The sequence below is a fragment of the Urtica dioica genome, chromosome 4 (assembly GCF_054948205.1).
Source record: "Urtica dioica subsp. dioica isolate 48M chromosome 4, U.dioica_male_clone48M_v1_H2, whole genome shotgun sequence".
In the NCBI taxonomy this organism is placed as follows: domain Eukaryota; kingdom Viridiplantae; phylum Streptophyta; class Magnoliopsida; order Rosales; family Urticaceae; genus Urtica; species Urtica dioica.
The window spans coordinates 48,932,187-48,983,456 of NC_142759.1; the positions used below are offsets into that span (position 1 = coordinate 48,932,187).

The window sequence follows — 51,270 nt, forward strand, 5'->3', positions numbered from 1 at the left end:
CTCCAAACTTGGTTTTTTGAACGAGAAGAGATAGCGAACAAGTTGAACACAAAATTGACACCAACGTGGCAAAATGATCTCGCACAGCTAAATAATAAGGCACAGTTCGTCAATGCGTACGGGCTTGGTCTATATGAATGTCATGTCAAAGACGCAAGAGGTGATTCGATGTAGACCTTATGGCGAAGACATGCACTTGCGGACTACCACAACAATTGAATATCCCGTGCGAGCATTCTATCGCAGCAGTCCAACATCGAAGCGTGGACGTGTACTTGTTATGCAGTGACTTTTATTTGAAGGAGACGTGGATTGAGATATACAAGGAAGCCATATATCCGGTTGGCAATGAAGATCATTGGGATGTCCCGAATAAGATAAAAAAACATGAAAGTTTCGGAACCCGTTGAAAAAAAGCAAGCCGGTCGACCGAAGAAAAGTAAACAAGGAAGAAGAATAATTAATCGATACCATCTCAAGGCGAAATGATTGTTGTCCAGCGAAAATGCGGAAAATGTGGTGGTAGGGGACATAACAGAAAAACATGCACTTGGAGGGATTAAAACTTTAGACTTTGTGTTATTTTTATTTTGTTTAATGGAGTGTCATCCGTCTCATGGACCTTTTTTCGATTCAACTCTGAAAGCATGAAGTTTCAAGGTCAAACAAAACAGACTAGTATGTAATGATCAATTACGAGATATGTACACTTGATTAGGATCTTCCGTCTCATTTCATTTGAAACCATTTGAAAAATATATCATCATAATTCAATGAAAAAAGAAATAAGAATGTAAAAGGATATTGATGAATTCTAAATATTTAAATAATTGATTAATATAATGTGATAAAAGATTAGAATCTATATTTTTTTTAAATTGGGTTTTATAAATTTGTAAGTGTCAAAGCGAACTAACTTCTAAATGTGATAAAATTATTTTATTCGAGTTCTAAACATGTTTATAAGGTTACCAATATTCCAAAATAATGTAAAATACATTAATAAACGTTAAATAATTAAAAGTTGCCGTTTTTTATTCAGGACGGCCTCGATGTCTTTGCCCATGATGATCACATTACTAGACCACGAGTGCATCCTGGGCACACGATTCCCCTGGTTCGACCCGAACCTCATCCCGATCTCTGGGATAGCCTCGTATGGAGATTACCCGTCAATGTGTACTTGGCCTCTTTCTGTGCCACGTCCGGCTTGTCCTTCAACTTCTTTTGCAGCATATCGTGATAACGCCTTAGGTTCACCGAGAGGTTGGAATACGTCTCCGCCCAACTCAAATTTCTCCAAGGCATCTTGAAGAAGAAGGGGAGGTCTTCAGCGATGTAGAGAAATTTTTGCCACCTTTCCTCGATGGCTTTGTTGGCCGGCTGCCCCAGAAGATATCCATAGACGAATATGAGCAGCCCGAGCTTGAACGCATCGTCATGGCTCTGACATATGGTGAACGCGTTGATCAACGCGCTGAACTTGCATCCGACGACGCCGTTCAAGTGGTCCGTGATCAATCGATCGCTCTTTCGCTCGTCTTGTTCGACTTTGGTCGGACCGTCTTCATAGCTCATCTCCAAGACGAGTGCGTACTCGAGGTGTCCAAGTCTGACTCGTTTGCCTCCGATACCAAAATATATCTCCCCCCGTACCGTCGCCTCGATCTTCTTTTGAAGGAGAGTATGTATGAGCACCGGTGAGAAACCAAGCTCGCTCTCCGTAAAACATTGCTCGAACGGAGTCTCGAGGATTCGATGTTTTATCCCGAGCTCATCGAATCTCCTCCGTACCAGCTTTAAGATCCCCGTCCCACCGTACGTGATACGACCCGGGAATGGGACGTTGTATATGTAGTTCAAATTGTCCTAAAAATGACAAAATTAGGTCAGAATCATAATTCATCGTATGGCATCGTACAGACTTGTATAGCATCGTAAAACAATAAATTCAATTTTTTTTAAAACTATCGTACAACATCGTACAACATCGTATAACATCGTAAAACAAAATTTTTTTTTTTTAAAAAAAACCATCGTATAGCATCGTACAGCATCGTACGACATCGTACAACATCGTACGACATCGTACGACACTTTAAAAAAAACATAAACCCATCGTACACCATCGTATCGCATCGTACAGCTCTATGAATTTCATCGTACGACATCGTACAACATCGTACGACATCGTACGATGCATCAATCTCATCGTACACTGGCCCTAATTTCAAACTATAACATTCTAAATCCGACCCAAATCAACTCAAATAAGATTAATAATAACTCAAAAACCCTATTCTAACTATTTCCAAAGACATTTAACAGCAAATTAGTTGAAAACTTACATTTTTAGATGATTTTTGAGCTCGGGATTTATGTGTTTCACCGTCGCCGAAGATTGAAGCATTTCCATCGTACGCCATCGTCCTCTATCGTATTATATCGTACTGGGTCGTACAAGATCGTATGCCGTCGTACAATATCGTAGGAGTTTTTGTTTTTTCTTTGTTTTGAAGTGAACGTCTCGAGTGAAATAGAGAGAGAGAGAGAGGCGCGAATGAGTTCAAATAGAAGACATGGGTATTTTTGTCCGATTATGGTACAAAAGTCCATTTTTGGATATTTTTCAATATTAGGGTCTAATCTTGATATTTAATGGCTTATTAAGCCCAATTAATGAAATTTTTCTTTATTTATCATTTTGTTACACGTGTAATAATATTAAGAATAAATCTCATTTTTACCCCATGAACTCGTACCTCAGTTAGATTTCGTCCCCTGGACTCGAAAATGTTGCAAAACTCATCTCACACTCAAACATGTGTTACAAGGCCCCACTTCCGTCAGTATTTGGACATTAAATTTAACTTTTTGATGACGTGACAATATTTTAAAGGGTATAAGAGTATTTTCTACTATCCAAAATACTATTAATATTTAAATATTGTTATCAGATATATTAATTGTTATTAAATAATTATATATTTATTTTATTCTCTCTATTTTCTCACTTCCCCGAAGCTCCCCACAGCCTGCGCAGCTCTCCGGCCTCACTTCGATCTCTTCGCGCGATCAGACCGTCTCGGACCCGGTCGCGACTTCGCGTCCCCTCGGTCGGCTCGTCGGCACGCCGCTGGATTCCTCGAGCTCGACCCTTCCTCTCTTCAGGGTTCCTCGCGCTCGGCTTTCTTCTTGCGGTCCGCGCGACTGTAGGGTCTCGAAGCTCCCCTCTTTGCGCGACCCAGGTGTGGACGGGACTTCACCACTCGATCGGCCTTCTTCTTGATTGGATCTGTGTTGCGTGGAGGGGCAGCGCTCGGAGACGTCTCTGTCTCTCGGACCGCGCGACGAGGATCGGCGAGATCCGACTTTGGACGTCTCTCTCCGGGTATGTGAAGCTTCCCGGGTTCGCGAAGCTCTCTCCGACGGTCTTCGTGACCTATGCTTCCCGGATCTGCAAATGCGCTTTCCAGTGGAACCTAATATTGGCTTGCCTGGTTTTGATATTGCTATATTCTGTATTGAAATCCCGAGTTTGATTTTATAGGTCATTTCTTGGTTTAGTCTTATATATGAAGTGTGTTCTTATTTGGTTGGGTTACAGGGTTCAGGAGGATTGTTATTGTTTGGAATACCTGGTTTTGATAATGGTGTATTTTGATGGAAGGAAAAAACGTAGAGAAGAAAAGAAGAAAGGAAATAGAGAGATAGAGAAGAGAGAGAGAGAGAGAGAGAGAGATAGAGAGAGAGAGAGAGAGAGAGAGAATAAAAGAAATATTTAATTATTTAATAACAATTAATATATCTGATAACAATATTTAAATATTAAAAGTATATAGAATAATAGAAAATACTCTTATACTTTTTAAAATCTTGCCACGTCATCAAAAAGTTAAACTTAACGTCCAAATACTGATGGAAGTGGGGCTTTATAACATGTGTTAGAGTTGTGAGATGAATTTTGTAATATTTTCGAGTGCAGGGGCGAAATGTAATCGAGGTACGAGTCCAGGGGGTAAAAAAAAGGATTTATTCTATTAAACAAAAAAATAGTGGAGAGAGAACGTAGTCATTCATTTATTTTTATTTTTTCGAAGGGGAAGTGTGCGGAAAATAGTCAACACATTTATGTTGTAATAATTAAAATCTGATTTGCCCTTATTTATTAATAAATTCGTAATTTTCTCCCTGTTATTTTTTTCTACATTTTTTTTACATAAAAACTAAAAAAAAACCATATATATCTCATATGAACTCGAAATTGAGAGATTCCAAATCCTACGGATTCGTGACCCCAAAACTTCAACAATAGATCCATTGTGTTTGATGAAAAATCATGTTTAATACAAAAGATGTATAAAAATCACGTTACTACCTTAAATATGGAAATAACTGAAATGTTTTGAAATTATAAAAAAAAAAAAAATGGAAACATAAATATGATGCATGAAACATAATTTTTCATCAAACACAATGGGTCTATTTTTGAAGATCTCAACGCCACGAATTTGTAGGATCTGAAATCACTCAATTTCGAGTTCGTATGAAAAAAAATATGAATTTTTGAAGTTTTTGATGCAAAAAAAATTATTTGAAAAAAAAATAAGAGAGAAAGTGACGAATTTGTTAATAAATAAGGGCAAATCAGACCTTAATTATTGCCACATAAACCATTTGACTATATTCCTAAAAATTATCAAATGTACGCTAGATCCAAAATCACATGTTTAAAGTGGCTTAATTAGTTACAAATCTCTTCATTTATTTTTATTTTTTTAAGGGGAAGTCATTCAATTTTTTTAAGGGGAAGTCATTCATTTCATTAATTAATTATCTCTTATACTAAGTCCACTCCAAATAAACATATATACTATCTAGTAAGTAAATGAAAGACTATATAAACACAAAAGAAAATCATAAAAAAATTCTTCAAAACTTCTTCTAAAAAATAAAAAAAAATAGTACATGATTTTTGTGTGTGCGCTTGGTCTTAACTCTGAATGTAATTACTTTTTTGGTAATTGGTTAATATTATAATTTTTGCTGTACATATTTTGATTGTGATGGGTGAGGTAAGGAAAACATATTAATATTGATTTTATTCAAGAGGGAGGGGAGAGAGTATGAAATAAGAATTGTCATATCCGAAAGAAAAAATATTTGTCATGAATATTGGGCGCAGAGAGAGAGAGAGAGAGAGAGAGAGAGAGAGAGAGAGAGAGAGAGAGAGAGAGAGAGAGAGAGAGAGAGAGAGAGAGAGAGAGAGAGAGAGAGTTATCATGGCTATCGGGAAGGACTTCCGTTTGCTCAAATATTGCTTCACGGATATTACCATTTTTCGTACCTGGGAACGTGGCAGGAAAAATTTCGTCACATGTCAGTAATGATAGTTGACGCATACGGAATAAATGATTTTGCAGGTTTGATTTTTTAATTTTTTAATTAAATCTGGACCGTTGGATTATCCAATTGCCTATATTTAGTTAATGGTATCTGAAGGTTTTTTTTTCTCAGTTTTTATTTGATTTCCGATGAGACTCTTATGGTATCGGAAATTACCAATTCCGATAGCACGGAAGTTTCGATATCTTAACAGAAAAAAATTTCTGTTTTGGTGAACATAAAAAATTTGAGTCGTCGGAAACGGATCTTCTGGTACCGTCCAATAACCAAGAGATGCAGAGTAAGAATATACGTTAAAATAGAGGTGAGTTGTTAGACATGTAACAGTTTAGGGGGTAAAAATATAATTACTCTTAAATTTAATTTTAAATAGAATTCATTCTCGCAAAAATTATGCAATTATAAATTAATTTTATTTCATATTATTAAAAAAAAAAAAAAGAAGCCAAAGTTAAACTCATATGTAGTTTAATTTGTGATATTTTTTATTTTACAACGTTTGTGAATTGTGGTCCTTCATAAGAATTTGACGTTCATCTTGTCTTAATTCGATTTAAAAAAAAAGTTTCCCAATTTTTTAATGGGATGGAAGACTTCATTCCAATTTTTCTTGTATTTCAAAACATTTTCTCCATAAAAAATTGGAATAGAATTTAATATTTCCTTTTTTTTATAGAAATTTTAGCGTCATATTAAAGGATTTATTTGAAAGCTTTCATAGTATGGGCAAATTTGAAAAAAAAAATGACAGTAAAAAGAAATTAAAAACTTAAAAAAATATGAATGAGTGGTAAGAAAGATATAAATATGAATCAAAATATAGAAATTATATGATATTCATAATATTCAAGCTCTAGTTTTATTGCGTGTAAAAGTAATAAACAAACGCATTTCCATTTGTTGGTAGATTGTCCATTCGCTAGTCTACGTCGACAAACGCAATGTTGGATCTTAGAGTTTCTGCTTCCTATTCCTATGTAATGTTTTTATTATGCACATCTCTAGTTTGGAAAAACGAACAAATAAAATAGCAAGGTTAATGTTGACGAGACCATCTTTATAGTGAGAGTTTCTTTGGGTTTGGATGCATGCATGGCTTGGGATCCAATGTGACGCCAAGACTCAAGGCGGGAACAGTGATTGCGTATGTTGCTGAGTGTTGGATCTTTAATCTAACGTTGGGCTTATATATTAAATAATTATGTGTTGTGAACTATCAATAAAGATGACCCGTTAAAAGTGATCTAATTTGGTGTACGGATATTGAGCTTTAATGCATCTAATAGGTTGTGGGTCTTTAATGTGTAGACCACTATGGCTTCTGTTTTTACGATGGGCTGAAATAGGAAGCCGGCTAGATTAACCTAATGGTTGCCTACGGCTGGTCCCTAGGTCACACGTAATGTCTTTGTCACTTTTTGATATCCCGTCGTAAGAGTGAATCAAGAGAGAAACAAAGGACCCTCTAAAGTATACGTGTTGATCTAGAAGACCAACCGTCATGGATTCATCAGGTACGCTTCCGCTATTGTTTTATGTTTTCTTAATTATGCAACATGATTCGGTCATGGAATTAGGTGATGGATTTCACCAATGATATTCGGATCTAACAATTGGTATCAGAGCCAATCGTGTTTGAATTTTTGAGATTTTTTTTGCATTAATTATGTCAAGTAACTCGCGTTTGGTTTTCTCTTGTTTGGGTATACATATATCTCTATTTTATTCATCAGTTTGTTTTGGTTTCCGCAAAAGGTTGCTTGTATTCTGATCGGTTGCAGCTAGACATAGCTCATCCTGGCTATCGGACGGTATCGGCACAACCGTGTCCGACAGCGAGCCTTTCCGAGGCAAAACGGCCGGAAAATTTCCGAGCCTTCAAGACGGTACTTCCGTGCTCACGGAACTCGGATTTCCGTCATCCGAGGTTGAGCTTATCGGAAGGACGAGCTTCCAACCTTTGAACCAGGATCGTTAATGGCAGACCAAGTCTTGGCCGTTGGATTTTACATCCAACGGCCCAGACTTAAAAAAAAAAAAAAAAAAAAAAAAAAAAAAAAAAAAAAAAAAAAACAATTTAACAAACCTGTGCAGGCGGCTGCAGTCCCAGCCTTCCGTCCTCTTCCTTCGATCCCCTACCACCACTTCCGTCGCTCCACGGAAATCAAGTTGCCATTTCCGTGCCACACGGAACTCGGAATTTCCGTAGGCGCCCAGACAGTCTCGGAAGCCCGTCCTTCCGTGTGCTTCCGTACCGAGAAGCCAGGATGAGACATAGCGCATGATATTACTTTTGTTTTCTCTTGAACACTTATGATTCATCTATATGCATCTATGCATACAGTTTAGGTATTATATTGCATCATCGTCAAGTGAATATATACATAGTTTTGTTCTATTGTGTGTATATAGTATATATGTATTATTTTATAATTTTTAATTTTGGTTGATATCAGTGTCGTTAAACTTCATTTTTGCATTGGTCGGCAATATATATGCACCGGTATCTCATAGATGCATAACATGATGGTTATATTATTACGTGTATCTCTTGCATATTATTTCTGAGATCGTTTTGTTCGTATGCCTCTATAGATTCATCTCTCGGTTTAGATGGAAACCCTACGTTTTCACGAAGTTTGGGCTGTGGCCCAATATTATTATTATTTTTTATTTATTTATTGGGTTGTGGTTTCAGCCCACATATTTAAAAAAAAAAATTAAATTCAAATATTGGTATTTTATTTGGTATGTATATATTTTAAAATTAATTAATTGAAGCAACATCTCTTGTGGAAATTTATTTATTTTAAAATATAACAAGTTTTGTACGTGTAATTTTTGTGAATATTTATCGAGCTAAATGAAGGTAAATGTTTAACTTGATTGTATGTATATTTGCGCTAATAAATACATGATGATTCTTCGATTTTACATGTGAATAATAGATCGGTCCAAACGAAGATTTATTATTTGATACGTTCATTATTGTCAGTATTTGATTAGTGCACCAAGATATCACTTACAAGTCACTGTTTTTGTCCAAAGACATAATATTGATGGAGTGCACGCTATCTGGAGATGAGATTTACCATATTTGAATTTGAATTTCGGTTTAGGTTTTTTCTCTGAGCTTGTTTGTTTATTTGTTTATTGTTCTTTGAATCAGTTACGACTCCTAGAAATATTTCTGCCAACATCAATTCAATTCCTTTGCTGAATGGCTCTAACTTCAAGTCATGGAAGGAGAACTTGCTGATTGTTCTCAGGGTCATGGATCTTGACCTGGCGATACGAACTGATGCTCCTCCAGTACTTACAGACAAGATTACCTCTGATGACAAGAGGCGATGGAAAAGTGGGAGAGATCAAATCGCATGTGCATGATGATCATGAATAAAGCCATTCCAGAAGCATTCAGGGGCACTATGTCTAAATCTTTTACTACGGCTATGGAATTCCTTGCTGATATAAGGGGTACGTTCTTGACAAGTCTAATTTCAATGAAGTATAAGGGTAAATGCAATATTAGGGAGTATATACTAGAGATGTCCCATCTTGCTTCAAAGCTGAAAGCACTTAAGCTTGAACTCTCTGAGGACTTGCTAGTGCTTCTAGTTCTGATATCCATCCCAACACAGTTTAGCCAGTTTAAGGTGAGCTACAATTGTCAGAAAGAGACTTGGTCTCTTAATGAGCTCATCTCATACTGTGTTCAGGAAGAGGAAAGTTGCAACAAGATAAGACAGAAAGTGTTCACTTGGCCTCAACCTCTAAGAGCGAGGACAAGGGAAAGAAAAGAAAGAAGGGTAAGGAAGCTGCGAATACAGCACCTCAGAAAGAATATCAAAAGCAACCAGATAACCATGAAGAGACTGGTTGTTTCTTTTGTTGAGCTGAAGGGCATGTAAAGAAGCATCGTGCTAATTATCACGTTTGGCGTGCTAAGAAGGTATGCTTCTTAATTTGGTTTGTTATGAGGTTAATTAACTTCGGTACCTAAGGACACCTGGTGGATGGATTCTGGTGCAACCACTCACATCAGTGTGTCTATGCAGGGTTGCCTCCATTGCCGAAAGCTAAATGATGCTGAAAGATACATCTCTGTGGGCGATGGCAAGAAGGTTGAAGTTGAAGTAATTGGAAAATTTAGATTATTGTTGAAGACTGGATTTTATTTGGATCTTGATGAAACTTTTGTGGTACCGTCTTTTAGACGGAATTTGATTTTTGTTTCTTGTTTGGACCAGTGTGGTTATTCTTGTTCATTTGAGAATGAAAAATTCAGTTTGTTTCACAGTTCAAATATGCTTGGTTCCGGTTCTTTATCAGGATATGATAATCTATTCCATTGGGATAAATGCTTCATTTAATGAATCCTTGCATTTAAGTACTCGAGGTGTAAAGAGAAAATTAACTAGCAAGAATTCGGCCGCGCTATGGCACAAACGATTAGGTCACATCTCTCATAGGAGAATAGATAGACTTGTGTCATACGAAATTCTAGATCCATTAGATTTCACGGACTTCAATATCTATTTAAATTGCATAAAGGGAAAACAAACCAATAAAATGATATTTGAAGCCAACAGGACTTTGGACGTCTTAGAACTTATTCATACAGACATTTGTGGACCTTTTCCAACATCTTCTTGGAATGGTCAGCAATATTTTATAATGTTCATAGACGATTTTGCAAGATATGGCTACATATAGCTTGAAATGATCTCACATTTCAATTATATTTTTTTTAATTCAATTCTCATTTGTTGAAAACACGGCATTATCCATTGATTTTATTGGAGCTAATTTGGTCTACCAAGCAAATAGTCAAAACATTAAATAATTGTAGAGCTACTAACTCCAATTTTATTTAAATTACTAGCCAGTCCCTCACATAAACCAGATCAGATGCTCTAAGTATCCATAATTACGTGCTACAGATTAAAAAGAGATTGTGACATTAAAAAAAAATTGTATGACTTGTCCATGTGGCATGTTAGTATGAGTGACGAAAATACTTGCCTCACTACTCTTGATTGAAAAATAATGAAGAATAATTAAAAACGAAATAAAAAATGTATCATACTCATGTTTCTTATTTTTATAAAAAATTAAAATACATGATTGAGAAATAATTAAGCTAAATTTGTAATGAAAAAATAACTAAAAACGAAATAAAACTTATCATATTCATGCCTCATATATAATATTAAAACTTATTGATGATGAGATTGAAGAAGTGAATATTTCTTATAGCAGGAAATTACAATATAGAGTGACATATTGTGAAGTTTAGATTTATATGCAAATCTGTGTTTAAAATCATATATATATATATATATGTAACTACAAAACTGAATAATAATAATAATAATAATAATAATAATAAATTTGTATTCATTTTTAACATGTATTCTATTTACTATTATTATTGTAATAAATAGATTTAAAGTGTTAAAAAACAATATTAAAAAGTAATATATATATATATATATATATATATATATATATACACACACAGTTACGTAATTTAAAATAGTATTACAACAATAATAATAATAATAGATTTTTGAAATTTTAAACCTATTTTATACCAACTAGTAACAACAAGAATTTGTCCCTACGTATTCTGTTAATTATTTTATTATATCAATTACGTAACCTGTTGTGCATCTATATTAACAATAATAACAATCCAAACACACATCAAAGGAAACAACAAGAATAAATAATGGGTTAGATAGGTGTATATCCATTTTTGTTATAGGGTATTTAAATTTAGCCAACCTTTTTATTAATTTTTAGTAAATAGCCTCATCCATCAATTTACAAAGGGTAAAAAGACCAAACCGGCCTCAGCGTCAAATTCACGCTCATTATTTTCAGCCCATTAATTAAAATGGAAATCAAATATTAAGTCATAATTTCTGGCACAAATCAAAACACAAATCAAGGGACCATCATTAACAAACGTAATTAAACATCACGCACCACAAATTTCATTCAAAATACACGCACCACAAATTCACCGAGATGCTCCCTCGCCGACAGGAGCACCACGAATCTTTTCTTCTTCTGTCATCTACTTTTTTTCTCCGGGGAGGCAACGAGAAGAAAGAAGATGACAGAAGAAGAAAAGATTCGTTTAAAAGAGGAGAAATTGGGCTTTATTTCATCTTCACATGTCAATTTTGGATATAATTTGGGCTTTATTTCTTATTGCTTCTAGGAAATCTGCTTACAAGGTTTTCCGACGGAGAGGTGAGTCTCGGTGTCGGAGCGGCGATGCTCCAGCGATGAAGGACTCTTTGTCGCCTGTAAATCCAGATCCGCCTCTGTAAATAGATTCCTCTGCGCGGCCTCGTGCGTCGTCCTCAACTTATTTGACAGCTTCGAAGACACCGCCGACGGGGATTGCTACGTGCTGGTAGTTGCTGATGGTTTTGAGTGTATGAGATTTGTTTCAGTGATTGTGAATTTGCTGAAATTTAGGTTCTGGTGAATTCTTATCAAGTATTGTGAATACAACATTGATTTGCAGTTCAGTGGCGATGCCATACGCAAAAAAGAAGAGACTCATAGAACGGCAGAGGCAAATAGAGCATTTGATTGAATAGTTGACCCAGCTCCTTGTTGTTTGAAGAAACCCTCTGAGAACCCTTTCCAATTGTTTCATCGTAAATGCATTGTAAATACAAATCATATTTACAGTTAATACCAATTTTTTCATTGTAAATGCATTGCAAATACAAATCATATTTACAGTTAATACCAATTGTTTCATCGACGATGATTAGCAGTTTTGAATAAAATAGAAACAAACTTAGATAAAGTCAATGCATACCTCACGTCCATAAAATCATGAAATACACGTTAAAACCTCTTTCCAAATCGAAAAGATTCAAATTTTTTTAAAAAAAATCTTTAATTAGTCAGCTTAATTTATAAGGATAAACGTGTAAATTTTTTCAATTAATAAGCTGCCACGTAAGCAAGATGGCTATTTACAGAAAATTAACTAAATGTTGGCTAAACCCAAATTACTAGCCTTAATGATGGCTACGTAACCATTTTTTTGATAAATAATAGAATAAATCCCATTTATACCCCCTGAACTCGTACCTTCGTTACATTTCGCCCCTGGACTCGAAAATGTTGCAAAACTTAACTCAGAAGTCAAATACGTGTTACAAAGTCCCACTTCCGTCAGTATTTGGACGTTAAATTTAATATTTTGATGACGTGGCAAAATTTTAAAGGGTATAAGAGTATTTTCTATTATTCTAAATACTTTTAATGTTTAAATATTGTTATCAGATTAAATAATTAAATATTTCTATTATTCTCTCTCTCATCTCTCTCTCTTTCCTTTCTTCATATTTTCTTTTCTACATTTTTTTCTTTCCTGGTTCGCCTAGGTTGTGTTTACTGCTTCAGCGTGGGTTGTGAAATTAATCGCTCTCTACAGAAGAGCTAGAGAGTAAACCTAAATGATGAGAAACCCTACGTCCAAAGCCGATGCCAAGAATCCAAATTATGAGAAAACCCAAATTAATCAGCGGATCTCCGTCCCATCCCACTTTTCCCTTTCTTCTCCAGACGAAACCCTACGTCCAAAGTCGATGCCAAGAATCTGAGAAACCAAGACCTAGTTTCGCTCAACAGAGTCTCTCTCAACTCGTCGATCTCTCTCGCTCCGTCTCATTTGGCCCATTCTAGTTTCTCGACTTCGGCAAGTGACGTTTTCGCCGGCGGCAACGATTTTGTCGCGGTTTTTCCGGAATTGAATTGGATTTGGTCTTGACGGATTTCTCGATGTTGAGAGGCTGTGAGATTGTGGTTAAAGGAAGCGGTTTGTTCTTCGAGGACGGGACGGTCTCGTCCCAATGTTCTAGGATCTCGTTGAGCGCGAAGAAAGCGGTGAATGAGACGTGTGGATTCTCCAGCGAGGCAGAGGAGCTAACATCGGCAAACATACTGAAAGAAATTCATCAGATTCAAGAGTTATACAATGGACGATTTCGATGAGTGTAAGTTTGGTTTTCTGTTTTAATACCTCAGGCATTTGACAAGACTCACAGCTTTGGATGCCTCTTTTTGAGTTTCTGTTGCAACCAAAGAAGCTAAGTTCCTCCTTCTGAGCATTCCCTTGTATTATTTACAGATTAGAAAAAAAAGTGATTAACAAAACTAAACTCTCTCTTTAGCTCAAACAATAATTCCAAGTTAGAGAAAAACTGAATATACCTTTCCGTGCTTTAGAAGATTGGACGACAAAGAAGACCAGAGAAGCGTCTCCGGCGAGCTATTCCTTTCTCTTCCTTTGTTCGATGACACATTCGAGTTCACGTTCTCATGTTTACTCGAACCACACTTCGCCAGAGAAGTGTTCTTAGAAACCGCACTGACTCTCTCTCTGCCATTAGACGAAGAAATCTCCAATCTCGATGATGGTGCAGTGATATCGCCTCCATTTTTCGAAGGAGTCACAGACCTCGGCTATATCATCAATCCAACGAAAGGAAGAAAAAAGAAACAAAAAATGGTAAGAAACTGCAAAGAAAAATGAAAAAGGACTAAAGCGTCACACAACTCCGAAACGAATTTGTTTACCTAAGCATGATCAAGCTCGTGTTGCTTTCCTTTCTTGGAATCAAATGTAGTGAAACCCATCATTTGGGTATTCTCTCTAGTTCTTCTGTAGAGAGCGATTAATTTCATAACCCACGCGAACCAGGAAAGAAAAAAATGCAGAGAAGAAAAGAAGAAGAAAGGAAAGAGAGAATAATAGAAATATTTAATTATTTAATTTGATAACAATATTTAAACATTAAAAGTATTTAGAATAATAGAAAATACTCTTATACCCTTTAAAATTTTGCCACGTCATCAAAATGTTAAATTTAACGTCCAAATACTGACGGAAGTGGGCTTTGTAACACGTGTTTGAGTTCTGAGTTGAGTTTTGCAATATTTTCGAGTCCAGGGGGCGAAATGTAACGAAGGTACGAGTTTATGGGATAAAAATGAGATTTATTCTAAATAATATTGATGTACATAAATACATATTATAAATAATACCGTCGTTGTTTCCAAAAAAAAAAAACCACAAAGTAATGAGGAGCAAGGTTCAACATCCCGGGGGTTCTGGTCGGGTTCCGGTCGGGATCCCTTGAACCGGAGGGGACCGGGACGGGAGTTGCAAAAACCGGTCCCGTGAACCAAACCCGGTCGAATCCCGGTCGGACCGGACCGGATCCCCCGGACCGGGTCCCGTTTTTTGTTGAAAAGAGTTGGTCCTCATTCCGGGAAACCCTACTCTCCCGAGGAAGAAATTTTCGCAAATCCCCCGGACCGGATCCCGTTACTTCTCGTCGTCGTTTGCCCAAATCCCGGCCAAATCCTGCGAATCCCTTCACTTCTGGTCTGCGTCCCGCCGGATCCCGCCCAGTCGCCGCCGATTTTGTCCACATCCCGGGGAACCCGAGAGGTATCATCCGAGCTTTTCATTTTTTAGGTTTTTTTCAATTTTTTTTTATGAATTGATGATTATTGCGATGATATTGTTGAATTTTAATTAATTTCGATATTAGTTGATTATTGTCATGATAAAGTTGATTTAAAATGTTGATTACAATTAATTTGATGATTATTGGTATGGTTATGTTAATTTTGGTGATATGAATTGATGATTATTTTGATGATATTGTAGAATTTTAATTAATTTCGAGATTATTTGATTCTTGTAATGATGATGGTCTTGAAATATTGAATTAATCTTCATTAGATTATGAATTGATGATTATTGTTATGATTAAGTTGAATTACTTGAAGTGTTGATTAAAATGAATTTGATAATTATTGTGATGCTTATATTGAATTGAAATTAATTTGATGATTGTTATGATTATTTGTGAATATGTGGAATTGAAATGATTATGATTATGAAGTATGACGTCTGACCCGGCATACAAGTATTGCGAGCCCGTCGAAGGACGACCGAATGCAAGCAAATGCAAATTTTGCGGGTACATCATTAGCGGTGGTGGAATCACTCGTGTGAAAAATCACTTGGCGAACATAGAGAAGACAAAAAGTGTGAAGACGTGCGACCAGGTTCTTCATGAAGTAAAGGAGGAAATGCAGAAGTTACTCTACGTACGCTCTCAAAAGAAAAAGGAACGTGAGAGTTTGTGTGAGTCGATGCGAGCAGACCTTCACAAAAGTCTAGGGGACTCTGACGAAGAAATAGACGAAGATCCCGGTGAATCTTCGGGGTCCTCTGATCCAAGAAGATTGCACTCCGGGATCAAGAGGTTGGCCAAAGCTGTCAACCGATTCTTTCATTCACGAGTGACGAGACACTCAAGACACTCCACGTCGCAGATCTAGGCGACGCAGATTTCAACCCCCGAGACACTCCACTTATAATTAGTGTGTTTTATCGTACGTGTTGTAATAATTTTATACTCTACCTATGGTATTTTTTGTTTAAGAACTCAGTTTATGTTTGGTATGAAACTTTGTTTGAAGTATGAACTATGAAAACTATTTTTATTATTGTAAAATATTTGTTTGAATCCCTCTTGGGTTCCTACATTTTTTGCCGGGTTCCTCTCTGATAAACGGGTTCCTACCGGTATCGGTTTTTTTTTTTCCTTAATCCCCCTCGGGTTCCTCTTCGGTAAGCGGTATCCCCTTAAAATTGGGATCCCGGTACGGTAACGGTAACAGTACAGCGAACCTTGATGAGGATAGAGAGATCTTATAAAAAAAAAGCAGAGAGAGAGAGAGAGAGTATAGGAACACATATTCCAGAGTGACGAAATAATGGGCAGCAATTATTAAATAAAAAAATAGAGAACATGCCACGTGGCAGGCGAGGAGAAGTGACGAAACGTTTTTTAAGCCCTGGCCCTTCACTCTTTTAAGGCAAGTATAAGAAGTAATAGATATTGGCAAGATATATTCTGATTTAATGCAATGACAACTATTCACCAAATCATCAAAGATACACAAACTTCATCAAGAAAGAAAAAAAATAATGGGCAATATATTCAATTACTCCACATTACACAGTGAGGTTTCTGTACCAAGATATGGAAACTTATGAGCACTGAATGCAAATGGAATTATATAGTTACATAACAGAGCTCATATAAAATACTCGAGGGGGTAATAATTATTCACCAGTAGAAAATGAAAAATCCTGTTATCCGGGTTAACTGGTAACTGAAATTCTGGTTTTAATTTTAATTTTTAATTTTTTAATTTTTTAATTTTTTAATAAAAAACTCGGTCAACTGCTTAAGCTGCATCCCGCACTCGATTGATATCGTATCTGCAACTGAGCTTGGGTTTCGTTGCGATTACGGTACATTAGTTAGTTCATTCCGCAAAAAAATGCAAATCATTGGGATGAATTCATTGATGTGAACTACAGTACAGACTTACCGGATTTGCGCACAGTAGAGTCACGAGGATAACTCCAATTATAGCGCCACCGAGATGATTTTTGAAGTGAATTGCGGGAAGAACACATTTGCCAATACTGTCAGATAAAAACGAGGATTAGATTCGAATCGGCGCGGGTCTTGGGAATCAATACACATTATTCTAGCTAACCATATTTCTATCCCCCTGGAAGTACAAAGAAAGAGCTAAAATGTTACCTCCGACAATTGTTGGTACCAGAACAACCTGGACAGTGCTGATCGCTAGGCTCTGAGTATATCGAGAGAGAGGTGTTACACACATAGCTTGAATACTTCTGTAATTAGAGTATAATTGAAAATAGAGTAACAGACAAATGATAACTCCTATGGTCGAACACCAACAGAACAGGTTTTGCTTTTTTTTTTGTACTTTGAAGAGGAAATCGTGTAGCCATATTTGAACAACTTACAGCGGCATCGACAGGGACAAAGCTGATCAGCAAGAAGCTTGGTGAGAAGCGGAGTCATAATATTAGCTCCTATAGTCGAACACCTAGAGAGTTTTCGACAGAAATATAATTAAAAGAAAGTCTAGCTTTGCTTTAAAAGAGAGAGTGAGAAAGGGTTAGCTAGGTTACCTTGTCATGAGAACAGATAGTGCCACGTTTCACTTAAAAATATATGTTGCAACGTTCTATCCCTGACCTCCAGAGCAACACGACACCAGTATAAGATCCGTCGCAAGCGGAGCAGAAAGCTTCATTGTCTAACATCATTTATAGAAATTGATTGTTAAATAATAATAAAAATTGAGAAAGAAAAAAACAAGTTATTGATACAGCCCTAGAGCCCATACTTTAGTGACGTACATGCCAATCCCATACTTGACAATGTAGGAATCAACTACGATCGTTCCTTCCTACAACCATGAACTCTTTTTTCTGTGCTATAGAGGTAGATAACTCGTATAATCAAACTTGGGTCTATTTGGTTTCAGAAGGCCTTGGAATTCTTTAAAACATTAACAAACAACAGATCGATCACAGTACAGAAAATTGGATACAGCAACAAAGTTTACTCTTAAAAAAAAAACCAAAGAAAACAAATTACCATAGCGAAGCCTAACATGGGTTTGATCAAGTATTGAGCAAGAAATCCTACACCAACCTGCAAGACAAGTTTCAAAAACCATAAATAAAGGAACTTGCTACTTTCACTTCAGAATGTAGAGGACACAGATTTAGAGTCAAACCCATTGACAGCATGAGAAATCCCAGGCCAACAGTGAACAGGTCCGTCTCCAACCATGTTACCTATACGAACCCAAAAGTGAAACCGGTCTATCAAAGACGAATCCGCATTAATAATTCCTCGAAAGGGATACGATAGTAGGCAAGAGATTTTAAGGCGGAAGGCTTATAGATGCCCATAATCGTTCCCAAAATAACCTGTCAAATTCAAAAAGATTCATTTAGACTCAAGAATGAAGAAATAACCTTCCCAAATACGGAAAAAAATGAAATTCGAACACATACCCAAAGAGGAAAAAGAGTGGACAGCGCTTCAATTATTTTCTCGTACGTGCTGAATTCGGTCTAAGGGCTTTTTGAAATGTCCCCCGATATATTCTCTGCGGCTTTGCAAATAACTTGGCATTCTCTACACATAGAAGAAATATTAAAGTTCATCACCCAAATTTATTGGTTCACTAACATGTTCTTGTAAAACAAAACCAGACACCAGAAACCAGAAACCAAAAGCCGAAAAAAAATACAAACAAGTCATCTGAATGATCAGTCATTAACATTGGCATTTTAGGATAAACAATCATGTTTTTATCTTCTTCTCCTCCTTCTTCTTCTTCACATAACTAGGCATAATCAAAACCAAGTTTGCAGTGATCACAATACGTTAATGTCAAAATGTACCTTGAAGATTTGGTGACTGAGGGAAGAGCAACAATCGGACTCCGAGCCTTGTTTTGGATTGTGAAATACCGTCCATTCTCGGCTCCACAAAATTGCACTCGTAGATCTAAATACAAGCGATATAAACATTACAGTGAGACTGAAAACAAGCGAAACTAATCACAATGTAAAAAAATGAGAAAATAGAGCGCACCTAGATGAGACTGAAGGCTGGTCCTGGAAGATAAGCCAGACCTGTACGAATTACGAGACGTGCTTAGCTTGAGGTTTCTCGTGGCGACTCCAGAAATGGAAGAAGCCATTGAAGACACAACAAGTGAGAGACTAGAGAGTGAGCGAGTGTCAAAAAAAAAAAAGGTTTGATCCTGAATGGAAAATTGTTTTTTTTTTTATAGAGAATTGAATGAAGTGTGTATTGTATATAGTATATACGAAGAGCACGAAAGAGAGATTTTTTCTTCTTTGGTGTGTTTTTGTCTGACCAACCACACGATTTCAAAACTGAAGCAGCTCCCTTTGCAAGACTATACGCCAAAAAGAGGAGAAACAGTGCAAGTAAGACAAGCTTTTATAGGCAACCTAATTTACCAATTACAAACACTAATCTCAAACATGTATAATCTAAATTACAGATCAAAAAAGCAATCATTCCATGCCCACGACAAACAGCGTTAAATTTACATCGTAAAAGTTAAAGCCTTCTATCGATATACCACACGAGAGGATCCATGCTTACTCTCAAGGGTTCCCAAGACAGATTCAGAGAAAGAAATGAAAACAAATATATTTTATTTTTCAAAATTCACGGGGTATAAATATTGGAATCGAAATTATACATTATACAATATGCATTAGAAATTCTAACTACGAATCATATATATAATCTAAATTAGAGTAGATTCAAGATATTCACATTTAAATCAGCTTTTACCTATGAAACTGATATTAGTAATTTCAGCCAAACAAGAGAGGTGGTAGTTTAAAAAGAATCTGATAAGAAAAAAAAAAAAAAAAAACCCCGAAGAAAAGGGCATCTCAAGGAATCGATCAATGAAAAGTTAAAACAATGAATAAGAGGGTATGGTGTACTTACTCTTCCTTCATGTGCCAACAAAACGCAAGAATTTTCACAAGGTTTTCGTTCTGACCCAGACAACATCTTAGCATGAGAGTCAGTGCCATTAACCGTATCCGGTTTGTTGTATACCCAACTTCACTACCGTTCATATTTCCTGATCGATGATTAGCAGATCCATTTGTGGAAACACCAACCATTCTGGCTCTTGTTTATAATAACATTTGTATATAAAAAAATAAAAATAAAAAAGCTTGTTATTTATATTGAATAAGGCAAGAGCCAATATACACAGAAAAATGAGACGGGAATATAGGGGAAACTCCCGCCCCATAAAACGAGAGACTTAAAGAAGACTAAGAATAAGAAAAAAAGGAACGAAAAAAAAACCAAAAACCAAAATAAAATCAGAAGAAGATACTGTTCCGATGTTTCTGAGCCCTAAAGGACCAGTTTTCTTCCGCTTCTGACTCACTAAACTCGCTCCGTCCCAACTCATCTCCAATTCCAAAGGCAAATCCCTAACCCTAGACCTCGTTCGTCCGCATCGCCACCACGCATAGGGAGACGCCGATTTCACCGCCGCCGTCAATTTCTTCATATACCGCTTCTGCTCAGTCGCCGCGGTTCGATATTCCTCAAATCGAACTCTCTTCATTCTCGCTCAGAAAAAAAAAATGCGTGTCTGGAATTTTGTTTCCCGAACAAGAAATATAACCTTCTCCGAAGAACTTATATAAAGGAAACTGAAGTGTTTCCTTTATATAAATTCTTCGGAGAAGGTTCGTCGTTGCCGCGGTTTTACAATGCGCTATTTAACAGTAGTTTCTTTTTCTATTCTCTACCCTAATTCCATTTGGGAGTGAGCGAGTGAATGAGAGGGAGAGTCGACAAAATTCAAATATTGGTACAGCGACATTTTTGTCTACTTTTTGTCCAAAAATCCATATTTGGATACTTTTAAAAATTGAGGTCTAATCTTAATATTTAATCAATTTTTTGGTCCAATTAATGAAATTTCTCTACCATTTTTTTTTAACCAAACTCTATTTTTTTTAATTTAAAAGCACTCTCTCCCTTTAGAGCCCGGACTGAAATTAGTTGGGTTCGGTTCGATTTTGGCCCATTATACAAATCAAAACCGAATATTCAGTTAATTTTGAACAAATAATCGAATCAAATTGATACAAATTCTAAATTCGGTTATCCAAATTTTCGATTAACCGAATCATGAAAATCGTTATCCATTTTGAAAACCGAATTTGAAAAGCGGTTATTCAACTCTGAAACTGATTATCCAAAAAAAAAAATTATCCGGTTTTATAACCGGTTATCTGGTTCAACCCAATTTACTTTTCCTACAATGTTGTGCTAATTTAGAAGTAAAAATAAAAACTAAAAAAGTAAAAAACTGCTTAATAAGTTTCAAAATTGATTATCCGATTGAAATCAGTTATCCGAGTTCATAACTGTTATCCGATTCAAATCGATTATCCGATTTCAAAACTGATTATCTATTTTACAAAAAAAAAATCGGTTCAATAAACGAAAACTGAATTTTTGGGTATTCAAAATCGATAATCGATCTAGTTTCATAATGAGGATCGGTTAACCGAACCGAATTTTTGGTTTGATGACGTGACACCAAATTTAGGTTTTGGATCGGTGTGGTTATCGGTTTAACAAATTGCCATAATGATTATGATACTCTAAATTTTCCACAATACAATAGCAACTTGGAGTTCCACCTATTATTCATCTAAGCATGAGCAAGTCCATTGGAGTCGTTTTTGGACACCTTGTCTCAATTTCATGGGAGGGAATGATGAAATTTATTTAATAAATAAGTTTTTTTTTTTCTCTTATTGCTACGAATGAATTTTTTGTTTGTGCTTTTTTTTTCACGACCATTGTCATTAGACTTACAATTTTGAGTTTTGGTTTTAGAGTTCAAAGTTCTACATTTGGGGTCCAATGTATTAGATTGGGGTCTAGAGTTATGCATTTGCGGTTCAAAGTTATAAATTTGGGTTTAATGTACTAGATTTGGGGTCAAAAGTTCTAGATTTAGGGTCCAGAGTTTTAGATTTTGGGTCCAAAGTTCTAGACTTGGGGTTCGAGTTATAGTTTGAGGGTCCATAGTACCATATTTGGGGATCAATGTTCTAGATTTAGAGTTTATAATTATATTTGGGGATCGAAATTCAAGATTTGGGGTCCGGAGTTTTGAAAAAACTTTAATTTTGACTGTCAATTTTTTTTTAATCATGGCTGTAAAAAAAATTGAAAACGTAAATTTGACTACTTTGCCGAAAAGCTGAAACTTTGGCTAATTTGCTAATCAATAAGTTTTAAATGCCTATTTTGTACACTGTTTCCATAAAATAATAGAACAAGGAAATTACAACAAAGCCTAAAAAGCTTTGTAGCTCTATTTGTTAGTTAGAGAACGAAAAAAATGGAAGAGGAAAAAAAAGACAATTGTATCTTTGTATTTGAGTTTATTTTATTATATCCGAATCATAATTTTTTTTACAAGAGACTGGTTTTGTTTTAATAACCAATTTTAAAGAATCCTCTAGAGCCTTTTTGTAGCACTTGTGACCTAGTATAATACAAAGAGAGAGAGAGGGAGAGAGAAAGAGAGATATCTCATTATTCATTTAAAAAGAAGTCCATTATTGTGAAATCTAAGAAGGAAAGTTGATAAAATACCATTAAGATAAGCTAATCACTCTTCTAGCTTGAAATGATCTTATATATATATATATATATATATATATATATATATATATATATATTATTCAATTCTCATTTGTTAAGAAAATAGTGTGACTCATTGATTTTATTGGAGCTAATTTGCTCTACCAAGCAAATAACCAAAACATGAAACAATGGTAGAGCTACTAACTCTAATTTTATTTAAATGACTAGTAAGTCCCTCACCTAAACCATTAAAGATGCTCTAAACATCTATAATTACGTGTTGACAGATTAGAAAGAGACTGACACTACTACAAATTAACATATTAGGTGCGTAAGGGTTAAGCTAAAAAGCCTGGCAGAGCGTGACATCGAGCTGCCCTTGCATCCTCATCCATGTCTCATAGTGTTGAACATGGAAATTCGGGTCCGATCGCCTGTCATACGGTGGGATCGTAGTTAACTTAAAATTCCCGCCAGAGGGTTGTGCGAGGATTTTAGCGGTGAAGGGCGAGTAGGATGTCTCCACCCTACTATACGGCCCGTGGCCACCATCTCCCGATTCTCGTAACTCCATTATTTGATTTTGGAGGCCTTTGATCATTGTGATCATGTCCAAGTTGTTGGCAGGACCGACGGTCGGGGCCATGGGCGTGGTGGCATTCTTTCGTTAGATGCTTGATTGAAAACGTTGGCTGGTAGGTGTCCCAAAGTTACTACCCCTATGGCGGGTGTTAAGTATATGCCTCAAATCTCCCTCTACGGGTTCCCTTTGGGAATTGAGGTGATTCGTTACCACGACTCTCGGCGCAAGAACGCCGTTCGAACGAGTCCTTGGTGGACATCCCAACTATCGTTGCCACCCTCTCCCTTGGGGGATTGGGTGTGTATTGTAAAGTTGAAACGCCCCTCGCGGGATCTTGAGACCGTGTGTCCTCGAGTGTTACTCGAATCTTGACGCCTTGACATGGTCGCTCGAGAGTGTCCCCTCGAGGGCGCGCGAGTTTCTTCGTCATCGCGAGTAATTGGTGATCGAGTGTAGGATTGACCCGTCTTGGTCGCAACGACCTTGTTGTCTGCAATGTAGTCATGGTCTTGAGAGTCTCCTATGTCGCCCTTATAGCCCAATAGGCTAACAACGAGGGCCTTGTCCACTCCAGGTCGTGCTAGCAATTCGGCTATGTGTCGATTCGTCTCCTACATGAGGCTATTGCCGTCAGGGGCATGAGAGTCATGACTATGTTTGTCGCATTGGGACTGTCGCCCCAATTCCCTATGAGGGAGTCGGCAGAATTCATACCTCGAGCTAGTCGCTCGGATGTCGTGGTCGCTTGGACGGTCCGCTATGGAGGCGGCAGGTGCTTTGCTCATATCTCAAGAGTAAGATCGTTGATGTTGAATAAAGGTGTGGCGGAGGGAACGAGCTGCCAAGGTCGGGAAGTCCCCTCCTTCTAGTGCCAAAATGTTGTCGCTCGTTTTCGAACAACGATTTAGAAGCCTCAAGCGGCTAGACCCACGATCGGACCGAGTGGTCTCGCTTTGGCTTGAGCTTGTCGGACTCGGCATCTCGAGTCTTACCTTAGCTGTGATTGACCTCCAAGTTCGTCGTTGTACCTGAAATGGATAAGCAAACGATGAACTACATAGAGGAAACAGATAGAGTGCCTCTGTTTACCTCTCTGACGCTCAACTTTAATGAGATTGAGGTGGAGTGTAGAGGTTTTAGAGTGTGTAATCGTCGCGGTCGAATGAAACGTGTGACTCTGGAGTTTGACAGCGTTTCGGGACTCAAGGCGCGACATTTTATGCTTTGATTCAAATCTATTTAGTTAAAGGGAAAATATCAAGCGTATCACTCGTGTTTAATCGAAATGCGAGATGTATTCCTTCTATTTTTAGAAATATCTGACATATCCATTCAGTTTAATATAAATGACATATACCTCCCTTAAAAAATGTTATATTCCAAATATCACATTTTTCGTTTATTTTTTACAAAAAAATAATTTGAACTCCCAAAAATACCCTTAATAGAATAAATATTTATTTACTATTTTATTAAAAAAATCAAAATCTCTCTTTATAAAAAAAAATCCATAACTTTTAAAAATAAATTTTTTAATTTAATTTTTTTGTATATAGAATAGAAAATAAAAAATTATTTCATTAAGGGTATTTTGGGGAATTCAAATTATTTTTTTGTAAAAAATAAACGAAAATGGTGATATTTGTAATATAACATTTTTTTAGGGGACGTATATGTCATTTATATTTTAATTCAACATAATCACCATCACAATCATTAAATCATCCTCAAATTAATTTAAATTCAACATAATCATATGATAATAATCATCAATTCATCATCAAATTAATCAATTAATCATCATATTCTAGGATTAAAACACAAATTTTTTGAAAAAATTGAAAAAATCATCAAATTTCTGAAACCCTAGACACGTACTTCTCGGAAACCTCGGAATCTTGACAAACGAAGGCAGCGACGAACGGGATCCTCCGGGAAGCGCAGTCACTTTGCCGGAAATCGCAAGACGAGAGCGGGATTTGAGCAAACGACGGCTAGAAAAAATGAAAATCGGACCGGGAGGGTTTTGTCAAAAAGTGAAGGGAAATGGTAAGTTTCCCCGAAAACAAGCCCAAATCCTTTATATTTAAAAAGGAATTCGGTCCGGTTCGACCGGGTTCCTACCGGGTTCATGACACAAAAACGGTTTTTGCATGTACCTTCCCGGTCCACTCCGGTTCGCCGATTCTCTCGGAAAGTCAAACCTTGATAAAAACATCGGCTAAACAATAGATTTACTTTTTCATTCATCAAAAAAAAAAAAAAAATCAATTTTAAGGTCATAAAAACGAAAAGACCACCCATAAACCATGCTAGAAAAAAAAAATGAATGAAGCCAGGTCACTTGCTAACATTTTATTTTATTTTATTTTACTTTTTATGAAATAAGTCATTTGCTAACGTAACAATGGCTAATTATGCTCGAAATGGTTCTCATGGTCGAAGCCTTTCTCTAAGCAACACCAGTTCAAATTGGATCCAATAGACAAAGCAACTTCAACAACATTACGTAGGGGGTTTATTACTTCTACAAATACTAATAAAATAACAAATTTGACCAAATATTTAAATAATCTTCTATTATTGTTGTAATTAAGCTCTGACCTATTATGATTGTGGCATTTGGTCCCTAATATATTTGTTTGGAGTAATATTATTTTTCAAACTACTGCTTTTTGTAACATGTTAGTCCTTTTAAAAAAAAATTATCTTTTTTTCATGAAACTCAATACCCAAATAATTAGAAATAAAAAAAAATATTATAATTTTACAAATTTGTAATAAAACCAAGATACTTCTCTATGCCTTCGACTCAAATCTATTTAGTTTTTATTTAGTATTTTAGGTTCAAAGTATAAAATCAATAGATGTAAAAGGACTATAATATCAAATTATAAAAGTCCGTGGACTATTTGTGCCAGTAAACCTTAAACAAAAACCCTCGAAGGTTTAAGGGTTTGAAGCCATTTCAAGTTCCTCCTTCCATGCTTAAACAGAGACCTTGAGAGAAACCTCCAAAACCCGAATTCAATGTCCTCGGAATCGCGAAGAAGCTAGGAAACCTCACGGAGAAAACAGTCCTAGGGAGTCTGAGAAGATCGCTGTACACGAAAACGGACATCAATCGTGGTGGAGGAACATCGGCGACAACTATAGAGGAATTCTTTTCTCGAAAATAAACCAGCTGAGAGACCCTTCGATCAGCGGCAAAGAACGTATCGAAAATCAATGTCCAAGAGTTGCGAAACATCCAGGCGCTTCAGGTAAAGCTTCTGATTTGCTCGATTATCTCATAGATTTGGGAAGTTCCAAGTACGAAGTGAAATATGAAAGGAACTTTGAGTGAAGCCTGTGTAGTTGATAGTTTTTGCTGCTCATTTCCTTGCGATTTAATTGGAGTCCAGGATTTGTTACTTATGTCTGACTTTCGGATTTGTTGCCAGGGTTTTTCCATTCAAGTAGATGGATTAGGTCTTGTAATAACAATAATTCGTGTATCCAAGTCAAACACAAGAAAATTCTTACTGGTGCAACGTTTATTATTATTATTATTTTTTTTAAAACAGACATTGATGATATTGTTGATGATAAAATTGTCAAAAAAAACACCAAATTTGGCATATGCGCTCGCAAATGCTTACAAAATTAGTTAACAATATAGACGAATCTCCCATTCTTATAATTTCCATTGCATTATTATATGAGTTTTTACTCATGATATACGCACTTTCTAATGTAAGAACAGCAATAGAACCAAGATGTGTAGTGCTTACAATTATCCGTAAAAGATTAATCTGATCCTGTTGTAGATGTTGTTCTCTGTTCTTGTCTTTGCAGGTTTCTGAATGGTTGAGTAGCAAGGACACTGAGGAAATCTCACCTGCTGATTGTGCCATTCAACTAGAACTGATCGGCAAAGTTTGCGGTGCAGAATCTGCGGAGGCTTACTTCAATAGCATGAGCGGTGTAAACGAGAAGGGAAAATTGTACGGCGCTCTCTTGCATTGCTATGTGAACGAAGAGAGTCATGGTGATGGCAATGGAGCTCAGCAAGACCACCAATGACCGTATCATATATTCTCCGGACTTCAATTCGTTCAGGAACAACTACTTTTTGTTTACTCTTGCATAAGAGGTATAGCCCTTCTACTCGATTTGTTGCGTAATTTCATCTAAATATCTTTAGATAAGAAACTTATGATATCTGCTGATTTAGTAGATAATATTGTTATAAAAGCATATTGTGATATTGTTACAGTTTTTATTGCGGTATCTTTGATTTAGTTCATGTTATTGTGATATTTTTGCAGTTCTTATTGTTATATTGTGATATCTGCTGATTTAGATCTGAAATGTTATTGTTAGCAATCCTTATCAAATGTTATAAAGCATGGCTCATGAACGGCATGCTTCTTTTTGGCCGGAATAGTTGGGAAATATGTTACCCGTTATGGCGCCAGTCTGCGTAAGAAGAAGGAGATCTCTCAGCATAGGAGTACTTCTGCGGAAAGTACACCGTGAAGAGAAAGGTTGTCGAGATGCAAGGACTGTGGGAAAGTGAGAGTTAGATTTACTCTTGTTTTGTGGTCTTTGCTGAGCATAGAGAATAGTTTGAAAACAGTTTTGAAGGTGTTGTGTCCCTATTAGTTTCCTTCAATTCGAGAAGATATTCAATGTTCTATGGATCACAAATATATTTAGTAGTTAAAAAAAAATATTATGAGACGCTTTCAGCTGTGTACAAAATTGGTGTTGAAACTGAATTGCTTTTTGCGTTTTTTTTTTCAGCGGGAGATTGGCTGCAAGGTCCATATGTAAACTTCCTCTACAGTCACTACGGTTTTGGGATAGGTGAAATCGGAAAGTTCTTCATTGCTGGATTCACAACCCCGATGCTTTTCGACTCAATTGCTGGATCTCTGGCTGACAGATTGTAAGATTATGCAAGTCTGTTGCCATATGATAATATCTGGAGTTGGTATATGATGGATATTAAATGAAAAAAGAGGGCACCCGTGATGCATTGTATCATGTACATATTGAGATGCATGATCAAACACTCTCATCGGTTCACACTTTTGTCGGTTGGCCGTATCATCAGAGGAATCTCCGTGTCCCTTCTGTTTTCAGTTTCTGATTGGGTTGTTGAGCATTTCAAGGTAAAAGCTTATGATCTTGTTTTTTATTTTATCTAGGTATAGTAATAATCTAATTTTAAGTGCAGAGAGGTTATGAGCTGCACACAAATCAATTTTATTCTCAAATGCCACATTTTTGGGCAACGGTTTGGCTGCTATTTTTGCTTGGAAATCTGCTAGTTGAAACGCTTGGATTTGGGCCCGTAGCTGTTTTCTATGCCGCTTCATTCTTCCTCGCAATCGGAATGGTTGTGATTATATCGTCATGTGATAAAAACTACGGTGATGATTATGAAACCAAGGACTTGCTCACCCAATATCATAGCGCTCTTTTGATCTTTGTTTTCGGTAAAACTCTTAAGTGCTCTAAATTTTTTTATATAGTTCACTGACTAAATGGCCACTCGGCATAATAGTAACATTGTATTATTGTTAGTATTTCTCATCTAAACTAACGTTGTCTGTGAACTCAGATAAGAAAATACAAATGCTCTACACAATCCAGGCCTTATTCGAAGGTGCAATGTATACATTTGTGTTCCTTTGGACTCCGGCTCTGAGTATAAACCGCGAGGACATTACTCACGGCTTTATCTTCGCAACTTTCATGTTGGCCTCAATGGTGGTACGCTCGCTCGCCTCTCGCCTTATGAAAGTCGCGAAGATGAAGTCGTGAGGAATGTGCTCGCGGTTTTGACTCAGAGCCGGAGTCCAGAGGAACACAAATGTATACATTGCACATTCGAATAAGGCCTGGATTGTGGAGAGTAATGCTATCTTCTTATCTGAGATCATACAACTTTAGATTAGATGAGGAAGATTAACAATAATACAATGTTACTAGTATGCTGAGTGGCATTTTAGTCAATGAACTATATAAAAATTTAGTGAACTTAAGTGTTTTACCGAAAACAAAAGCGAAAAGAGCGCTCCAGTATTGGGTGAGAAAGTCATTGGTTTCATAATCATCGTTGTAGTTCTCGTCATAGGATGACATAATCACAACCATTTCGATTGCGAAGAAGAATGAAGCGGCATAGAAAGGAGCTACGGGCTCAAATCCAAGCTTTCAACTAGCAGATTTCCAAACAAAACAGAAAAAAGCAGCCAAACAGTTAAAAAATGTGACATTCGAGAGTAAAATTAATCTAGTGTACGACTCATAACTTCTCTGCACTGAAAATTAGAACACCACCAAACCTATAAAACTAACAAACAAGATCAGAAACTTTTACCTTGAAATGCTCTTCACTAACCCAGTCAGATGCTGAAAATAGATGAGACACGGAGATTTCACTGATAATACGACCAACCAACGAAAGTGTGAACCGATGAGAGTGCTTGGTCATGCAGCTCAATATGTACGTGATACAATACATCACGGGTGCCCTCTTGCAACCCCTAATATCCATCACATATCAACTCCAAATATTATCATCTCGCAAAGACTAGCAAAATTTTACAATCTGTCAGCCAGAGATCCAGCAATTGTCAAAGCCAAAATTCATTAAATCGCATATGCAGAAACACGAGCATTTTAGTCATCAATTACCCTGGGAACCTTGAGCATACTTCGGAGCTCACAACCTCATTTGGAGCTCTGTATATATTCTCATTCACAAACGCTTTAACTAGTCTCCACAACACATCTTGCAGTTCAGCTGCAGACTTGAAACATGTTGTCAATAGGCTCGTGGTTTTCAAGATTCAATCTGTCGACAAACTAAAAAATTAGAATGCAACAAGAAAATAATCAAATTTCGTATGATAATGAGGGAAAGTTCATTCCATTCTTTGAGCGTCTCACCCTCGCCTCAGGGTGTCTTCCACTTTATTGCTCTTCTCTCGATTTACTTTAATTGAATCCTTCAAACTCTTCTTCTCCTTGGCCAACTCTCCTCGATTTTGACCAGTTTTGGTAATCGCTATCTGTTTGTTAATTTACGTTTGCGGCCTTATAGCTCTTGTAATTATAGAATCAAGAAATCAGTGCTTAGCTTTCGTATGTGTTTATGAATTTATTCTTTTGGGTTTTTAATGTTGGGTTTGTAACGATGCTATTTCCTTCAAACTTTCGAATATTTTGATGGAATAGTTTCATATTTTCTTGATGTAGAGATGGATCCTCAACCAGACCCAGTCAGTTACATCTGTGGAGGTACAGTTCCTGTTACTTTTACTATCAATTTCCTTTTTGTTTGTTTAAATAATATTGTTGTTTGTTGCTATGATGATGATGATGATATTAATGTATGAATGGATGGCATTGCAATTTGCAGAATGTGGAATGGATAACACACTGAAGCCGGGGGATGTGATACAGTGCCGCGAGTGCGGTTACCGCATCTTGTACAAGAAGCGCACGCGCCGAAGTATGCCCTCTCTCTCTCTCTCACATTGTCATTTTTGCCATAACAAGTCCTCTTCGGGTTAAGCTTCTTGTCATATAAATGGTGTTGTGAAGGTGATCTAAGTGCAATACAATTCTCTCTCAGCTTGCTAGAACTCTATGCGTATTGCGCATATGATTCGATTTTTTTTTTTTTAATTATTTGTTTGGTTCTGCTTATTCTTTATACAAATATACGATTTTTACTCCTCAACATCGTTGCTTTATCGACTCCTTTTTGTGCCTCCAAAATTGAAACTGCTCTGCATCTCGGTCTGCTTGATTGATTGTTTTGCATTGATGATAACCTCTGTTCTTCTACCTTTGTTGTATTTCTTTCATTTCTTTTAGTCGTATGCAGTTAATTCAATAATGTATGTATAATTTCATTCCGTTTTTAATTGTTGATTAGTATAACTGATTCTAAAAAATATAACCTGTGACATTGACTTGAGTTGCAGTTGTTCAGTACGAAGCTAGTTGAAGTAGATATTTGGCGACAAGTTGGTGCAACAAATGTTTATGTGTGTGTTTATCTTCATATACTTCAAGCTTTGTAAAACAAAAAACAAGGTTTAATATGATATTTAGAGTAGTAGAGTACTGTAGTGTTAGTCCGTGGAATTTCTGTGTGAAGTGAATCTCGTTTCTCTGTGAATTGGAGATATGAAGTTTCTGGTTTTTAAAACCATTTTTTTAGTGTGATGATACAAATAATGGTCTCTCAAATCTCACGGATTACACCCATCTCCATTAATTTACATAAATATATCAAAGAAAAAAATTGAAATATCGATTTCAATATTTCATGACAAAATTACTAATAAAAAACGTTCATAAAAATGCCACTCAAAACAAAAATATGAACATAATTTATTTTGGTTAAGATTGTCAAAATAACAACGTAAATACATACTTTGGTTTCGAATATGACAAAATTCATATCAAGGGGTGACATGTTTGAAACGTTTCAATTTACCTCGATAACTAGTTCAAAATCAACTAGCACATAGTTTTTAATCACTCCCTCACTGAACTTTAAAAGTACCTATTCATGTTTAGTTGACCATTTGTGTTCATTCATCAAACAAAGGTTCAATCACAAGTGACATAAATATGAGAGAAAGACAACAAAAATATTCCCCATGATCTTCAGGGGACTACTGTTTTACTCTTATTTTTTTTTTCTAAATGTTTTTGAAATATAGAAATAAACAAAACTAAAATCTATCTTCTTCGGATGAAAAACCTAACAGAAGGTTATATCGAGCATTCGGCGCTATGAACCGGACGTGTATGTGTACCGCGTCTGTGCTCCGACGATAAGCTCGACAAGCTTCCCTGCAAATACATCAAATATTATATTAAAATAAAAAACAAACAAACATAAACTAATATATTAAAAAGAAAAAGTCAAACTAAGGGGAGACCTGTAAGAAGGCCAATGGCAGGTACGGGTTCCAAGATCTTCTCGGTTCTTTCCAGTCTTTGCCTGAGATGATTTCATAACCACAAAAGGTCAACATTACATTTGATATGTGTTTATATCAATCTAAAAAAAATAAGGAAACCCATCCATACCTGATATGCTTGATGAAAAACGGATCTCTCATGAGGTAAAACGCCCACAAAAGCCTCCGCCGTTTAATCTGATCACCGTGCCACGTACCAGGACAAGTTTAGCATTAATCACATCGATGATTCAGTATTTACGAAGTTATTATCATAAAGCCTTCAATCACTCACCTCATGATGTTCAGCCGAGGAAAGAAGAATCTTCTGTTTTTCGCCGTCCTCACGAGTCGTGACCTGCGAAAGAATTCCCATTCCTAGAAAGTCCACGCCCAACGACACAACCCACGGAATCCACGATCGGAGGCCGTACTTTCTGATGAACGCGACGTAAATCAACGGTCTCACGATGAACAATACTTCCCCGGATATATACAAGGCCCCGCGAAACCCCTTCTCGGCCAAGATTGTAGAAAAGGTCGGCCTTCCAAGCACTGAAGATGTCCGAATAAATAAATAAATACAGTAATAATGGCGAGATGATGGAAATCGGGTCAAGGACTTTACTCGGCGGTTCGATCATTGCATGTTGAGGGTGAACCCTTCGCAACCATTCTGGGTCGGAGATTGTTTTCCTCGCGTTTTCTCCGAAACTGTTCAGTGCATACATTGCTCTTCCTTCTAGATTCCTCAGATTCGACCCGGGTTTGCTATTCGGAGTGGAGTCTTTCATTTGATCGCCCTCGTTCGGTGTCTCGCCTCCATGAAGAAGCATCTTGTATCCACTATTCCGAAACAAAGCTAGTCTGACTGTCACCCTATATCACCAAAAGTCTCAACCAAATCATTTTCATTCATTGATAACAGTGAGTGAGTATTTGTTTTTACGGAAAGCTTCGTCCCAGTTTTTGACTCGAACCCAAGACTTGAAAAATATGTCATATAAAAACTTCAGGGGGGGACATATTATAATATATATCATATAAATTTGGACTGAATTGAAAAATAAGTATCATAAATTACACAAATATTTTATTTATTTTCCCTTGCTGGCTCCGCCAGTGCTCGCAACTTGAGTCACCTCACTCGGTCATAACACAGTGAATAAATTAACCTGCATGAGAAACGCGATGTCTCTTTACACTTACTTGGCGGCTTCCATGAGAGCAATGAAATTCCATTTCTTCTCTTCGCCGAAATAGTCATGAGCCGCAACTTCGACCAAAGTCTCCAATTCTTTCAGCGCAGAAATGCACAGCGAGTAGGGGAAAGAACGAGGCTTTTCTGGGCTGGCTTGCTTCAGTGGAGGACTTGTTTCGATTATATGTTGGTTTATAGCCGTGATTATTCCGAAAAAGGCAGTAACTGCAACACAATTACATACGCGTTGCAGCAGATTTTTTTAAATGTTACCAAAAATAAAACAATTAGAATGGCATTCTGATTGCTCATTCTGCGGACATTTCATAAAGTCAACACTTTTTTCTCATTAATCGAAACGAAGTTTCGATTCCTAATTATTTTCGTTCCTAGTTCATCCTAAAAAAACCAAGCTTTCAGCTTCAACAGATAACTATGTTAACTATGTTATCATTGTTCACTCTACATCACATTATAAGAACTACACACCCGTTTTTCTGATAATCAAACATTTCATTGATAAGCGATAAGACAGTACAAGATAATCGTGTATTCAAGAGACCTGTAACTCTCACAAAAAGGTTAGCCCTAACCCAAACTAATTCCCCCCTATGTGATTATTTTCAGCTTCTTATTACACACTAACAGTTGTTCATATTACTAATATAAAGCCTAAACAGCTAACTGGTTATTTCATTGCCGAAAATCCTATATAAGCTTCTCCAAATTATTTTTCGGGTTCGGAAAAGAAGAAGCCAAATGTTACCAAAGTTTCACAAAACCTGCTTCCGGTCCTATCTCTGACGTTGAAAATCGCTCCGGAAGAAGCCATGTCAAACCCTGCACACCAATTTCAAACACATTATTCCAATGAAATCACAATGTCAGATTTCGATGTTGAATATTTTTCAGCCCCAAACATAAAAGTAAGACAAAAAAAAAGAAACCCAAATATTCAAAATCAATCAATAGAACGGTATTCATTGAGTTAATCACTTGCTTAATGATCACAAACAGGACAATAACACAAGCACAACAGGAGATTAAAATCAATACTGAGCTTAAATTAATTGCACTTCATTTTACGCTTGAGCCAAAGCTTTTAGAATAATAGCGAACTATCAGTACATGAGAAAAAAAAATATATCAATTATGCTTTAATAGATGGATAAAATTGCAATGTAATGAAAGTCAACAAGTGTTGGAGAATCGGAACAGAAAGGAATCCAGAGAAACTCACGTTGGCCATTGACTCCAAGGATTGAACATAGTCCTTGTTCTCTCTCACCCATCTCTTATAACCCTCCATTGCTTCGTCAGATATTTCAAACCCTAGCTAGTTGACCCAAGAACGGTCTCAACTCATGCCATGAATGATGATCTTCAGCGCTTTTGGGAGACGGACAAAGATCCAATCTTCGCTCTTGGAGATTCTGATTTTATGTTTATCTCTATGATTTCTTTTTATTATTTTTTATTTTTAAAACCCCCCAATTCCCTTGTTATTATAGTAAACGGAACTAAAACAGTACATAAAATCAAGGGCGAATCGAACCGTAAACCCTCGCCGATAAATTTTACACTATTATTAAAACATAAAGAACAATCGGCATAACTAATCCTCTAATTAATCCTTTAGGATTAAATACATATTTTCACTCCTAGTTTTAACTATTATACGTGTAACGACATGTATCCTAAAATTCGAAAAATATCATCAACAACCTTAAAAATGTTATGAATGATATGGATACTCGTACAAATTATCATATTTACCATCTACTTAAAGCTGAATTTTCGGTTAACTTCAATTAACCATTAACTGAAATATATGGTTAAAATTAATTGTTAACCGAAATTGTAAATAGTACAATTAATTATAATTAATCGTTTTAACCGAAATTGTAAATAGTGCGCTCAATTGCAATTCACGAAATGGTTGAGCAATGGAATATTTAGTAACCAGTGCAACTTAATTGGTTCCCAAAACTTAATTGGTTGAGCAACGCAATTCACGGATTGGATAGCAGTTAATGGACTTTAATTCGTTTTTTTTAGTACGTTAATGGACTTTAATTCACACAACACATTTATTGTATATACTTTAACAATTCACACAGACTTTTACTCAAAAAAAAAAAAAACAATTCACATAGACTTAGCAACTATATATATTTAGCAATTAGTATAATACAATTTTAAACATAAATTCACATAGACTTAAATATAAAATTTTTCTTTAAACGAAAATTATATTTCACATAAAGTTTTATCACTTTTCCCACACACAATGAATGCATGTGTGGACCGTTTGTAAAATAAATTCAATGAATGCATGTGATTTCAATTATCTATAAAAAGAAATTTGTAACACTTTTTTTTTTAAAATAATCGGGTCTCTGAAAAAACCTCACCGTCCCCTAAAAAGGTGCGACAATGAGGAAAAAGAGACCTTCTTACTTCTTGAATTAATCAAAGCGGAAATGCCAAAATTATTCCGGACAAGGGCCAGAATATCCCCGAACTTACAAATAAAAATAAACATGCAGTTAAAACATTTTTACGAAAACATCAAGATTTAGCATAGGTCTTCAAATTTATTCGTTGAGGCCCCAATCGTTGAATGCTTCGACAAAGTCTTCCTGATCTTGCGATAGCTCCGACGGCATCTTTAGCTTTGCACGTTCCCAATCCTTGACGCACGCAAGAATCTTCACTATTTTTGGCCTAAGTCGTGCACGTCGATCGTCCATAATTCTTCCGGCGGAGCTAAAAGCGGCTTCGGACGAGACACTAGAGACCGGTACAGTGAGTACATCTCGGGCAAAGATGGATAAGATTGGAAATTGTGCCGGTGAGTCTTCCACCAATTGAGCAAGTCGAGTTGATCTAGTTGATGGTCAATGAATTGAGCGTTGATGTAGAGGTTCAACTCGTTTGAGTCGGTGGGAGTAGTTGGTGATGTAGAGCTTGTGGACGAAGATGCTTCGGCTCGTGCAAGGTTAAAATCGGTCCAACTCTTTCCAACAGGTGAAGTTGAGAAGTTTGGTATCTCTTGTACCGGTCCTCCGTACTTGTTCTCATAATAACTATAACAATGAAGTATACTTTCCCAGACACCATCATAGCTAGTAGTATAATCAAAGCCCATATTTTTGCTAAGCATTTGAAAGTATAATTTTAGACCTCTAAACCTAATGCGTGGATCTAAAATGAATGCATAACAATATAAGCTAGGCAAGGGAAAGAAATATTTTTTCCATACCTCCTTCATTTTTTGGACGACGGGGCCGAGGAGCGGATCGTTGTTGTATTTATGGAAGATGACACTCATCTCGTACAATTTATGTATGGCGAGAGGAGACGTAGGAGTTTCGTAAGCGGAGAGGTAGTTTGTGGCATCAAAAAATCCCTTAAGGAATTCACAAACGGCCTTCGCCACAATCCAATCGTCGTTGGTGATTACTTGACGTCCGATCTCGGCATGGTAAAATGATGTGAAAAATTCTTTGTAAGGAATGACTCTGTCTAACATTACATATGTTGAGTTCCAACGGACGGGCATGTCTTGCGCAATGATGCGTGGTTCGACACCATAACCTCTACAATACGCCTTCCAACGGTCACAGCGTGTGTTTGGGGTGTTCATTTCCGCCACGGCTTCTCGAATACGTGAAATGTGCGGCTTTAGAAGTGTGAGACCGGCTTGTACCATCAAGTTGATAATGTGGGTCGCACATTTTTGGTGGAGAATTACTCCTCCAGCATGGTTCCCAAGATGCTATCTCAACTCCGTTATTGCCGTGGTGTTGGCCGAGGCATTGTCCATCGTAATAGCAACAATCCGGTTCACAAGACCCCACTCTTCTAAATCCTCGTGGATGCGATCACTAATATTTTTTCCGGTATGGCGCATGTTCATGTGCTCAAACCCTATAATTTTTTTATGCAAATACCAATCTCTATCCACGTAATGAATGACAACACTCAAATAATCATTTTTGTTAGACGAGTTCCATATATCGCTAGTGCATGCAATGTTGTTTTCGGGCATACTACCTAATGTTGCCATATAAAGTTTCCTATCATGCTCATATAAATTCATCAAATCCAAAGTAGCCGTAGGACGAGACACGGGTTTGTAATTAGCATTAAAACCTTCTCTAACCATTTGCACAAAGTGAGGGTTGGAACATATCCCTAATGGTTGATCGGTAGATGCAATAAATTTAGCTATAGCTCGTCTACCTTTAACTTCATCATATGAAATTGTACTTACTTGATCGATTGACTCTCCACTCTTCTCATGTGAGCTTATATGATAGCGTAGTGACGACGTGCCTCCGCCGGAGTATGTAAGGATATGAGTACAAATTTTGCACTTCACTTGATGAACATATGTTGAACCGTCAGGGTACGTCGTGACGATCTTGTCAAATACTTCCCAAACATCCGATCGTTGACTCCCACTAGTTTTGCTCTTTTTACGCCGAGAGCTCATTGGAGCGGTGATGTCGAGTTGATGAGAACCCGTTGAAGATGGTGGTGTGGGTTGTTCGTAATTTTGTTGTTGAGGCGGTTGTTGTCGACGAGAATGATGTGATTCCGGCGTCGGGTTTGGTTGTGATACGGGAGTAGAGATTGGTGGAAACAATTGTGTCCTCGCCCTTCGAGAATGACTACGTTGAAATACTCTTTGTGCCATTTCTTGAACTTGTTGGGTATTGACTTCTTGAGGTAAATTATGCATGGTTGCATTGATTTCTTCAATTGTATCCATGAAAGCTAATGGGTTTTGGAATATAGGGGCATTGATATCAATATCATCGGGTGGTTGAGTTTCGGAATCGGAATGGTAAGACATTTTTTATATTTTGTGTGAAGTGGTGAAGTGGGTAATAATTGAGTGAATGTAAGTATTTATAGATGAATGAGTGTGTGGTTTAGTGTGTGAGTGTGTGGTACATTGTATAACCGTGTGTGTATAACGGCTACATTGTAGTATTAGACTTTATTTTTTTTTAAACAACACTACATTGTATAATTTAAAGTTTAAACGGTACAAAATTAAAGTGTGTAACTTTATTCAGAAAAAAACTGCTGAGCAGCCTACAAAGTACAACCTAGAAGTCATAGGTTCACAGTAAAGAAAGTGTTGTAGTGAGGAATTGTTTGTATTTATAGATGTTTGTAGTAGAGAATTGTTTTTATATATAGACGTTTGTGTGCAAATATGACCGTTTGTTACAATATGACTGAGACAAAAAAATGTACAACAGAAGAAATATCAATGACCAAATTAGACTTTGTTAGCTGAGCAAAAAAAAATAGATGACCGTTTGCAAATAAAGATAAAAACAAGTACAAAGAAAAGCAAATGTTTGTCATGCAAAAATATAAAAGTACAGCAGCCTACTAACTATGTCAGACTAATTCATTTTTCAGTTTCAACGTAGTGGGTAATTGTTTTTTTATTTTTTATTTTTATTGTTTTTTAACAGTATCAATTAACCTAGGTTAATTGTTTTTTATTGTACGGTTAATTTTAACCGATTATTTTCAATTAAAATTTAAATATAAATTTTTTCTTTAACCGAAAATTCAGCTTTATCTACACTTGTAAATAATTTTTACCACTTGTCATCTTCACCATATGTAACATTGCCTATAAAATGCATACTTCTCACTTTGTAAAATCTATCCCGGATAGAAGAAATTCACTATTGTTTCCTCTCATATTTCTTTAGCTATTTATACACTCCAGCTATCACATCCACCTTTGTCTCTCATTATATATTACTTATAATAGTTTGTTTAATAATCTATAAGTTGTATTTTATAACACGTTATCAGCACGATCAATCTATTCCCCAGCAGTTCAGAGCGTAGGTATAATTCTACAACATTAAATTATTATGACTATTATTTTTGTATCTAAATTATTATGAGTGTTATTTTTGTATATCATCATATTTGCATATACAGGAGGCTCTGTCACATCGGTTTTCCATTGAAAACGGTATTTCATTTGTCATTTTCCATATTTTTTTCATTCGATTTTTCATAAATCAGGAGGATCGAAACGGTAACGAAAACGGCATTTAAATCATTGGTTCTAATGCATGATAGAAAATACACATAGATACCAAGGTATTCTCATAATAAAAAAAAAGTTTTAAAAACGAAATAACCCAAAATGATTTTTATTCAAACTATTAATATAGAACACTTACACTTAAGCCCATTTCAATGAAAAAAAGAACTTGCTAACGGTTGAACAAGAGTAATGCACACACATTTACAATGAAATTATATGGAATTTCATTATGTTACTTCTAGATGATGATTTTTAATCCGAATATGAGTTTTTTTTTATGTTGTAGATGATGATTTGATGATGAATATGATAATTATGATGTTCTTGAATGGATGTTCTTGAGATGAATATGATGTTTATGGTGTTTAATGATGATGAATGATGTTCTTGAGTTGAATATGATGAATTGATATCATGTATTCGTTGTATGAACTATAAAGTTTGAACTATGAAAAATATGTTTATTTTTGCAAAATATTTGTATGAACCTTTCGGTTTCCTATATTTTTTTGTCAGTTTTGTCTACGGTAAGCGGTTTCTTATCGGTATCGATTTCCTTTTTTGTCTGAATACCTATCGGTTTTCTTTTCAAAAGCGGTTTACTCCCAAAATTGAAGTCTCGGTACGATAACAGTATACCAAACCTTATACCAAACCTTGATTACTGCTCAAATAAAAGTAAAAAATTTGATTTAAGCCAACGTTTTTTCAAAAGAATTTGGAATAGTCCAAAAATATGAAAAATTCGTTCTATGGAAACCTACCATATTCAAAGTAGAAACAATATATTCCATTTTCTCCAGAGAGCGAAGGTATTAGTATAAATTAATATGACATAAATCATTCGTTTGTCGATTAAATAATCGAATTTATAAATTAAAAATAAAAAACAATTATGTTTTACAATTGGCGGGACTGAGTATTAATTTCACACACAAAATTTCCGACGGGATTGGCGCACCTTCTCCGACTTTTCCGACTCTGGTTAGCTCTGACATCTCCGCCTGAATGTAAATATTCCTTTCCGTTGTTAGTTTGATTTGATTTGATTTGCTCTAATGACTTTATTTATTTATTTATTTATTATTATTTTTTTTATTCTGATGTTGGTTGGTGGTGTGAAGCTTGTTGATTTTGTTGCTGTTGTTGTACGAAAGTAGCGACAATTTGTGTGTAGTATTAATGCACCTTAGATGTTTGTGAAAATGCCTGTATGAATTTGTTTGCTTTAGTTTTAGATAGTTCATGATATGTAAATAATTACACCTTCGTTGAGTCTATACAAGCAATTCATCATTTTTAATATATATTCGGTACTTAATTCAAATTTACTCGAGAAACGTGGTGGTGGCAAATAGATTTGTACTAGAGAAATTTCATTTCTTAATTAGACTCAAAGTTATGAAAATATCTCAATTAGACTCATTAGTTCAGAAATATCTAAAATTAGACTTTTGTACCAATTTCGGACAAAAATACTCTTTCAAGGTAATATAACCATTTTTCACTTCACTTCATTCTCTACTTCTTTTCATCTCTCATTCTCTCTCATTTCCTCTCGTTTTCATCATTTTCGAGTATCCAATTCATTCAATCCCGTCGAAATGGGTTAGTATGCTCATTCATTCATCTTTTATAGTTATGTTGATATAGTTTGTGTAGAAAAAAAAAGTTGGTAGATTTAGGTCAAAGAACCCGGAATTTAACGTTATTTCCGATGAAATCCGATAGTTTAGGATGAAATTTAAGTACTATTTCCGATGAAATTCAAGCTAAAATTCCGACAGGATCCGACCGGATCTGGCAGGATCTGGCAAGATCCAGAATCCGACAGGATCTGGTAGGATTTGGCAGGATTCGACCGGATCCGACAGACTGCCAGAAATCCGACCAGATCTGGCGGGATCCGACAGTGTCCCATGAAAATGAAAAAATCCGGTATTTTTTATTTAATGTATTTATATGATATTTCTTGCAGTTTAATTGATGGTTAACGGCACATGGGAGAGAAATGGACACTTATACGTGTTCAAAAATGCAAGAACATTTCCGCTTGAAGTTTCGAAAGAGACGACGTACACGGGGTTACTCTCACATAAAAACGTCAATTGTCCTAAAACACGAATTATAACAAGATTAATCGCGTAATATATAACAAATAATTTAAAAAATCAACTAATAAATTATTAAAAAAAAACAAATATCATTCATTCATTCTTTATAACGTAATTCGACCCGGAAAATTACTCTCACATAAAAATGTCAATTTGTCCTAAAACACGAATTATAACAACATTAATAACGTAATATATAACAAATAATTTTAAAAAAAAAATCAACTAATAAATTATAAAAAAAATATCATTCATTCATTCATTCTTTATAACATAATTAATTTTCTTTGCTTAAAAACATAACTAAAATCTGAAAAAAAAAAAAAAAAAAAAAAAAAAAATTGAAAAAACAGTGTCGGGAGGTCGGATCTCGTCGGTGACGGTCGGATCGTCGGATCTCGTCGGAGACAGTCGGATCCCGTCTCCTTGAAGACCGTCGGATCCCGTCGGATCTCGTCGGATCCCGTCGGACACGGGTGTTGAAGGCCGTCGGATCCGGTCGGATCTCGTCGGGTTCATGTTCAACCAAAAAATTTCAGAAAATTTGACAACCCTAAAACTTAGTTTTACCTCTAAATCACATATAAATCAACTTAAATAACTATTTATCTTGTATTATATCATCCTACACAACTAAAACCTTGAAAAAACATAAAAAAAAAAAATTTATAGTGGTGGTTGAGTTCTTGAGTTCTTGAGAGGTTGAAGATGATGGTGGTTGAAGATGATGGTCGGAGACGGTCGGATTTGTGGATGTGGTGGTGGTCGAGTCTCGACGGATTTTGAGAGGAGATCGTCGGATTTTGAGAGGAGAGGGGGGGCGGTTTTTTTTCTTTTTTTTGAGAGTGAGTGTGAGTTGGAATGAGAAAGAGAGGGGTTTTAATTGGTTGAGGGTAATTTTGTCCAAAATTGAAACAAAAATATAATTTTGGATATTTCTCAACTATGAAATCATATTTTCATAACTTTTTTTTTTGTCTACAAAATGAAAATTATTCAAATAATAATCATTCAAATTATTTTTTTTTTTAATCATTAAAAAAAAAAAAATCATTCAAATTATTATTATTATTATTAATAATCATTCGCACATTATGTAAATAATAATCATTCAAATTATTCGCACATCATCCGCACATTATGTAAATAATAATCATTCAAATTATTATTATTATTATTGTTGTTTTTTTTGCAGTGTAAGCATAGGTTTTAGGTTTTGTGATAGAGTGAGAGATTTGTGTAACAATGGAGGACACGTCGTTGTTGGAGCTGTGCGTAGAAGAAGACGTTGTACAGACCTTATGCGGCGCCTCGAATTCGTCCACGCTCGAAGAATCGCTAACGGCCTTGACGGAGCTCTCCAGAACCGAAAATGGCCGCGCCAATCTCGGCCGCCAAGAAATCGGCGGCGCGGCCATTAAACTTGTCCAGTCCCTTCCTTACCCCTCCGGCCGCGAATTACTCTTCCCCTCTCTCCGTCTCCTCAGAAATCTCTGCGCCGGAGAGATCACGAACCAGGACTCCTTCGTGGCGCGAAATGGCGTCTCGGCCATCTCCAACGTGCTCAAATCTGCGGTGTCGGAGGCCGATCACGGAATCGTCCGAGTCGGGCTTCAGATTCTCGCCAATGTGTCCCTGGCCGGGGAAGATCACCGGCGAGCGATTCGGAGCCAGTTTTTCCCTCGGGAGTTTCTAGCCCTAGCCAGAATCCGAAGCAGGCTCGTCGTAGACCCGCTGTGTATGGTTCTCTACGCTTGCTGCCATGGAAGCCTCGGATTGCCTATCGCCAGGGAAATCGTGAGAGCTGCTTCTTTAGGTACGCCTTTTTCTTTATCATCTTCGCGCTGTATTCTGCGCTGTGTGGGGATTTTGATCGCTTTCTGATCTCACTTAGTTGGCTTCGGAGAAGATTGGTTCAAACTTCTTATATCAAAGACGTGCTTAGAACAGCCTCACTTGTCTCCATTGCTCTCTGAGCTGAGCTCCGAAGAACGAGCCTTCCTTCTGAGGATCGTGTCGGACATACTTAATGAACGGCTCGAAGAGAGAGAATTCTCCATCTCCGACGATTTTGCGACCTCCGTTCTCGAGATCTTCGAGCGTTCTGTTGCCGACTCTGCAACGGACTCGACGACAACCGGCTCTGGGCTTCCGACGGGTTCCCCGGAGATCGACATTCTCGGATACTCACTGACGATACTGAGAGACATCTGCGCTCGAGACATCTCGAGCCCGAGCGCGATCGATGCCCTGATCTCGTCGGGACTGGTCGGCTCACTCCTGAGCCTGCTCCGCGATCTCGACCCGCCATCGACGATCAAGAAGAGCCAAGACGGAGCGTCGAAGAAGCGGTGTCCGTACAGGGGTTTCCGAAGAGACATCGTGTCGGTGATCGGAAACTGCGCCTACGGAAGAAGGAAGGTCCAAGAAGCGATTAGGGACGGGGACGGGATTCTGTTATTGTTGCAGCAATGCGTGTCCGAAGAAGAGAATCCGTTCTTGAGGGAGTGGGGAATTTGGTGCGTCAGGAATTTGTTGCAAGGGAATGCCGAGAATCAGCGGGCCGTGGCAGAGCTCGAGCTTCAAGGCTCGGTCGAGTCGCCGCAGCTCGCCGGACTCGGTCTGCGAGTCGAGGTTGATCCAAACTCCGGCCGGCCAAAGCTCGTGAACATCCCATCGTCGATGCCACGACAAGGTTCGTCGGTTTAGTTACAGCTCTTAGGCTGCTGTCATATTCGTATACATTGTTCACTGATTATCTTAAATGTGAAATTCATCTTATGGTTCTTTTTTTTTTCTTTTTTTTTTTTTGGGTTCTGGTCCCTTAACGTCTCTTTTGGGATAATTGAAGAGCCCGAAGCTACATTTTTGCCAATTCAGGGGAAAATGTGAAGAAAAAAGTAAACTTTGTAAGCATAATAAAAAAAGAAAAATTATAGACAAAGCCGGCTATATTGAATTATTTACACAACAAAATAATGTATAATGTACAATGTCTATACCTGCAATACAACAATAACCTATAACGATGTATCTGGGGTTTTTACTTATAAAATATAAAAACCTTATTTCTCTCTTTATCAACCCCAAGCGTTAAAAAATAAGTGTAAAAACAGATAAATAAATAAAGGAGGAGAAATTCCTTCCTTCCTGTTAGTAGTCAAAGTGATGAAAAATCAAATGGTGAGATTTTCTTGAATGGCAGTGAAAGAGCCGACTATATTTCCTCCGACATCGGGAAAAGTTTCGTGGCCCGGAAGGGGTTTGACTTTCCCTTTCGGGTCAACGTAAACAGGGTATTTGAGTAAATGACCTCGCATCTCGGTCACTTCATCAGCGGCAAATTGCTTCCAGTTCTCCTCGCCCATCGTTCTAACTTTCCTCACGCAATCGATGCTCTCCGGTTGCGTGAAGCAATCATCGATCATCCCCAAATGCTCTGCCCACAGCGACATCCTATACCCATAAATCTGCCGCCACACAATCAAATCACAGATTCAATGTTATAACGTAAAAACACCATTAAAATGCAATTAGGATTTTTAGTGACCAAAATGACAGTCGTATAATAGTTAGTTGAGAGACTATTTGGGGGTTGAAGCCATGCAAGTATTTAGTACCTGTCCGAGGGGATTGCAGAGTTTTCTGGCCCAAGTGTGGTAGGGTTGGTACGCTCCCATGGCGATCTCTGTGTCTCTCGTGCCTTCCATGGAGCGCTGGTTGATGTTTGCCGACCCGATAATTACGTACTCATCGTCCACCACCATTCCTTTGGAGTGAACGTAAATCATGAACCTCCGGTTCTTCCGGCTCAGAGCCTGGAAAACACGAGCACAAAGGCATTCAGATGATGAATTTTTTTGTCGTTCGATTTCTGGACATTTTGATTCATACCTGAGGAGTGTTAGCTGGGACGGGGGGGCTAATGTCGTTGCTTCCATCAACGGCCTCGCGATTTCCGAGACAGAAGAAGTTCAAATAGTCTTGCGGCGTGTATGTGCTGTCCAGCCCCGCTTCCACTAAAGCCTTGGAAATCGTCTCGTACATCATTTGCATTGTCTTGTTCTGAACCAACAATTACAAGCACCACAATTAATGTTGCAACGCTATGGATCTTAATATGCACGAATGAAATCGTGAATCTGGGCTATCATTCTGGTCTCTTTAACTATTATTATTATTTCTTTAAAAGAAAAATGGTAGGCGAGATAGTAAATGGACTATTTTCCCTAGAAAGTAAACAAACCCACCTGCCAAAAAAGAATCCTCTGTGTAGCAGCGCCAGTGGGGACACCCTCGGGCCACATCGGAATCACAACATACACCGCAAATCTCTCATTGGCTCTGATTTTCTCGGCAATCTTCAGAGCAATTTCCATCGGAATCAAATTATTCGCACCTGAGGTAAGAACACACAGTTGAATACATGTATGGTTATTAAACTAATGAACACAAGTGTTGGGAGTGTTCAAAGGACGATAATGTTTCTCACCCAAGTTTTTATGGTTACTCCAAGCATAAGAGGACCCGATAAAATACTGATTCTCAACGTAAATGTAATGCTGGGCCGAGCGAATGGCCTTCACGTAAGCTGTGTGAATACTCATGTCTATCAACACATTCTTTCCACACACCAGGTTCTGCAAATAGGGAATATCGACAATATAACATAATCTTCACACACACACAAACACAAAAGTACTATGGGTTCGATTCCCACCTCGCTCGTGGCTTTTTTTGGATCCTTGGTGAACGCGCTGACTGAGCTTGAATCAATCGATCGAAATATCTGCATGGACATCCAACCATATGATATCTTTAGAAGAATAAAAAAAATCATCATGATTCCGAATTAAAAACCATCATTTTCTTATTCTAGTTTGCAAAGATTTATGTAAAAGCACGGTAGTAAATTGAGTATCATGCGAGTGGCATAATTTTAGCCTCTAAACAAATTTTTGGAGCAGAATGATCATAACTTGCACAAATTAGTGTAACGACTATTTGCACGAATGAAAAAGAGAGTGGTAAACTTAAGATGAGTGTTACAGCCCGGGATTCGATCTCAAAATGGGAGCTTTGCCAATTTTTCACTGAGCTTAGCTTCCCCTCTTTTGCGAGAGACTAAACTTTTGGTGATTGATTCTTGGCTGGCTTTCGCATTAATTTAGGGCCTCTTAAATAGATCAAGGATTACAACCTAACGGGCCGGCTCAAAGTCATAAACCTAGTGACATAAGTAAATCCTAATGAATTAATTAAAATTCAGAATAACAAAAAGACATGATTCAAAAACCTAATTGCATAGTTTAGAGCCCCAATTCCCTAATTGAAAACCCCTAATTTCTCTAAATACGCAACAATGAGTTACCTGAACATGCCAACCTTCGGGATCGTGATCGCTGGTGCAAGCAGACTCGGACATTGAAACGATATCCGGGATCCTTTCGAATCTAAGCAAAGCATCGTCGTGAGCGTTCCGCTTCAGTTTCGACATCCCTTGCGGCTTTGAAGCCTTGAACCACCGTTGTTCGAAGTTTGTCAGAACATCGTACGCCGCGGGACCTTCGATTCTCGAGTGCAAGTCGTGCCACGGCTCTCTCGGACAACCAGCAACGCTCCCCTGTTCAGAACTCACATCTTAACAATTTCATATCCAACAAATAAAAAGAAAATTCTCACCATAACTTCGATCGCTATGTAGATGAATTCTCGGCCGCTCCATAGTTACATTCATTTATTTATTTCTGTAGGGAGAATCTAAGGCTTGCAATTACCGTAAAAGTAGGGTTGTGGTAATCGTCCTTGTGCAGAGTTTGCAATGACCTAAGCAAAGGATGGCTCGGCGTATCGTATCTTCCATCGCATAAATCGAGTCCTCCGACAAAAGCCATTATTTTTCTTCTATTATGGCCAGCATCAGCGTCGACAATTACAGTTTTCTGATGGTGTGTATAGATTGTCTCGACTTCCTGGGATCATAAAAAAGAACAATAAAGTCAACACAAAAGTTCAAATAAAAAACTATAGCAAAGGAGTTATAGAACTGACATTGTGCACTGTTCTTTTTTTAGGATGAGAACTAATATTACCAAAAATAAAAATAGATGTAAAGCTAGGAAAGGTAAGTAGTTTTGTCTAACCCTTGACTTCATCCAACTGTGTCGTTTTCCAGCAGTACGGGGACAAAGCAGAACTTGAACCGATGAATGCTTGAAAAATCGCCGAGTTTCTTCATCATGGGTCGCCATTATCCCATCCTGTGTAAGTTTTTTGGATACAATTGAGCAATCAATTCAAACAAATCAAACAAAACAAACAAAAAATAGTTTGGGGAAAGGACATTAATTTTGAGTATCTCTGAGGTAAAAGATTATATCAAGCAAACAGAAGTAAAACCTAGAAAATGGTTGTCAATCTATGATTCCGGAAAGAACCTCTGAAATTCATTGATAAGCTGATACAAAATACAATGATGATAGCGGGGTATCCGAGAGACCTCTAACTCCCCTAAAAGGAATTTCTTTATTTCCTTCCCTCTACACTCTCATATAATTTGCCACCTTAATTCTATCTATTTATAGACTAAGATATCATCAATTGTATTCTAAAAACGCCGCTTAACTAATAGCTATTTCCCTAAGATTCTATCAAATTCTTTCCAAGTCAACAAAACCGCAAAAACCCGGTTAAAAGTGATACAAAAACGTAAGGGCCAATCAGAATCACTGGGAAAAAAAAAATGAATCTAATGAGGAGAGAACACTTACAGTTTTATAGCCCAAAATGTTGCGCGAAGTGGGATCATCCCAAATAAGAAGCAGAACCCTAACTCCTTCCTGGGACTTAGACCTCAAAATATCCCCCAAGGTGAATTTCGCGGCCTCCGAGCTGGTATCTCTGACGAGCTTGACATTGTGCCACACGGACCAGCCCGTAATGTAAATCAACTTGCGCGCCTGCCTGATCGCGTCAAACATGTCTTGCCAGCACTTGCCGTGGGCGTACGTGAAACCCCCGTCGAGCATCAGCTCGGGAAGCGTCCCGTCCTCAACGTGGGCGTCCTGATACAGAGTCACCCTCCCGCCTTGCCTGAGCGGGAAGTACGTCCCGGGGACCCCCGAGTAATCGGGTCCCGCCCCGACCCCCTTGTGGTATATGCTCAGCCTCTCCATCGGAATGTACTGGATCGAGAGCCTCAGAGCCGCCCCGGCCTTGCAGGGCTTGCCGTTGGAGCTCAGGATCGGGTAGATTCCCTCGATCCGCTCGCCGTAGCAGAGTTGCTCCACCGGGATCGCCACAACCCCGATGAGCTGCGACCCCACGACGTCGCTGTCTTTCACGACGAAGTGGACTTCGGAGGCGCTGTGGGCAACGGGGACGTAGAAGTGCTGCTCCCAGACGGGGTCCTCGGAGTTGCTGATCACGAAGGTCCTCGCGATCACGGCGTCGCTGACGGCCACGGTGACGTAAGGGTCGCTCGTGATCTTGTTCTTCACATGCCCCTCTATCTTGTTGCTCACGTTCATGGGGAGCTTCGAGAACACGTCCCCTATGGTCTTGTGGAACATGTCCATGTTCGGGAGGTTCTTCGCGTCGTGGACCCAAATGTCGAGGCACCCGTGCAAGAGCAGGACCTTCAGGGACCCCTTGTTCTGCTGCGGGACGATCTGCAGGCTCTGGCTGTGCTGCGACCCGTTGAACGATCCCGACGGGGAATAAGGTGGGCGGTGACTCGGCGACCCCACTTGCTCTGAGTAGTTGCTCCCGAACGAGCTGTTCGGGTACCCGTAAAACTCGCCCCTGGGCCCGCTCTGGGGCGAGCCCGGGTACAGCGGTGGCGAGGCGGGCGCGGAGGGTTTGTATTGATTTTCGGACAAGTGCACGCTGCTCAAGAGATCGTCCAACGGAGGGTAAGCTGAGCTGGCACTGGACGGCGGCCGAGGCTCGTAATCCCGGGGCGGGGGAGGCGGGATATCAGCGGGTGGGTAGTTCAAGTGCCCCGAGGCGGAGCCGTATTGGAAGCTTTCATGGTGATGAAAGCTTGGCTGAGGCTGGTACGGATACGGCTGTGGATTGGGGGAAGGGTATTGAGAAGGAGGCGGTGGTGGGTATTGCGGCTGATAGTTCAAGTGGCCCGAATGGGAGTTCTGAAATGGTGGCGGTGCTTGTGGGTATGTTTGGGCTGAGAATGAATGTGAGGGACTGTATGGGTAAGGATATGGGTACGGTGGCTGTGGTGGTGCTGATGGGTATTGATCTGAATTCGGTTGCGGTGGTGGTGGTGGGTATTGTTGATTTGGTGGAGCGCTAGGAGGGTATGTGTATGAGTTTTGGTATGGGTATGAATTTGAAGGCCCATAGTTGTCCATTCTTAGTCAACGCTGTGAACCAAAAATTTATATCCTTCTCTTTTTGTCACAGCAACACCATGAAATGGATTATTAAAATCGTGGTTCTGTATCAAAAGAAGGTTTAACTAGATCATCCAGGTGGGTTTTATTTTATTCTGACTCCTGCCCCGAAAGATGAGTGCTTTTTATATTTTTATAAGTTCTTCCTTTCTGGGTACGGAGATTGTGATGAAAGATAGAACAAGCCAAAAAGGAACTGAATTGAATATTAATTTGAGGGAAAAAAAAGAAGAGATCGTGAAAGGGGCTGGGTTTTCTTGTGTAGTTAAACAAAGAATGAACCTACGTTTCAACGAAAAAGAGAGATTGAGATGAGAACGCCGAATCTATAAAGATGTTACCTTTTGGAAGGCTTAATGAAGAATGAGCCAATACTGAATCGAATTGACCACTTTGGAAGCTTCAAAGAAATGAGGGACAGGCAGGGGAAGAGATCTTGCTTCAAGGTCTACATTGACAACTACCAAGTCTTGTTTTGCTTATACATTGACAACTTCCCAGCACTGGCTTTTCCCGGTTTTAGGTAGTAAAATATAATATAATATTACCTATTTCTTGCTATTATTATTTGCATCAAAATTACGTGTTTTAAAGGCGTAACAGGTCACCTAGGTGATCAATATTTCTCGTATATTTTGTTTGATTAAAAAAAAAGACTTTTTTAAGAAATTTCGTCATTATATATAATTTTGTTTTTTGTTCATTTTTTTGGCATCAGGTGTATTTCATTATACATACCAAAAGAGTACTTTTCGCATTTTGGTGCTACGTGATCTTGACTTGGAGATGAAATTAAAAAGAAGTTTCTTGAGATGGCTACTAACATCTAAATTGTAATTTGTGGGGAGTTTGAGAAATGCTCGACTTCTATAAAAAAGAAAAAAAAATAAATAAATAAAAAACCGGTTTTGAGTTCAATCTCAAGTGTTCGGATCAATAGAGAATCTAACCGGTTATAGCCACATTATAACTAATATGCATGATTTGTCCGGTTCTCTGTTCCGAGCAAATGTGTAGACGTCTGGAATAACATATGGCATACCTAACATAAATGGTTAAATGGGTTAAAGTCTACTATACCTAACATATCTTCCAAAGAATATAGACTTTAAAAATTTGTATGTAGTTATTTTTTTATTATTATTTATGATTAATTTAAAATATATCACTTGTTACAACTAGTTTTTCATCAGTGTCAAATAATCGTCTCGTCATTTGGTATAACATTAATTTAAAATAGAAGTCTATATCAAATGTACATAAGTAAAGACTACTACTCTTCTTGTAGGCACTATTGACAACACATCCCTCGTTGCTTTGATAGTCTGCT

At 37.5% G+C, this 51,270-nt stretch overlaps 5 protein-coding genes and 1 pseudogene across 10 annotated transcripts; 2 read left to right on the forward strand and 4 right to left on the reverse strand.

Moving 5' to 3' along the window:
* Nucleotides 1-12,688: 12,688 nt before the first annotated feature.
* LOC149401798 (uncharacterized) lies at nt 12,689-14,906 on the reverse strand. Its single transcript, XM_089610892.1, has 4 exons — nt 14,517-14,906; nt 13,657-13,908; nt 13,466-13,557; nt 12,689-13,368 (listed from the first exon to the last, which is right to left on the reverse strand). The coding sequence occupies exons 1-4, from the start codon at nt 14,904-14,906 to the stop codon at nt 13,125-13,127; spliced, it is 978 nt and encodes a 325-aa protein (XP_089467018.1). The 3' UTR covers nt 12,689-13,124.
* Nucleotides 14,907-16,466: 1,560 nt separating this feature from the next.
* On the reverse strand, nt 16,467-20,505 carry LOC149401799 (uncharacterized; annotated as a pseudogene).
* Nucleotides 20,506-26,082: 5,577 nt separating this feature from the next.
* Nucleotides 26,083-30,877, forward strand: LOC149401800 (uncharacterized). 6 transcript variants are annotated; one of them, XR_016296656.1, is made up of 6 exons: nt 26,083-26,399; nt 26,946-27,271; nt 27,566-27,693; nt 27,925-28,069; nt 29,752-30,432; nt 30,554-30,877. XR_016296656.1 is itself a non-coding variant. In XM_089613035.1 (6 exons), the coding sequence occupies exons 3-6, from the start codon at nt 27,675-27,677 to the stop codon at nt 30,706-30,708; spliced, it is 279 nt and encodes a 92-aa protein (XP_089469161.1). In that variant the 5' UTR covers nt 26,083-26,399; nt 26,974-27,271; nt 27,502-27,674; the 3' UTR covers nt 30,709-30,877. The 6 variants fall into 6 exon arrangements, 2 of the variants coding, with proteins under 2 accessions (XP_089469161.1, XP_089469160.1); XR_016296658.1 differs by having other exon boundaries at nt 27,925-27,987; nt 30,391-30,432; XM_089613035.1 differs by having other exon boundaries at nt 26,974-27,271; nt 27,502-27,693; nt 27,925-27,987; nt 30,391-30,432.
* An 843-nt stretch (nt 30,878-31,720) lies between these two features.
* SSE1 (shrunken seed protein (SSE1)) lies at nt 31,721-34,816 on the reverse strand. The gene is made up of 8 exons (XM_089613917.1): nt 34,556-34,816; nt 34,098-34,155; nt 33,324-33,540; nt 32,743-32,993; nt 32,410-32,669; nt 32,245-32,312; nt 32,094-32,155; nt 31,721-32,004 (listed from the first exon to the last, which is right to left on the reverse strand). Exons 1-8 carry the CDS (start codon nt 34,622-34,624, stop codon nt 31,943-31,945), a joined length of 1,047 nt encoding a protein of 348 aa, XP_089470043.1. The 5' UTR covers nt 34,625-34,816; the 3' UTR covers nt 31,721-31,942.
* Nucleotides 34,817-42,677: 7,861 nt separating this feature from the next.
* On the forward strand, nt 42,678-44,382 carry MEE50 (ARM repeat superfamily protein). Its single transcript, XM_089610629.1, has 2 exons — nt 42,678-43,342; nt 43,421-44,382. The coding sequence occupies exons 1-2, from the start codon at nt 42,772-42,774 to the stop codon at nt 44,233-44,235; spliced, it is 1,386 nt and encodes a 461-aa protein (XP_089466755.1). The 5' UTR covers nt 42,678-42,771; the 3' UTR covers nt 44,236-44,382.
* A 77-nt stretch (nt 44,383-44,459) lies between these two features.
* Nucleotides 44,460-50,443, reverse strand: LOC149401803 (phospholipase D gamma 1-like). The gene is made up of 10 exons (XM_089610628.1): nt 48,297-50,443; nt 47,670-47,786; nt 47,304-47,498; nt 46,898-47,149; nt 46,247-46,315; nt 46,019-46,166; nt 45,777-45,925; nt 45,421-45,591; nt 45,147-45,344; nt 44,460-44,996 (listed from the first exon to the last, which is right to left on the reverse strand). Exons 1-10 carry the CDS (start codon nt 49,896-49,898, stop codon nt 44,703-44,705), a joined length of 3,195 nt encoding a protein of 1,064 aa, XP_089466754.1. The 5' UTR covers nt 49,899-50,443; the 3' UTR covers nt 44,460-44,702.
* Between the last annotated feature and the right edge of the window lie 827 nt (nt 50,444-51,270).

Bases quoted from the DNA above. Each gene is read 5' to 3' on its own strand.
- MEE50 (XM_089610629.1), top strand. From the start codon at position 42,772: ATGGAGGACACGTCGTTGTTGGAGCTGTGCGTAGAAGAAGACGTTGTA. The intron at 43,343-43,420 runs GTACGCCTTTTT...GATCTCACTTAG, and splicing joins CGTGAGAGCTGCTTCTTTAG to TTGGCTTCGGAGAAGATTGG.
- LOC149401803 (XM_089610628.1), bottom strand. From the start codon at position 49,898: ATGGACAACTATGGGCCTTCAAATTCATACCCATACCAAAACTCATAC. The intron at 47,787-48,296 runs GTAAGTGTTCTC...AAACTTACACAG, and splicing joins ACATTTTGGGCTATAAAACT to GATGGGATAATGGCGACCCA. The intron at 46,316-46,897 runs GTAACTCATTGT...ATGTCCATGCAG, and splicing joins CCGAAGGTTGGCATGTTCAG to ATATTTCGATCGATTGATTC.
- LOC149401800 (XM_089613035.1), top strand. The intron at 27,988-30,390 runs GTGAAATCGGAA...TTCTTGATGTAG, and splicing joins TCACTACGGTTTTGGGATAG to AGATGGATCCTCAACCAGAC. The intron at 30,433-30,553 runs GTACAGTTCCTG...TGCAATTTGCAG, and splicing joins AGTCAGTTACATCTGTGGAG to AATGTGGAATGGATAACACA.
- LOC149401798 (XM_089610892.1), bottom strand. From the start codon at position 14,906: ATGATACCTCTCGGGTTCCCCGGGATGTGGACAAAATCGGCGGCGACT. The intron at 13,558-13,656 runs GTATATTCAGTT...AAATAATACAAG, and splicing joins ATCTTCTAAAGCACGGAAAG to GGAATGCTCAGAAGGAGGAA. The intron at 13,369-13,465 runs GTATTAAAACAG...TGCCGATGTTAG, and splicing joins AGTCTTGTCAAATGCCTGAG to CTCCTCTGCCTCGCTGGAGA.
- SSE1 (XM_089613917.1), bottom strand. From the start codon at position 34,624: ATGGAGGGTTATAAGAGATGGGTGAGAGAGAACAAGGACTATGTTCAA. The intron at 32,994-33,323 runs GTAAGTGTAAAG...TTGGTGATATAG, and splicing joins GCTCTCATGGAAGCCGCCAA to GGTGACAGTCAGACTAGCTT. The intron at 32,313-32,409 runs GTGAGTGATTGA...CACGGTGATCAG, and splicing joins CCTCGGCTGAACATCATGAG to ATTAAACGGCGGAGGCTTTT.